Source organism: Pan troglodytes, chromosome 9 (genome assembly GCF_028858775.2).
Source record: "Pan troglodytes isolate AG18354 chromosome 9, NHGRI_mPanTro3-v2.0_pri, whole genome shotgun sequence".
NCBI lineage: Eukaryota > Metazoa > Chordata > Mammalia > Primates > Hominidae > Pan > Pan troglodytes.
The window spans coordinates 59,163,585-59,235,673 of NC_072407.2; the positions used below are offsets into that span (position 1 = coordinate 59,163,585).

General features: G+C 39.0%; 1 protein-coding gene across 1 annotated transcript; it reads left to right on the forward strand.

Annotated features, from left to right (window-relative positions):
* Positions 1-2,876: 2,876 nt before the first annotated feature.
* FADS2B (fatty acid desaturase 2B) lies at positions 2,877-40,389 on the forward strand. Its single transcript, XM_016922374.4, is given in 12 exon segments — positions 2,877-3,297; positions 12,349-12,459; positions 15,181-15,386; positions 16,725-16,818; positions 23,376-23,501; positions 28,526-28,586; positions 34,591-34,667; positions 34,848-34,960; positions 35,972-36,068; positions 36,809-36,888; positions 38,841-38,966; positions 40,338-40,389. Coding segments are annotated over 12 exon segments (1,470 nt in total). The 5' UTR covers positions 2,877-2,970.
* Positions 40,390-72,089: the final 31,700 nt, after the last annotated feature.

Sequence of the window (72,089 nt, forward strand, 5' to 3'; positions counted from 1 at the left end):
GGGAGTGGTTATTGAGAAGGGGTCAGTTCTCTGTGATGCTAGGACATTTGTTTCTGACTTTGGGAAAAAATTGAACATAGCTAATATATCCCCATATTCCGACTGCATCCAATCTGAAAAGGAACATTTTAAAGTTGCCAAGCATACAGAGAGCTTTTGCTAGGAAAGCTCTCATTATGAATACCTTCTGAGTCTTCCAAACACTTTGCACGCAAATACCTGAGACTGCGTAACTTACAATGAACAGAAATCTATTGGCTCGCAGTTCTGGAGGCTGAAAAATCCAATATCACAGTGCCAGCATCTGGTGAGAGACTTCTTCCCATGTCATTACAGGGCAGAAGGCAATAGGATGACAGAGAGGGCTTGAGGGGACTGAACTTTCCCCTTTATAAAGGCACCAATCCCACTCGTGAGATGGAGCCCTCATAGCCTAATCACCTCTTAAAGGTCCCACCTCTAAATACTGTTACTATGGCAATTACATTTCAACATGAATCTTGGAGGGGGCAAACATTCAAACCGTATCATCATGATATGGCAAAATGACATTCTCTTAAATTTACTTAAAGTGCCAGGCAACTCCTCTGGACAAGCCCCTGACCTGCCCTCACCAAACTTCCAACCAGATTCTTGCCCTAAAACCTCACTTATACCGGAACTCTGGAGCTGTCATGAATTTACGCCTAGGACCTGCAAATACTCGGTGTGCATATGTTGGACTTATAAAATTCCCATTCAGAAATCATAGACAGTACAGGGGATTTCTGTTAATACCACAGCACCTAAGTTAATTTAATGTAATGCTGAAATTTGTGCTCATTCTTTCCTTTTGCAGATGGGAAACTAAAGCCTAAATGAGTAATTTGTCTGATCTTCCACAGCTAATAATTGGGAAGCCAAAATATGATCTGAGCTTCAAAATCAGTTTCTTTCTTTGATTCCCTGTTTTTATTAAAGAAACTGCCTTTTACATTATAAAAGTAAAATACTAATTTGTAGAAAACTTAGAAAGTATCACAAAAAATAAAGAAAATAATATTGAATAATGTTTTAATGCAAAGAGAAATAATGCCAATATTTTGGCATATTTCCTTCCAATCATATACCATCTAGTAAATACAATTTATTGACTAATTTTTTTCTTTTTTATATGGCAAGCAGGAGTCCGTGCCATTAAAAACTTCCTGTTTAGTATCTATATAATATTCGGTAATACATACTTTGTACTTTATTTTAATATCTATGTAATATTGAGTATATACAGACTTTATTATATAGTAACACAGTCTTTATTGCTAAATATTTAGATCATTATTCTGATCTTAACAATTATAAATAATATTGAAATAAATCTCCTTCTACATAAATCTTGAACTGAAAGACTGATAATTAAGTTAGTACAAATTCCCAAATGTGAGAATATATTTTTTCTATTATATGTAGCCTCTTTCCTTAAAACTAAGACCCTTCCCCCTACCACCACCCTGAAATTATTACTCCTGCTTTGTTTATAAACCACAGAGCTGTTATTACAAATGTCTAGATCAAGGTATGGGAAACAGAGTGAAAGAGCTGGAGATTTGGAATCAGAAAATCTAGATCAATGCACCAGTTCACTTCTCACTCACAAGGTGATCCTGGAATGTTACCTGTGAGGCTTTCTGTCCATGTTTTCTCACCTGGAAAATGGGGCACTAATAGCACCTCCCTCAAAAGATTGAACTGAGGCTTAAATCAGATCAAACATGAGACAACAGCTTTGTAAACCATCATGTGGTCTCGCAAACATCAGTTGTGATTACCTTTACGTGTGCTGACAGATTTAAACAGCTTTCAAAGGGAAATCACAAGAGAGAAAACCAGTTTATGTTGATGTGCTTTTTTGGTAAAATAAAACCCAAACCGTTCTTTATTTTATTTTTTTATTTGTAATGTTTTTGGGTACATAGTAGGTGTCTATATTTATGGGGTACATGAGATGTTTTCATACAGGCATGCAATATGAAATAAGCACATCACGGAGAATAGGGTATCCACCCTTGCAAGCATTTATCCTTTGAGTTACAATCTAATTATCCTCTTTAAGTTATTTTAAAACGTACAATTAAGTCATTATTGACTACAGTCACCCTGTTGTGCTATCAAATAGTAGGTCTTAATCATTGTTTCTATTTTTTGTACCTATTAACCATCCCACCTCACTCCCCCAAACCCCCACTACCCTTCCCACCCTCTGGTAACCAGCCTTCTACAATCTATGTCCATGAGTTCAATTGTTTTGGTTTTCAGATCCCACAAATAAGTGAGAACATGTGATGTTTCCCTTTCTGTTCCTGGCTTATTTAACTTATTGTAATCCAAACCTTTCTTTTAAAAAAGTTTAAAAGAATTAAAAGGCCCTCGGGATAAATAATAGCTGTCCAAAGAACATTTCCCAAGTCCAAGTTGTGTCATCCTGGAGATTTTGAAAGCTTTTGCTCATATGTTGGATTAGCACATCTAAAAGTCTCTGATCACAGGCAAGTCAGAGAGGTAATGAACCCAACACGCCTTGAGGCTGTGCAAGAGAATCACCAGGACCACAGCTTAGTCCCTCCTCTCTCAGGGAGGGCCACAACATGAGGCCAGAGTGTGATTGGCCTAGGCTCTTTACTAAGGAGCATTTAATGACGAAGGAGGATGCTTCCACGAGACTAGAGAACAGAGAGAGGAGAGGTGAAGAGCGAAAGAAGGAAGGAAGGTGGCCTAGCCTTCATCAAGGCAGAAAAGATTCAGGACAGGCAAAGAAGTGAGAAGCTGGGAAGGTGCTCACTATCAGGTCTGTGAAGAGACAACTAGGCTCAGAAGTTTTCAGTGTAGGTATCATACTGCAATGGAATGAAAAGGGAGAAAGGCAGTCATTTTATGGTTCAATCAGAGGCGAGGATTAGAAATTTCAAGCATTAATCCAGAAATCCTAGGGATTCAATGACAATGAAATTTGAAGAAAAGTGTGGGGACAATGGGAGCATTGTAGGAAGGAATCAGTCATACCCGGGTGAGAAGCATCAGCCAAAAGGAAAACCCATAGCAAATGGGGAAGCTGAAGTCTATGCAAAGCAGGAGGCAAATGGGAAATGCAGCACGCCCAGGAAAAGCCTCAACGTGTACACCTGGCAGGAGATCCAGAGGCATAATCAGGAGGCCGACCAGTGGCTGGTCATCAATTGCAAGGTTTACAATGTCTCCAGCTGGGCCGACAGGCATCCAGATGGGCACCAGGTCCTCAACCACTGTGCTGGGGAAGATGCCACGGTAAGAAACTCCAAGCTTTCCCCTCAACCCTCTCCGTCTTTCCCCCGGCTGCTGGGTGGCTGAGATCTTGGCTCTCCTCCCAAAAGCATTCCACAATCACTCATCTCCTCCCAAACCAATTTTTCAGGATTCCTCTCTAGCAAAATTTTAGTAGTAAATTAAGCCTCAAGGTCTAGCTATGAGCTGCACCTGGTTTGGGATGAGTTCAGATGCTGCCAGTGAATACTATGTTTGCATATTCTGAGTTTTGTTTTGTTCTTGGTGGTTTGTTTTGCTTCATTTTGAAGCTGAGTCACTGTCGTATAAGAAGAAAATGATAAATGTGTGAGTAAAATCTAGGAAAAAAAAAGAATATCTGAACCTAAATAGAAATTTATAAGACTCTTACAAAGTTGACATTCAAAGATGTAAATAACATGCCTCACAGCCAGCAAGTAATGGTGCCAAATTTTGAAATCAGGTCGGTTTGATCCTAAAGCCTTAAATATCTGGATAGTAAAAAATAAAATAAAATTTCTACTTAATATTTGATAAAAATGTGTCTCAAAATCTTAAATGCCTTAAGGAATCTCTTTTAAAATATTCCATAAAGAAGTCAGTTTTCTCTCAATTGGGACTTTTATTTCCCACATTGTACAGACGAAGAAACAGAATTAGAGGAACTAAACAACTAACTCAAGATCAGAAATTAATGTATGACAGAATAGAAATTTAAATGCAGGCTTTTAAAAAGTATGTGGCTCCTGTTGGTTTTATAGTTTAGCATACAACTTCTTTAACTGGTTTTAAAGATCGGATTGAAAACATTATTTTGCTAAATACCAGTCTATACATGGTACTGTACTAATAATAACAAAATTCACAAACACCTGCAAGATTTCATCTTTTGATGCCATCTGCATCTCTTTTCCTCAATTCTTACTTTTCCCCCAATTTCTCATCCCTCTTGTCTGTCTAGGTTCCTGTTCTTCCTATCTTGTTTCTACAGTCAGATGAATACCTTTCTGAGTATGCCCTGCTACAGCCCCACCACTTCTCTCAGATATACTTCTTAAACAAAGTACAAACTTTCCTTGGAAAATAAGCATGAGCTTGTACACAGTGCCCAGAAATCAGAGAGCAGAGGGTAGAAGAAGCAAGAAGAAGAGCATTTGTGTAAGAACAACAGGAGAAAAAAAAAAAACAAGAAGAAAATGTAAAACATACTACAGATGCCTATCTATCCCATCCCCTCATTTCTAAAACTCAGAGAAAATACAGATGAGGCTTTGCTAACACAAGTCACAGAATTAGCTCAGAGGATGTGTTCGCAAAGATGTGAGCCTTCAACCACCTTAAAAATAACTGATAGCCTCACTCAGTTTGAGGCAGCCCAGATAGATGATAAAGTTTTAATTTGCTAATGATTTTTATCTCCTAGAAGTCAGGAAAAGACCCTGAGTTTGTGTCCAATTATAGCCAACAAGGAGGAATTGATTAATATAATAGAAACCATCAGAATCTTGTGGGAAAATACCCATGCTACCTTAGGATTTACATATGTCTAGGAAGAAAATCATAAATTGGTCAGTAACGTATCTTAGACTTTAGGAAAATAGATAAAAAATGTCCAGAGGAAAGATTCTCCTAGAGAAAATGGCTTAAGAAGAAACAGGGAGTGCTAGAACAATCCACAGTACTCCATGACTCAGAGTACAGGGAGCCTGAGCTTTGGAATAGGTTATGTGAACCTAGGAATGTTATTGGGATGTTCTGAGCCTCAGCTTCCCCAACTGCAAAATGAGGCTGACATTACCCATCTGAGTGATTTATGGCAAATAGAACCAACACATGTAAAGTGCTTGGCATTAGTGCCAGATACTTAGTAAAAGTTCATTCAATCTTATCTATTATCAGTCTTATCACCAGCATCTTTATCCTCAGAAATATAATTATTATTTCTTGTTTGTTCACCACTAGCTTAGAAATCCTGTGTGATTGGGAACAGAGGGCTATATAATGAAGCCATCATGCTTTCCAGTGAAGGAGGGAAGATCATAAAGTCAGGAGGCATGAGATCAAATGCTCACCCTATAGCTTAAGAGACGTTTGCAGGTCGAGCCTCTGAGGGGCAAGTGTGAGCCAAAGTATTCTCACTGTGTGCCAGCCCCAGGCCCATGGCTGCACCTGCCCAGAGAAAGCACCCTTTTCTTATATACATCATAATCTTCTGTAGGCCTCCATCATCCTCATAAAAGGTGAATGATGGTATCTACGTAATCTATCCCAAAGGGTCATTAATTCATACATTCATGCAGTCAGTTATTCCAAAACTCTTGTTAGGGTTCCAGCCTCATGGGAATGAAACAGGTCTGCTTTGCCTCTGGGCTCCACATTTACTAGGAATGTCCTGAGGTTCTTGAAGCCTCAGCTCCCTTATCTAGAAAATGAGGATAATAATACCTTCACCTTAGCGTTGCTGTAAAAGTCAGCAGAGATCAAATGAAGTGCTCACTGTGGTGCTTGGTACAAATTAGATACTCAAAACATAGCAGCTCTTGTATTTTATTATTACTTCAGTCTTCTGAGATGGGTTTCCATTTTCTCCAAGGAACTTTACTAAGAAAAATAAATCTATAAAACAAAATTGGTATATAAGTTCCTGTTATTGCACATATGATTTATCTGGTATTTTCAAACGATATGGTTTAAAACTAATGTCACTATGCTAATAAGTAGAGTTATGGCCACATTCTTTTTATCTGTAAGAGCTCACCTAGGAAAATCCAGAAACAACCTGTAAGTACAACAAGGAGGATTGATTCTATAGATTATAATTACAATACAATAAGCTATTTTGCAATCATTAAAATTAGGATTATAAAACATATTTTTCTTCTTAGAGAAGGGTCTCACTCTGCTGCCTAGGATAGAGTGCAGTGGCATGATCATAGCCCACTACAGCCTCCAACTCTTGGGCTCAAGCGATCCTTCAGCCTCAGCCTTCCAAATAGCTAAGACCACAGGTGTATGCCATCACAGCCAGATTTTTAAAATTTTTTGTAGAGATAGGGTATCACTATGTTGCCCAGGCTGGTTTCCTAATACCTGGCCTCAAACCATCCTCCTGCCTCGGCCTCCCAAAGTGCTGAGATTACAGGTATGAACCACTGCACCTGACCTACAAAACACTTTGATGACAGTAAATATATATGAATAAATAGCTGGCCACAAATTTTGTATAAAACAACAGTATGTTCTGAGCTCCATGAAAAACATAATTGCAATCTTATGATGCATTCAGAGAGGCAGCATAATCAGAACAAAGAAAGCAGTTTTATTATCTTGTGTGCTGTTTAGCACACTCCTTATTTCTGGACACAACACTCTAATAGAGAGACTAAGAAACTGAAGTTCTTTCTCATGAGAGTCAGAGTCCAACATGATGGGAAAGAATGACAAAAGCTTATAGGAAATATGGCAGGATCCATTTCAACTCTTTGGAGGACTGGTATGTGGAAGAAGGAAGAGTTGTGTGCAGCACCAAAAGAGGGCATTCTGAATGGTTTCAGATGAGCAGAGCCAGCAGAGGCAAGGCTGGGGCAGGGGAAAGGGAGGGTGTATACGGAAATGGAGTATAAATATGATTCATGGCGTAAGCACCCCACCAGAATGGGCATCTCAGCCTGGACACTTCCTTTACTTAGCACAATATTGGCCGAAACTACATGCTAACTAGTGGTAGTGGTTATGACAGAGGAATTCACTGGCTAAGAGAAAAGGAGAAGACAGATAGAAGATGAAGAGAGAGAAGAGATAGAGGAAGAGAAAAGAGAAAGCAGAGGGAGAGAAAGGATCTTGTGTGCTGAGCTAAGGAGTTTGCATTTTATCCTTACTGCATTGCTGCCTCTCTTCCTACTATACATGAGAATGTGTCCCTAGCACAGCATCCCTCCCACCTTCATCCTCACAACACAATCACCTGGCATTTCTAAGCCGCTGGTAAAAGAAAAGTAATAATCAGTGATAATTACATCTTTCCTGCATCATCAAAACTTTTAAAATTATCTGATTCTCATGGAAATGATAGTTCTAGTTGTAAAATAGATGGAGGAGAGGAGAGAGAAAGAAGTTCAAGTGCTAAGAGATGAAAATGGGCCATGAGGAGACAGTGCCTTTCTGGAAGTTGAGTCTGGCAGTTAAGTGAAGGATGAAATCCAGAAGAGCCTCCCAAAATGAAGGAGGACCAGGGTGGAGTCCAGGGAACATGTTGAAGGCCCAAGCAAGGTGTTGGCTACAGGAATGGAGAAGAGGAGCTGGGTGGGAAGGATTTTTAGAAAACAGAATTTATAATATTTGAAGAGTGACTTGATAAACTAGCAGGATTGAGGAGTCTAAGCTGACTTATAGATATCGGGCTTGGGCAACTGAGTGGTGATATCTATTACAAGGAAGCCCAGGAGAATGCACAGGTTTGAAAGGAAGTGGAAGGGGAGGGGAGAGTTGATTTCATTTGGGCTGGAGCTCAGCTGAAAGCATTATAGAAAAAAATCTCAATATAAGGAAGAGTTTTCAAGAAACAAAAGTGTTCAAACAATAGAATGAGTTGCAGTGGGAATATAACCCTCTGCTTATCCCTATGGGTGAAGAGGAATCTGGTGACTTTCTGTGATCATTCCCACTCCAAAGCAGCTGTCTCCCAGGACAAGGGCAAAGATGCTTTCTCCACACAAATTGGCCTGTTCAGAACTCACTGTCCATCTGAAATTTGTAGAGACTTGCTCTAGCCATTGCCTTAGGGCAGGTGAAATCTGAGAAGGAAACAGAAGAGGAATTACCCAAAGGTGTGGGAGCAGGAGTCTTCATCTGTGGCTAGATATAGAACAGTCTCGTGAGCTTTTTTTTTTTTTTTTTTTTTTGTTTTTGCAGTGAGTACACCAAGGTCTATATTCTAGTTATCTTGTTTTATGGATAACTTGTTTTATGGATAACAACACTCTCTATGGATGGTTTCTAAATTTACATTTGTTCCTTAGTAAACTTCTTTTGGGAAATTTCAACCCACCTCAAATGAACTAAGTGATAATCATATATAATCATGGCCACTTATTGATGTCTGACTCCAAAATCTAAGCTCTTAACTTCTAGGCTGGGTCCTCCATAGGTTTTAGAATGACTGAATAAATGAATGAAGGAATTAATGAGCTCATAGAGAGGATTAGGTAGTGTTATCTACATTTAGGAGAAATTAAGTAATTTCTGTGTGTGAAACAGCCTACTCCTCTGCTACCCTATACTATGCCTTAGTGTGAATTAGGAAAGGCACACTCTCTGGGTGATTGCAGCCCTATAGGCACAAGGTTCGGCAAATGGAGTGCCCGCTGGAAGTCAGGCCACACTTGCATCTTGGCCGAGTGCCTTTGTACAGGTCACAGCCTGTATACAACATTTAAGTTGTAAAAACAGAATTTTATCTCACACCCTCTGACTTTATATACTTTTCTCTTCCACTAGGGATCATACTGCTTTTACAGGAAAGCACATGACTCCATCTCCCACCAAATAACAGCAAAAAAATTAGCAGTTTATCCAAGGTATTTGTGAAAGCAAGGCAGTAATCACATCTTCTCCATGCTGTTACTATTTTGGAAATAATCAGTTATGAGATGAGCTACGGTATAAATTTATGAATAATTTAAATAGTAAAGATGATGATTGAGAAGGAAGCCAAAAGACTAACAGATGAAAATGTGAGATGCTGAAGTCACAAAAAGGTCAGAAAATAGAGATGCCGTGGATAGGAAGAGACAGCAGCGCTTAACACCTGTATACTTAGAGTGCCACACTTTGATTATCCTAATACCTTGTTATAGAAATGCTATATCTGTTCATTCATTCACCCTTTCCCTTATTTGTCAGGTGTCTATTGATCACATGCTATACTTTAGGCACAGTGATTGACATTAGGTATACATTAACCAATAATAGTACATGGTCCCAGTCTTTAAAAAACTCACAAACCACTAAAAAAAAGGGTGAGTACACAGATTCATTATAGTATAAGTATAGTATAGTATAGTATAGTATAGTATAGTATAGTATAGTATAGTATAGTATAGTATAAATTTGAAAAGCTCTAGGAACAAAGTGTCGTGTGAACCCAGGAGCAATCATGAATCATTTTCCTGAGTGATTGGGGGAAGCAGTGTTTAATCTGGGCCTTGAAGGGTGAGAGGAGCTTGTAAAGAGAGAAAATGAAGGAGGTAGTCAAGGCCAAGAGAGCAGTAAGTGTAAAGCCTCAGAACTACAGAAGGCCACGGAATGCATACTGAATGGGGAGGCTCCAGTAGAGAAGATGATGCATGAAGGGTATAGAGAAGGTGAGTCTAAGGAGGCAGGTTGGAGACAGAAGCAAATGTTTTACATGACTCAACCCTATGGTGGGGACACGCCATTACCATCTGCCAAGCAGATACATACTGATTTAGCATCATCCCCAATCTGTTATCACTCCTTTCTTGGGAGGACTTTAAGAACACAAACTATATGTGTTAAGGCTGGAATGGACCTTTAGGGCTTTAAGTCTTTAGAATTGCATAACCTTGAATTCAAACCCTGGCTCTGTTATTGAGTGTGGCATTTGGGGCAAGATACATCTCCCCTCTGAAACTTAGTGTCTTGATCTGTACAATGAAAGTGACAGAACCTCACAGAACTAAAATGGTGACTATGAGTTGGCCTATAGAATGCCTTGTACACAGGACACACTTCATAAACACTGACACTACCCCTTCTGCTCTTCATTTTATCCCCTCTCCGTCTTTCAGCAGGAACACATTTGGCCCAAGAATGTTGGTAACAGGACTTGCATTATTGCAGTCTTTTCACGAAGAGAATTTCACAACTTAGTATCTAGATTCTGTTTGAAAATTCTTTCAAATAGAATATTCTACCTAAACTCCTTCCTTGTGCTGCCCCAATGATGCAGGAAAGAGTTCCACAGAGCAGGCCTGTATCTACTGTTCTGAAAATCTCTGCGGCATTCCCGTATGTGTTGTCACAGTTTTAACCTACGAACCTTCCTGGGGATTTGAAGAAACAATGAACCCAGAAGAATATCATTGTCAGTACACTGTTCCAGGACTCTAGATAGCTGCTCAGAGTACAGCGAAATTGCAATTGATTACATTCTATACTTTGATCTTGATCCATCAGGATGTCTTCCAACCTAATCTGCTCTGAAACAACAAGCAGCACATGATTTTTCAGTACGGGTCACAATGAGATATTTTAATCACCCTCTTCATCACTGAATCACTCTTCCTGGTTAGGGGACCTAAGCTTTAGTATCATAAATGTGAAAAATTTAAACACCTTTGAAATTATTTAGTCCAGCATTTCCCAAGGGACTCAGGGGGCATGTACAGAAGCAGAATGGACACTGGTGGCATTTTCTGTACAAAAGAAGCAATGGCACTTCACTGCCTGGACTGATTCTAACAGATAAAGGCCCATTTTACGTCATTGCCTCTGGAGACCCATAGGTGAAATGAGTCTAAAGAGTTGATATTGTATCCTTCTAATTAACCTTGTTCATTATAAAAATACTTCTTACTTCTATAAGTAAGCATTATTATAATACTACAATAATAAGTAGGCTCATATGTAATTCTTGGATATATCTAAAGTTGATTTACTATTTGAAGATGTAGCACTCATTATATTCATTAATATAATTCAGAGCTCACTCCACATTAGGCATTGAGGTAAAGGGAGGAAATCTCTGAATATTGAAGAGAAGGTAGGTAGTGGGTTCTTATCAGTGGAGGTATACACATACGAAATATATCTGATGTGTTTAAAACATAGTAAATGCCATTTGGCATTATTATTAATTTACTTAACCCTCATAATAACTTCATGAATTGAGCGGGTATTATCATCACCCCCATTTAGGAAAAATAATATAGAAGCGTCACAGGCAATTCAAGAGACTTGCCTACAATTACTTAGCTAGTAGGTAGCAATGCTAGAATTTGCATGTAGGAAAGCTGGCTCCAGCGTCCACTTTCGTAATCAGTATAACGCAACACCACCACTGCAGAGTAATTTGTATGGCTTCCATATATACAGTTTACAACTTTGGTAATATTTCTTCATTTTTAATTACTCCCTTCCCCAAACCATAATAGCAACAAGTCTAGCATCTCCCTCTTGGAAAATCTTTCTTCTTTCCGGAAACAATTTAAATCCCTGGAAGAGAAGACTCTCTTTCTTCCAAACATAAGCAGGATATAGGAACCATCACTGCTTCTCATAGCCACATGGAATTGCTACTTAACATGAACCTGAGGTGGAAAAATATAGTTTGTCACCTCTATTCTGTTTCTGGCTGTCACCAAGTCTCTGCACAGGCCACCATAGCATTTTTTTAATAAAGAGTGAGGAGCCTCCTTCAGTGACAAGCTTAGCCAAAGGTGTACTATTTTAGACCACCCAGGGCTCTAGGGCTGTGCTCTTATAATCTCTCATGCCTTTGCCTTAAGGAATCATCAACTTTAACCTGTCCTTCTCTAGAATTAACTAATTCAAGGGGCCTTATTCCCCTGGGCTTTGGCCAAGAACCCAGAGAGAGCCCTCAATGGAAGATATAATTTGCATAGCCAAACTTGGTTGCCGCACTGTCTCAGATAGTGTGAGCAACTTTCACATTAAGACTGATGCTGGACTTTTATAAAGATTTATCCCAACCCATAAACTCAATTATTTCTTCTGGTGATAAATAAAATAGTGATCTCATCAATGCTCCAGGATCCCCTGACTGTGTTGGTCATACCTAGAGAAGCAGTACACGTAGTAGGTGGGTCTCCAGCAGGAAACTTTCACAGAGATGGTTTTCAGGGATAATTTTGATCAATCAACTGGAAACATCAACTTGGAGTTACAAGAAAATCCTCTGCAATGAGGTCTGTGCTGATTCCCAGACTGAGCACAGGACAAGATAAGAAAAGGAACTGATCTGTGGATAAGCATGTCTCTTCAAAGCCTCTGACAGGTATCTCTGATTTACAGGATGTCTTCAGGGCCATGCATCCAGAGCTTGACATTGTGCAGTTGTACCTGAAGCCACTGCTCATTGGAGAACTTGCCCCAGGAGAGCCCAGCCAGGAAAGACACAAAAATGTGAGTGAGATGTCAGGATCCAGGGGTGTAGAAGGATGGAGACGAGGCATATTTTAAAGCCAATTAATTGTTTTCTGTGAAGGGTGGGACCACAGTAGAGTCAATGGATGGAGTCCACGTATTTCAAAACAATGCCTTTTTCTTTAGATCATGGGAACTCTTAAATCTTAGTGAATAAAAAGAATAAAATTCTTATCCCTTCATCAAACAGTAATTTCATGTCTCTAAGCACCTACCTCATGCCAGGGAACTTACCGGTATAATTTCCTTTTCATCGACTGCTTTTAATTATGTTTTATATCTATGTCTATGTTCCCAGCCCAAATATGTTGCATGAGAGGCGAGACTATGTCCACTTTTCTTATCCCTGTGTCCTGAAGACCTCCTTTCACAGGATCAACATGTAGTAGGAACTCCAAAAACAGCTACTGATTGAAAGATGTCACCGTATCCTAACTGCAGCCTTTTTACATTTGGGGAAATTATCATTCAGGGAAAACAAATTACTTTCTAAAAGTCTGACAGCTGGTGTATCAAAGAGCTGGGACTCCAAATCACTTCTCTCTGGCTCCAATCCCTTAGGTATTCCCAAGGAAAAATGCCATTCTTTCTTTAATATTTTGGCTACATGAATACTGTCTTCCAAAGGACAGAGTCTCCATAGGACTAAAAATTCACTGGGATGGTTTTACATAACGCCGAGAGGAATTTTACTTAATATTGAGTAATTCCATTTTTCGAAATTTATTTTTTGTAACAGCTTACATTTGCCTGACTCTTGAAATAATTTTTATAACGTGTGGATCGATAGACTCCTGTGAAGCAGAGAGAGCAAGGATTTTATTCTCTCTTTAAAAAATGAAGAAACAGACTCACAAAGGGAGCAGGACTAATCTGAGGACATAGAACTGGTTGCGGGCAAATCTGAGACTAATACGTAAACTCAATCTTTAGGCCCATGTTCAACCCACAGCACAGCTCTGTTCTGAAGAGTGGGTTGGTAGGATGGACAGCCTGCACTCACGCCCCAACCTTGCCATTCTCGAATTGTGTGAGTCTAGGCCAGTTCCCAAACCTCCTTTGGCTCAGTTTCTCCCCCATAAGATACCGAAAACAATGGTACCAACCTTATGAGAGTTATTGGGAAAACAATTGAAAGAAGTAAAGTCATCATTTAAAGTGCTTAGAACAAGGCCTGGAACACAGTAAATGCTCAATACATTTTACTTATTATCATAATCACGAACTGATGATGATGCTAGTAATTTTTAAACTTTCAGATATGTCCCCATCATTTGGGTCAGGTAGCTCTAGGTTAAAAAGTGAAGGTGATACAAAACTTTATTGTTTTCCCTAAATTTTTCCTGTAAGAAAAATAAAATTGCACTAACGACTGAGACCTATCAGATAATCATTATCTAAAAGAGTGTTGGTCTCTGGAGATAAAGGTCTACCATAAATTTTCTTTAATACATTTATGTGGATATTCAAGTTGCTGTATATAGAAAATTAGTATTTGAGCATAAAATTGGGTGTCAGGTGTGGGTTTGAGTTCACCACCTGTCACTGACTTGTTGACGACTTCAAGCCAGTCACTCTTCTGGGTTTTTCTGACCTCCCTCAACTCTGCAATAAATGTTTTGCAAAAGATGACCAGGCTGGAGGCACCCTAGAGATAGCAAATTAATATTAGATAAGTATTAAAATAATCTGTGGCCACAAGAATTCTAAGATTGATGGGGTTTGGGAGATGAGCCTATCCAGAACTTTTGCCAGGCAATGGGTCCTTTAAAAGTTGTATCTGTGAATTTTGAAATTTTTGGCTTCTAGAATTATTTTCATAGCTCTTTCTTTTTTTGTTTCTGACATTTCTCCTTTCTTACATCTGTACAACCCTGTTATAATTCTCATAACCTGGTCACTTTCCCAGTTGTCCTAGTTTCGAACCCATAATAGTCAATAAGCCAAGAGATATTTCTTTCCAACCTTGTGAGCTCCCCAGTATGATGCGGCAAGCTTGTAAACCAATGCTAAAGTTGTACATGAACACTCACACATGCACATACACACAGGGCCCTTAAACGAGACCTTTCCAACTGAGTACACACACGCTAATAAGCCCTGCCTTGTTTTGGGGGATCCACTAAGCAGCTCTCAGAAAATTCATCCTGAGAGCTAATCTAAGTGAACTATATTGTTCTACAATCTACATCTTCCGTGAAATAACCCTTTCTACACATTAAGCAACTGATGGCCTGGAAAGCACTTTGTAAACTATACCAGTAACTGGTAACACAGATCCATATAGATGACCAAGTTCCCCCAAACAAAACCAGAGCTCACTCAACACCTGAAATAATTCTGGTGGTTTACAAGGCAACAGTTAGGCGCATGTATCTCTCCCCTGCACTCTCCTCTCCTTCCCCCTCCCCTGAAAAAATTCTAATTCTGAATTCCATAACAGCTTTAGGACAGTTTACAAGTCATTATTCATCTTTCACTTCTGCAGAAAACAACAAAAAAATTTCATAAACTTTTTAAAGGTTTTATTTGCTGGTTCATTGTTTTGGGGTTTTAATTCTGGACAATTAAATGTATTAATAAAATTCTATTAATAAAAGAGATGTATACAAAATTAATAAAATAAATTATTAATTATGTTCATCTGTATTCCCTTTCCCCTGAAAGAGCTAATTTACTCTTTGAATATTTATTTCATAGTCCCAGTTGGTGAAAGATTTCCAAGAATTGTGGAGCATCGCAGGGGCTATGAACATGTTCCATGCCAACCTGGGGTTCTTCTTTCTTCACTTTGTCCAGATCTTAATTTTGGAAGTGCTGGCGTGGCTAATACTGTATCATTTTGGCAGTGGCTGGCCTGTTACTATGTTCATTTCCTTTCTTCTCACAATTTCTCAGGCAAGCAGGTATACTAAGCCCAGGCAGCGTCCTCATAGAAAGGCTCAGAATTTCTTCTTCTCTCTTTAGATTGGTGTCAGCTGCTGCCTGACACTTCTTGGCAAGGTACTCATCAATGTCAGGCACTTACCAGCAAGTGACCAAGCTTCATTGGGCTTTGGTTCTCTCCTCTCTAAAGTGAGGATAATAATGAATGTGGAATTATTCTGAGAAGGACTAATCAGGCAAATGTGTAAAATATAAAGCACAGTGTCTGGCCTATGGTAAATGTTTAATTAGTGACAATTGCTGCTGTTTGCCCTGTTTTATGCCCACCATCTCAGTGATTGAAGTTCTGTCCTTAGCCATGCCACACACATATTTATCTTTCATTCTTTAATCAATCAACATTTATCAATGCATCAGACCATGAATTCTTCAAGGGCAGATGTGATATCCTATGTGAGAATCAGAACGTGTGAGTTCCTCCATAAATGACAAATAGCAACTGACACTTAGCAGGGCATTTGATAAATCTTTGTTGAATGAAGTATGAATCTCTGAACATAGCCTTCTATGAGCGTGATACCATGTTGTCGATACAAAGGAAAAGTCAACATGCTCCCTGCTCCTGAGAAAGAAGTCGTCTAGTGGAGGAAATAGTCCTTCACAAACAGCTTAACACACTGCCTGGCACAAATCAATGATATTAATCCCAAGAAGAGGAACAAGCATTACTGTCGGAGCAGAAAGGAACATTTAATTCTCATTAGAATCATTGGAAAAGGTTTTGTAGAGAATGAACTGCAATGTGTTTCGAGGTTCCAGAATTCTGGATGCTGATTCTTTTCCTTAAATCCTCTTGTTTAATTTCTTGAAAAGTGACTTTTGGAAGCAAGAAAGGAAACAAATATTTGTTTAGTGCTTAGCATACGCTGGGCACTTTACATATAGGTATATAGCACAATAACCCCGTGAGTTAGGTATTAGTGTCCCCTTCTATCAGATGAAGAACTGAAGGTGAGAGCTATCGAGTAACTTGCCCAGAGTCGTGAAGCTCGTTAGTGGTGAAGAACAGTTTAGAATTCAAATCTGTCTGACACCAAAGACCATGGTCTTTGCACTCCATACTGGAAACCTTTGAAAGTGACAAGGAGAGCATTCCAGGCTGATACAACAAAGGCATAAATGTTGGAAAGAACAGGCAGGATATGTATGGGAAATAGAAACTAATTTTGGCTGGAGGTCGAACAAGATCACCCACTTTTCCCAAATAAGGTTGTGAATCTACTATGGGACTTGTTGATTGATTTCTTGTTAGGGTCCCAATTTCTCTAACAGTAACTTCCTCTCTCCTAGGCTCAGAGCTCATTTTTGCAGCATGACGCGGGGCACCTTTCCATATTTAGGAAGTCCAAGTGGAACCACGTGGTGCATAAATTTGTGATGTGCCATCTCAAGGTATGGGACGTCAGGGAGCATGAGGGGGATTCCTGAACATGAGTCCCTAAGGAGTGGTTCCCATGTTTGTACATTGATATCAGTAAAAAATATTTATGATACCCCACAAATAAATGTAAGTGTACTAACAAGGTAGATAATATGTACTAATATATAATACAACACTATAAAATATGTGCTGAAATGAGAATTTTAAATTAACTTTTTTGTGAGGATTTATTTAGTTCTATTTAAGAAGCTCTTACATTTTGTATTACCCTGGTAGACTCTTTGGCTAAATCCCTGGCACCCCCCTGCCCTAAGGAACCACCTCACAGAAGAAAGTGTGTGCCTTGAAAAATGAAGATGTGCATCGTGAAATCATAAGTGGGAATATTCTTAGAAGGGATTTTGGGCAAGGAGGAGGCAGCTATGAAGAAATAAAGGAAAAGATGCAAAACAGATACTAGTGAACAGAAAGACTAGTCAGGAAAAGCCAGATGGCTCTGTTCAAGAGTGGAGGATTGCAAAATCCAGACTGCTGGAAAAAGCAGGTAGTGATATGACAGCTGGTCTTATCCCCTCTTACTTGGGCTCCAGGAAGCAGGTACACTGTCCTATGCACCACTGCAGTGCAGCACCTAGGAGAGTGCTTGGTGCATGGTGGCGGGGGGGAGCCTTCAATAAGCTTTTGTTGAAGGAAGGAATGAAAGAAAGAAAGAAAGAATGAGTGAATGAATGAACCAGTTAACAGTGCAGGACTTCCAAGCGTGGCTTCCAGGCCTGGCTCTGACAGTGCTCATTGTGAGGTCTTTAGTAAATCACATTCTATCTCTGGTCCTCAGTGTTCCCATCAGTAGTACTAGGAGTTAAACTAGATCTCTGCTTTTCTAGAACTTTCTAGGGTTTGGTGACTATGTACTGTGGCCTAGAAGGGAAGCAAATGTCTCTGAGCCTTCCACCAAACCAAATCCTTGCATTCAAACCGGGATCCCTTAGGAAAAACCTATGGGCACTGACTCAGAGCCTATTAGTTCTTCCCTAACACAGTGATTTTATACGTATATCTCCTTCTGGTTATCTGCTTCCCCAGCCCGTAGTGGCTTGGAAGTAGCCAACTAATAAAAGCATGAAGACAATGCTGGAGTCAGTCCCACAGAGAGCAGTGAGCAGTAACTACCTACAGCAAACAATAAGGAAACACAGATGGGGACTCACATTGTGTGAGCCTGACAAGTGCCAGGTTCGGAATTTGCCCCATTAGGCTATTTTCTCAAGTAATTCTAATGACGTGAGGACATAGCACTCCTAGTTTTCAGTTGAAATTCATGTTCAGAGGGGTTAAGCATTTAAGCCAATGGACATAAACTGGTCAGTGGAGAATTCATAGCATAGCACTAAATAATGCAGGCACTAGAGCAGAGCTGCTCAATGCTGGCTATCATTTGAAGCCACCTAAAGAAGTTATTTTTTAAAGTCCTAATGCTTAAGTACCATCTCTAGATATTCTAAATTCATCCCCAGTAGAGTCTAGACATCAGTATTTTTGGAAAGTTCCCCAGGTGATTCTAACCTACAAAAATGAACCTGCCTTCTGTGAGAATTCAGGCACTCATGAGCTGAGTCACTTTGAACAAATTACTTAATGATTTTGAACCTCAGTTTCTTCAACTGTAAAATGATGATAGATGATGGCTTCAACCTGATAAGGATGTTGTTAGGATTATACGCAATACTCATGTGTCATGCTCAACAAAGTGTCTGGCATACAGGAAATGCTTAATAATTGTTAATTGTTACTAATACTAGGAACAGTCTTTCCATAATCAAAATGAAGACTCAGAATCAATAAGAAAAATATTTAATCATTGAAGTATTAAGAAGATGGAAATAAATCACATCATCACTGAGTTGCAAGGTACCTGGAATCATCTACTTTTATCTACCCTCTCTCCCACTGAGCAGTTTGAGCCTTAAGTCAATCAGATAACACAGAGTTGGATTTCGATTCATATTGGAGATGTGTCCCCCAAAATAGTTAGAATGAATAATAAGTTGTTATTTCATGTGATAGGTCACATTTGACCAGAAAATTCCTATGGGCATTCTATTCCACCCTCTCTTCACCAGTGTAAGATAGATTAGTCTGTTTCTGGATTCACTCAGAGATACTTAGCACAGAATAAAAGCAGAGGCAGTTTCTTCTGCTATTGTGAGTTTCAGGTAATAGACCATCCCATTTTTCCTCCTCTGTTCTGAGGAGTCAGAGGAAAGGTAAGACTCATCTGCCCTGGAGGTAGCTGGCAGTTGATTCAGTGCCAGTATGTGAAATATTTCAGATCAGCCCCACCCATGCTGGCACTTTAAAAAAAAAAAATCACTGCTTTCCCATTGATCCTGATTTGTACACAGCTATTTCTATGTAAGTTGTGTCTCCAGAAACAATTTTGCACTAGTCGAAATGAATATAACCTTGATGACTTGTGAACTGAGTAAGAACATGGGAAATGGCTCTAAAAGCAAATCAAGTGTACTCTGCCTTTTTTTGCAGACAAAAACAGTGACTCATGAGCAAAATGAACATTGGCTTCAACTATGTGCAGGAGAGAAAACTACCTGTGGAAAGGCAAGGTGGGCAGGGAGGATGTGACAAAGAAAATTATAATATAAACAGCAACATCCCCGCCTTAGACATGCATCACAATTTTAAAGTTTAAAATTTAACTTCATGTCAATTACCTCCCCCCACCACCTCCTGGAAAAGACACCAATATGGAGATTCTTTAGAATTTTCATTCACCAACTGTGCAAAAATGTATATGTTCTGGTCTTTCCAGTGTTTGTACAATAAAAGAGCACTTCCCAAAATAAACCATGAAATGTTTGCATACATTTTGGACTACTGTGCAATACTAAAAACAAAGTGGACTCCTTGTAGCATATTTTTCATATTCATCAGTATGTGCATATAAAAAAACTAAGAGTCAAGTCTCATTATAGGGATAGTGGGACAGAACATTTGAAATTAAGATCTTCCTAGAAAATCTGGCCTATACTGATTCCATGATGACATCCTAAAACATTTTATTTTGGTAAGGAAAAGGAAAGTGTCAAGCATGTTATTTTCTGCAATCCTCTAAGAAGCCTCATCCATTTTACAGATGAGGAAATTGCTCAAGGTCACATACCTAAATAGATGGCCAAGCAGGGATTAAATTTAGGTAGGTTTCATTCCAAAGCCTGGGTTCATTCTTTTTTTTTTTAATACCCTAAGTTCTAGGGTACATGTGCACAATGTGCATGTTTGAAACATAGATATACATGTGCCATGAGGGTTTGCTGCAACCATCAACTCATCATTTACATTAGGTATTTCTCCTAATGCTATTCCTCCCCCAGCCCCGCACCCCGCAACAGGCCCCAATGTGTGATATTCCCCGCCCTTTCTCTACCGCACTGAGAATAGACCTAATGTGGAAATGAGGAATGACAGGGTTGTTCCTGCCTAGAATTTGGCGAAGGGGCAGCCTATTTGGCATGCCGCTGATAATCCTCTCTTGCCTGTGGAGTACTTTCTTTCCCTTGTCTCTGGAAATAGTGGCTTCCAGAAAGATGGGCCAAGGGAAGACATTTATTTGGATCACACCCATAATTACTCTGACCATTATTCTAAGCTTTACCTGTTAAGATCTGCTTCCCGTCATATCATGGATCCAAACCGGACTCCCACATTACTACTCACCACAGATTGTCATTGGCTAAAAGAGTACAGTCAGCTGGCGGAAGAATCCAAACATTGGTTCTCAGGGGACTTAATTGAAAAGGAGAATCTCTCCTTATCATATTGTCCTTGTTCAGTTGTCTACTGCTCCCATTAGATTATATGTTTCCTAAGTGTGGAAACCCCATTTTATCATGTTTATATTTATGTTCCAAATGCCTAGCTCAGTAAGTATCTGACACCTAGGACATAATTCAAAATAAATAATGAATGTGTGAATAAATACACAATTGCAAGATTAAGTAGGTCATATGCAATTTAAAAAATCTTTTATCATTTTATTTTATTTTTATTTATAATCGACACATAGTAATTGTATGTATTTATGAGCTACACTATGATGTTTCAATACATATGTACGTTGTGTAATGATCAAGTCAAGGTTATTAGGATATTCATCACTTTAAACATTTATCGTTTCTTTGTTGTAACATTCAATATCCTCTCTTCTAGCTATCTTGAAATATATAATACCTGATTGTTAGCTACAGTCACCCTACTGCAGTGGTCCTCAATCTTTCTGGCACCAGGGACTGGTTTCATGGAAGACAATTTTCCCATGGACCAGTGGGTGGGGTGTGGTTTCAGGAGATTCAAGCACATTACATTTATTGTGCACTTTATTTCTATTATTATTACACTGTAATAATGAAATAATTATACAATTTACCATAATGTAGAATCAGTGGGAGCTCTGAGCTTGTTTTCCTGCAACTACTGGGTCCCATCTGGGGTGATGGGAGACAGTGACAGATCATCAGGCATTAGATTCTCATAAGGAGCATGTAACCTAGATCCCTCACATGTGCAGTTTACAATAGGATTTGTGCTCCTATGAGAATCTAATGCTGCAGCTGATCTCACAGGAGGCAGAGCTCAGGCTGTAATGAGAATGATGGGGAGTAGCTGTAAACATAGATGAAGCTTCCCTTGCTCGCCTGCCACTCACCTTCTGCTATGCAGCCCAGTTCCTAACAGGCCACAGACTGGCACTGGTTCGTGGCCCGGGGGCTGGGGACCCTTGCCCTATGTGTAATAGAACACCAAACTCATTTTTCCTGTCTAGCTGTAACTTTGTACCCATCATATGCAATTTGATGGAAGAAACACAGAGCACTGATGGGGCCCTGGAAGGGGGGACAGAAATTGTTAAGTATAGTTTGTGACATGTTGAGGCTTGAGTATCATGAAATATCCAAATATATATATATACACACACACACACACATATACACACACACACATACATACACACACATACACATATATATATCACATATATATCATATATATATGATATTTCATGATAGTCAAGCTCAATGTGTCACAAACTACACTTAACAATTTCTGTCCCCACCTTCTGGGTGGGGGGTAGAGAGAGAGCGACAGAGATCTAAATATATATATATTTGGAAAGTCCCCATTCAGGCATAAGATTCAGGATAGAGAGTCAGGCTGGAGGATTGCAAGTTTAGGGAGTGTTAACTGGGGATGCGATGGGGGTTGCTAAGAAACAACTGCAAAGAAGACTATGGAAAGACAATGCTAATGCTTACAGGTTTTCAAATAAAGAGCCATCCCCTTCTACTATGACCAGCATTCTCCAACAGAAATATAATGCACCATATTAAAATGACATATGCATTTTAAATTTTTCAATAGTCATATTTAAAAGGTAAGTTTATTACTCCATATATATTCAAAACAGTATTATTTCAACATGTAATCAATGTAAAAATTATTGATGAAATATTTTACATTCCTTTTTTCATACTGAATCTTCAAAATCCAGTAGGTATTTTATACTTACAGCTTGTCTTTATTCGGTCGCTTTTCAAGTGTTCAATAACCACATGTGCTAATGGCTATTGCATTGGACAGAGCGGACTAGAACATGTATAGACTGCTTGCTAAGCTATGTCAAATATGCAATAAAAACTACTACTGCTGCTCATTCTTCTGTAAATGATTAACATAAAGGAGGAAAAACTTAATATGCCAACATTTTACATACGTCACCTCATAACTCCCCAGACCACCCACGGAGGTAAATGTCCTTATGTTATTTACCGGAGATAGAACTGAGCCTCAAAGAGGTTGGGTGATTTGCCGAAACGATGCAGCAGTATTTATACATCCAGCATAGGTAACTAGGTTGATATGCCTCCAAATTCTTTGCTCTATTAAGATTTCAGACTTTCTATGATTAAAAAAGAAAAAAAACACAAAAACCTAATCAGAGGTGACTCAAGATTGGCATGTGCTAAAATCTTTTTATTCTCATTTATTTTTGTATGACAGCATTGAAGCCGGGACATGCAAGGATCTGAGCCAAGACCCCCAGGGAGATCACTTCAGATCCATGATTCTTTGAAACACTCATTGAAGTAAGATACCTGGGGCCGCATCTTTTTCCCCAGAACTAATTAAAGTCTCGGAGCTAAGTCTTCTTTATATGTAAAATAGAAAAAATACTCTCTGCCCCAGCTACCTTCAGATTTATTTTAATGAAGATCAAATAAGAGAAGGATGGGAAAACATTTGTTTTCAACCAGCTTTTATGATTTTCCTTACCAAGACTTTTAGCCTAAAGTTGTGTTTCTGGATCAGAGAATTATTTCTTTGTAAGCTATGAGCGCCTCTGTCCGATGAGTCATGCTGTGGCTCAGCAGTGGAGGCAAGCTAGAGAAACTCAAATATCTTATTTTGACTTTGGGGATGCATGCAGAAAACTCTGACAGTGAAGGGTATTTCAGGAAAGAATTATTTCAAGTAACAAGCCCTCTCTTCTCCTCAGGGCCTGTCAGCAGACCGGTGGAATTACTGGCACTTTGAACAACACGTAAAGCCGAACATCTACCCCAAAGACCCAGATATTGACACGGGCCCACTTTTTCTCCTTGGAGATTCACAACCTGTCAAGGTACACTTAGAAATCTTGAGCACCGAGGAAATATTCCTGGAAGTGGTTCCTGGAAAGGCTTACAGCCTTGCCTTGGAAAGATCAAGCTGGAAATTCTGGCTTCACACACAATCTGAGAACATCTCTCCTTCTTTTAGGTTCAAAATACAGATTTGAAATAACTGAATCTGGGGCTGTAAGAATACAAGGCGATTTAGAGCCGTAACCATTAAGTCTATGACCTTACAGATCATCCAGTCCAACCTCCCACGGCAGGAAATATGGAAATCCACGTTACTCTGAGCAATCCCAGTGACAGATGGGTCCCTGCCCAGTGCCTGTCATTTCCTCTGAGGCAATACAAGCCAATGTTAGATCGTGGAACCAGATGACTGGAGTTGCAATGACTGTCTGAGGTTTAAACAGGGCATGGAGAAACATTCACTGAGAGAATATAGGTCAATATATTCAATAAGCACTAGGTCACATACGTTCATATAGCTAGTTATCTCAACTAATTCTAGCCCAGTTAGAAAAGACTATGCTGTTATATTTAGTTCATGTTCATTTTGGTGCATTTACACATGAACTACAGCCCAAATGCCATGGAAGAGATCTAGAGGTCTCACCTCTAATTTGAGCTTCTTAAACAACAGAAAAAAGGAGGGGGAAAACCATCTTCAGAATTTCTCAGTTAATTATTACTTTTTAAAACTCCAACTTATTTCTGAGGGCTCTGTTCTGTTCCATTGATCTATATCTCTGTTTTGGTACCAGTACCATGCTGTTTTGGTTACTGTAGCCTTGTAGTATAGTTTGAAGTCAGGTAGTGTGATGCCTCCAGCTTTGTTCTTTTGGCTTAGAATTGACTTGGCGATGCGGGCTCTTTTTTGGTTCCATATGAACTTTAAAGTAGTTTTTTCCAATTCTGTGAAGAAAATCATTGGTAGCTTGATGGGGATGGCATTGAATCTGTAAATTACCTTGGGCAGTATGGCCATTTTCACGATATTGATTCTTCCTACCCATGAGCATGGAATGTTCTTCCATTTGTTTGTATCCTCTTTTATTTCTTTGAGCAGTGGTTTGTAGTTCTCCTTGAAGAGGTCCTTCACATCCCTTGTAAGCTGGATTCCTAGGTATTTTATTATCTTTGAAGCAATTGTGAATGGGAGTTCACTCATGATTTGGCTCTCTGTTTGTCTGTTGTTGGTGTATAAGAATGCTTGTGATTTTTGCACATTGATTTTGTATCCTGAGACTTTGCTGAAGTTGCTTATCAGCTTAAGGAGATTTTGGGCTGAGACAATGGGGTTTTCTAGATATACAATCATGTCGTCTGCAAACAGGGACAATTTGACTTCCTCTTTTCCTAATTGAATACCCTTTATTTCCTACTCCTGCCTAATTGCCCTGGCCAGAACTTCCAACACTATGTTGAATAGGAGTGGTGAGAGAGGGCATCCCTGTCTTGTGCCAGTTTTCAAAGGGAATGCTTCCAGTTTTTGCCCATTCAGTATGATATTGGCTATGGGTTTGTCATAGATAGCTCTTATCATTTTGAAATACGTCCCATCAATACCTAATTTATTGAGAGTTTTTAGCATGAAGCGTTGTCGAATTTTGTCAAAGGCTTTTTCTGCATCTATTGAGATAATCATGAGCCCTCAGAAATAACGCCGCATACCTACAACTATCTGATCTTTGACAAACCTGAGAAAAACAAGCAATGGGGAAAGGATTCCCTATTTAATAAATGGTGCTGGGAAAACTGGCTAGCCATATGTAGAAAGCTGAAACTGGATCCCTTCCTTACACCTTATACAAAAATCAATTCAAGAGGGATTAAAGATTTAAACGTTAGACCTAAAACCATAAAAACCCTAGAAGAAAACCTAGGCATTACCATTCAGGACATAGGCATGGGCAAGGACTTCATGTCCAAAACACCAAAAGCAATGGCAACAAAAGACAAAATTGACAAATGGGATCTAATTAAAATAAACAGCTTCTGCACAGCAAAAGAAACACCATCAGAGTGAACAGGCAACCTACAAAATGGGAGAAAATTTTCGCAATCTACTCATCTGACAAAGGGCTAATATCCAGAATCTACAATGAACTCAAACAAATTTACAAGAAAAAAACAAACAACCCTATCAAAAAGTGGGCAAAGGACATGAACAGACACTTCTCAAAAGAAGACATTTATGCATCCAAAAAACACATGAAAAAATGCTCATCATCACTGGCCATCAGAGAAATGCAAATCAAAACCACTATGAGATACCATCTCACACCAGTTAGAATGGCGATCATTAAAAAGTCAGGAAACAACAGGTGCTGGAGAGGATGTGGAGAAACAGGAACACTTTTACACTGTTGGTGGGACTGTAAACTAGTTCAACCATTGTGGAAGTCAGTGTGGCGATTCCTCAGGGATCTAGAACTAGAAATACCATTTGACCCAGCCATCCCATTACTGGGTATATACCCAAATAACTATAAATCATGCTGCTATAAAGACACATGCACACGTATGTTTATTGCGGCATTATTCACAATAGCAAAGACTTGGAACCAACCCAAATGTCCAACAATGATACACTGGATTAAGAATATGTGGCACATATACACCATGGAATACTATGCAGCCATAAAAAATGATGAGTTCATGTCCTTTGTAGGGACATGGATGAAAGTGGAAATCATCATTCTCAGTAAACTATCGCAAGAACAAAAAACCAAACACCGCATATTCTCACTCACAGGTGGGAATTGAACAATGAGATCACATGGACACAGGAAGGAGAATATCACACTCTGGGGACTGTGGTGGGGTGGGGGGAGGGATAGCACTGGGAGATATACCTAATGCTAGATGACGAGTTAGTGGGTGCAGCGCACCAGCCCGGCACATGTATACATATGTAACTAACCTGCACAATGTGCACATGTACCCTAAAACTTAAAGTATAATAAAAAAAAAAACTCCAACTTAAAACCATCATGTAAAGGACAATGTCAATTACCGAGATTTTTAGGAGGGAATATTTCTTAAGCATAGGAGATATAAGGATAACCAAAGAAAAGTGCCTCCCCTCAAATGAAGTACCTGAGAGTCAGGTACTTGGGAAGAGTTTGCTATCTCCTAGAAAAACTAGGAGTTTTATAAAAATAAAATGGTATAGCCTTCTCAGTTGTTGCCTATCTGGTACATTAACCAAAAATTGTGCAACTTTTTGAAAGTAGTTTTTTTCATCTTTGGGAGACTCACCCTTTTCCCTAGCTGAAATAGAAAACAAGGTCTCTTGCTTTGAAAAAATTCTTGGTGCTGTGATCACAAATCAGTTGCTTTTGACAATGATTCCACAAACACATTGGACTTCCCTGATGTTTGTGGGTTTCTATGATCATCATTAGAATTCTGAAGTATTGATTTCTCCAATTGTCCCCTCATATCTCCCCTTCCCCCTAGAGAGCAAGGGAGTTTGTCTCAGGGAAGTTCATGAAGCAGCTTGAGTTCAGACATGCCTTCTATAGAGCTATTTTCAGCACACATGCTACCTCTTCACAAACAATAGAGGCTACCTCTCCAAGTTCTGAAGCTGCTCCTGGGACATCCCTAAAACCTTAGAGTTCTATATAACATAATTTCAAAGCCACTGCAGAAGACATTACTTACAATTATTTATTTAAACTCTAAAATTCAGTAGTTTCACATCAAAAACATTTCTAATCAGCCCCGGGCTTTTCCCTTCTTCCTTCTTTACTGTCTGCCTTTCTAATACTTTATTCAAATGTTAAGTTTCTTCAGCAAGCATTTATATTCTTCTATGTCCTGTGCTTATATGCTGGAAGACCGAATCCTCCTTTAAGGTGATACTCAAAATCTGTCCATTACTGTTTGTCCACTCCCACGCACTTCCAACTAGTCCCTTTACCGTGTTTCCTGTTCCTAAAATATTTAAAGGTTTAGGAATAACTGCAAATAGCTATTATTACTTTATCACTATGATATTTTTTGTAATTTTTGACAATAAGAGAAGGAAGGACCAACTATACAATCCAAATACGAGAAGAAATCTATTCATAGGAGGAAAGATATCAAAGGAAAGGAGAAAGCAAGAGTCAAACACTGCCCAGAGTTGTAACTGAAGGGCAAAAATATAGAGTGAGTATGAATTATCATTCGTTCGTTAATTCCTTCAATAAACATTTATTGAGTGTCTGCCAGATACTAGAGATATAATCATTACTTCTATCCTCCTTTCAAAGCATTTGCTTTGTGCCCTGAATATATGCCAGATTAACTAAGGAGACTCCTAGAAAATGAATCAAATTTTCAGTAGTGAATGTAATATTATAATTATATTATTATACTGTAATTATATAATGTATAATAGATATTATATGTGCTGTCATCATGTGCTAAAATAATAAATGATAGTGTGATTTCCATGATGAGAACACAAAGAAGAAAGATGAGACAGACAGGAGAGGCCACAACTATATCTTCTATCATATTACCATTTAGTATCTTTCGGATGAATGAATTTAAAAGAAAATTCTTGACTGTGATGAATGAATCATACATCTGTTGGATGAATGAATGAATATGGAGCAGAATCCTAAATGCCATAGTTGAAGAAGCACAAGAAAAACTCTGAAATGTCCCATTTCAGTGACCATTCCACCTCACATAAAAAGAAAAAAATTCAAAATGATTCCCATAAGAACAAAAAAAGATCACAATTCCTACAGTCAAATGGAATATTCCATTTGTGCCAGAATTACCCACATATAATTGAAGCAAAAAGATGCCACAATATTTCCTCCCATCCTGGTTCTGGTTCTTCTAGTTCCTCAGATTTGAAAGCCGATGAACACTGATCAGATGGCTCTTCCCATAAAGATTTTAGACATACACACATGCATGTGCACACACACACATACACACACACACATACACATGCACATGCATCCTCGAGTGTGATGACCAGAAGTATGGTATCTTATTTTAGTTTTATTATCTCTCTATTCAGTACGGCAAGAAGAAAATCAAATACATCAACTATGAAAAGCAGCACCTGTACTTCTACAAAGGTGAGTCTCCCAGAGCCACATTCCTTGTATCCCATTTACTTGAAGCAAGTACTTGTCAAGGGAGAAGGCCGATTGGAATGCTCTCACAGAGACCAGCCCATGTCCTATTGCTACTGAGCAAAGCAGAATGTCTTATTTATACTCACTGGGGTGGAAATCGGCAAAGGGAAATGGAAAAGTAAACAGCCTTTTTAAAGGGCACCTCATCATTCTGAGAGTTGGATGGGGAAGGAAGGAGATACCCAACGAGGGAGGGAAGGCAGGCTGCCAGTCAAGGGGCCTGCATCTAGGACTGTCATTCTGGAAAGACCAAACATCTATCAAGAGAAAAGAATAATGGTGTTTGTGTAGGAAGGAAGTAGACATGGGGAAATAAATCTGAAGCATTTGCAGTGTGACACCGGAAATGGAGAGGCAGGGGAATAAAGGGCATGTGCAGTGCTCTTGTGTGGAAGAAAGCTGTCTGCTCCCATGACCTGCATACAGCTGTGGGAAGGCATGAGACATATATATCTGAGTGTGGGCATGTGGGTCAAGTTTGAAGGAAAATAAAGGTAGCTGAGTAAATCTGATACCAGTAAAAGAACATCATAAGCAAAGAGCCTTTGCTCTTAACCAGTATCAAACTCATAGCAGCTCACAAAAAAAAGAAACCCCCAAATCCGCCCAACTAAAACATACATCTGGGGGTTAAACCAAAATCAGGGAAGGAACCAAACATTTCCTGTAGTCCAGTTGTTCTCAACCCGAGCAATTTTGCCTCCCAGAGGCAGTCTAAAGACATTTTTTTGGTTATCGCAACAGAGGAAGGGGGAACGTATTGGCAGTCAGTGGATAGAAGCCAGGGATGCTGCTAAACATTCCGCGATGCAAAGGACAGTCCCCCATAAAAATAATCATCTCACCCAAATTGCCAGCAGTGCTGGGGTTGAGAAACACAGTTGCAGATGATCTGATTTGCCCACGTGTAGGCCACACACCTATCATGCCAGAGGAGGACAGCAGGGGGCAAATTTTTTGAAGTGTGAGATTGACCATCACTGCTGGCTCCTCCACAGTTGGAATTCAGCCTCCCCCATCCTGCACTCTCACCTGCCCCGCTTCTCTTGCATAACCTGAAAGAGGAATGAGGACATTGGTGCCCCATTTTTATTTATTTTTATTTATTTTTTTTTAATTATTATTATTATACTTTAAGTTTTAGGGTACATGTGCACAACGTGCAGGTTTGTTACATATGTATACATGTGCCATGTGCTGCACCCATTAACTCATCATTTAGCATTAGGTATCTCTCCTAATGTTATCCCTCCCCCCTACCCCCACCCCACAACAGTCCCCGGTGTGTGATGTTCCTCTTCCTGCGTCCATGTGTTCTCATTGGCGCCCCTTTTTTAAAAGGTAGCCGATTCCCAGCCTAACTAGATGTGTGTTTGCATAAGAAAATGCTGTTGGACTTTCTTCTGTGAACTTTCCTGAGAAACATGTGTTTACCTCCCCTGTCTGTAGTGGGGCAATATGCCCTTCCCTTATGAGAAATGAGGGAATGGTGTGAATTCACTGCAAAATGCCCACCTCACAAACCACACTGTCACCACCAAGAGCTGTTTTATTGTGGCCTTTCCCGGCAAATGCTAGCTTAACATCTCGGGTGCAAATGAGTCATACTCAAACTGTCAAAAAGAAACAAAACCAGACATTTGTTAAAGGCAGCAAGACAAATTATATTCAGGCAATTGCACTAGGGGAGAGAGACTTCACCATAAACTGAGCTTAATTCTCCTGACGCAAAAGTGAGAGAGAGGCTTTTAAATGCTGGAACATATAAAGGAAAAGTACTGAAAGACACTGGGAGATGGGGTAGGGGGTGGAGGAGTTGGTTGATAAGATTTGTCCAGGCTGTCTGTGTCTGCTAACTGGTACTTATCAAAGTTTGGCTCCTATCCTCCCAAATAGACTGACAGATAACAGCCCCAGCCTTCTTGATGGCTAGATTTCAAAGGGATTGTTACCAGGCCCCTGAGAAATACATTTCTGGAGTATAGAAGCTACATCTCAAAGGAAGACACAAAGGATTTACAATTGTCAGTGTCCTAAAGTAAATGCTCCAAGAAAAAGGGGTGTCAGGTGCCTATAGTCAGATACTGGCCAGAATAAACAGTAAATTATTTTGGCAGCATTGAGCTTTCTCAGGTAAAAACATCAAGGATGCTGGGATTACCCCAGAGAGATGGCCTTGAGCTTTGAGAAACTATGCTAGTGTTTGTTCAAGTTTCTTAGTTTGGAGAGTGGATGAAATCATTTGTGCTGAGAGTCTGCAATTCTCGTAGGCCAAGGTTGAGGCCTAGTCAAGAAGAGGGCTCAGAGGATCCTAACTAAAGTTCGACCAGGGAGACAGCCTTTGTCAAAAGCCAGAGGATGTCCTTAAGGATCCTCTGTGCCTGGGAAGCCTCAATGATGCTGGGAGAGAGGCAGGTAAATAACTCTGACCAGGAAATGAGTATACCTTCTTTATCACTGACACCTCAACACACTGTAATGGGGCTAAATCCCAAAGATCCAGGGAGACTGAAGGACTCCAAGTACCTTGAAAAAACTTGAAAGCTGATAGCAGAAGCTCTTCAGGGATGCTTTCATCAAAAATGACTCAAATCTCCCAAGCTTTCCTCGCTTCTTTGAGGCAGCTTGAACCTGGAGCTACTGACCAAATTCCTAGCCCAGCCTTTTAGACTTGAAATGCCCAGTGCAGTCCAGGATGAAGCTGTGGATCTCCACCTTGCATCTTTCCTTGGGGCCAGCATTCCAGGAATGCTGCATTAAGGAGATAGACTCCTGCTGACTTGCATTGGGGTCACATTTTTTAATTAAATATATTTACTGGATTTATTAAATAAATGTATTAAGTACATTATAAAAATACAACATAGTAATTACAAAACAGATGCTGGATCATCCTAATACCAAAAACTGGCAGAGACACAACAAAAAAAGAAAATTTTAGGACAATATCCCTGATGAACATCAGTGCGAAAATCCTTAGTAAAATACTGGCAAACCAAATCCAGCAGCACATCCAAAAGCTTATCCACCAAGATCAAGTCGGGATTCAAGGCTGGTTCAACATATGCAAATAAATAAATGTAATCCATCACATAAACAGAACCAATGACAAAAACCACGATTGTCTCAATAGTTGCAGAAAAGGCCTTTGATAAAATTCAACACCGCTTTATGCTAAAAACTCTCAATAATCTAGGTATTGATGGAAAGTATCTCAAAATAATAAGAGCTATTTATGACAAACCCACAGCCAATATCAATTTGAATGGGCAAAAGCTGGAAGTATTCCCGTTGAAAATTGGCACAAGACAACCTCTCTCACCACTCCTATTCAACATAGTATTGAAAGTTTCTGGCCAGGGCAATCAAGAGAAAGAAGGAATTCAAATTGGAAGAGAGGAAGTCAAAGTGTCTCTGTTTGAACATGACATGATTGTATATTTAGAAAACCCCATCATTTCAGCCCAAAATCTCCTTAAGCTGATCAGCAACTTCAGCAGTCTCAGGATACAAAATCAACGTACAAAAACCACAAGCATTCCTATACACCAATAACAGACAAACAGAAAGCCAAATCATGAGTGAACTTCCATTCACAATTGCTACAAAGATAATAAAATACCTAGGAATACAACTTACAAGGAACGTGAAGGATCATTTCAAGGAGAACTACAAAGCACTGCTCAAGGAAATAAAAGAGGACACAAACAAGTGTAAAAATATACCATGCTCATGAATAGGAAGAATCAATATCATGAAAATGGCCATACTGCCCAAAGTAATTTACAGATTCAACGGTATCATCATCAAGCTACCATTGACTTTCTTCACAAAATTAGAAAAAACTACTTTAAATTTTAAAAAAGCCCATATAGCCAAGACAATCCTCAGCAAAAAGAACAAAACTGAAGGCATCACACTACCTGACTTCAAACTATACTACAAGTATACCAAACTATACTATGGTAACCAAAACAGCATGGTACTGGTATGAAAACAGAGATGTAGACCAATGGGACAGAACCGAGGCCTCAAAAATAATGCCACACATCTACAACTTTCTGATATTTGACAAACCTGACAAAAACAAGCAATGGGGAAATGATTCCCTATTTAATAAACGGTGTTGGGAAAACTGTCTAGCCATATGAAGAAAACTGAAACTGGACCCCTTCCTTACACCTTATACAAACATTAACTCAAGATGGATTAAAGACTCAAATGTAAGACCTAAAACCATAAAAACCCTAGAAGAAAACCTAGGCAATACCATTCAGGACATACCTAGGCAATACCATTTAGGACATAGGCATGGGCAAGGACTTCATGTCGAAAACACCAAAAGCAATGGCAACAAAAGCCAAAATTGACAAATGGGATCTAATTAAACTAAAGGGCTTCTGTACAGCAAAAGAAACTATCATCAGAGTGAAGAGGCAACCTACAGAATGGGAGAAAATTTTGTAATCTATCCATCTGACAAGGGTCTAATATCCAGAATCTACAAGGAACTTAAACAAATTTACAAGAAAAAAACAAACAACCCCACCAAAAATTGGGCAAATGATATGAACAGACACTTCTCAAAAGAAGACATTTATGTGGCCAACAAACATATGAAAAAAAAAGCTCATCATCACTGGTCATTAGAGAAATGCAAATCAAAACCACAATATGATACCATCTCATGCCGGTTAGAATGACAATCATTAAAAAAGCAGGAAACAACAGATGCTGGAGAGGATGTGGAGAAATAGAAATGCTTTTATACTGTCGTTGGGAGTGTAAATTAGTTCAATCATTGTGGAAGACGGTGTGGTGATTCCTTAAGAATCTAGAACCAGAAATACCATTTGACCCAGCAATCCCATTACTGGGTATATACCCAAAGGATTATATATCATTCTACTGTAAAGACACATGCACACATATGTTTATTGCAACACTATTCACAATAGCAAAGACTTGGAACCAACCCAAAAGCCCATTAATATTAGACTGGATAAAGAAAATGTGTCACATATTTACTGTGGAATACTATGCAGCCATAAAAAAGGATGAGTTCATGTCCTTTGCAGGGACATGGGTGAAGCTGAAAACCATCATTCTCAGCAAACTAACAGAGGAACAGAAAACCAAATACTGCATGTTCTCACTCATAAGTGGGAGATGAACAATGAGAACACATGGACACAGGAAGACGAACATCACATACCAGGGGCTGTTGGTGGGTTGGGGGTTAGGGGAGGGATAACATTAGGAGAACAACCTAATGTAGATGATGGGTTGATGGGTGCAGCAAACAACCATGGCACGTGTATACCTATGTAACAAGCCTTCACGTTCTGTACATGTATCCCAGAACTTAAAGTATAATTTTAAAAAAAAGATGCTGGAAAATATTTAGAGAAATGGGAAGATGGTCATTATATGTTTTCTTTTTAAAGATAGTGTAAAAAACAGTACTACAGGTAGCATAATACCAATTTTTAGAACATATGTTAATATACCTATATTCAAAATATTTATGGTAATATCTGGGTAGTAAGATTACTGGTGATTTTCCTTTTTTTTTTTTTTACTTTTATTTTAGTTTCAAGGGTACATGTGCAGGTTTGTTATACAGATAAATTGTGTGTCTCGGGAGGCATCACTACTCACAATAGCTAAGACATGGAATCAGCCTAAATGCATATCAGTGGTAGACTGCTTAGATAAAATGTGGTACGTATACACCATGGAATACTACACATCCATTCAAAAGAATAAGATAACGTCCTTTGAAGCAACATGGATGGAGATGGAGGCCATTATCCTAGGTGAACTAACGCAGGAACAGAAAACCAAACACTGCATGTTCTCACTTCTAAGTGGGAGCTAAACATTAAATACACATGAACACATTCTGCTTATTTATTCAGCATCATTTTTTGTTCTATTTCAGTTTGGCTCCCACTCTTCATGCCAGTATATCTCAAACTGCCATCCATGCAAGCGATGTACCTCCGAAGATATTGGGTGGTGAGTAATGTGGCTCATTCTCCGAAACTAGACCAAGTAGAAGAGGGAAAATGAAAATGCTGTGTCCTCTCCAGATACAGCTTCCTTGAATAACAGGGCATAAGATTTAGCCAGAACATGAAGGGATCCCAGGCCAATGAAGAGGAAATGAAATCATGTTCAGGGTGTATAACTTTCAAGTGCTTTTCTCTGCAGGACATCGCCTGGGTTAGCAGCTTTTACATCTGATATTTCATCACGTTTGGCCTTTACTATGGAATCTTCGGGACCATGTTGCTCATATATTTGGTCAAGTAAGAATACTATTTTATTCCAGTAATCCAGAAGATCCTCATCCTTTCCCTATCAGAGCTATTTGTCATTAGCTTTAAGAGAGATTAGATTATGACATCATGCCCCATTTCTTGCAGCTGAGGTGTTTTTAAGCAAATGTGAAAAAAAAAGTTGAAATAGTTGAATAAGACGAGCTCTTTGCAAAAAAAATTTGCCCAATCTCCATTTTTTACCCACTTCCTGGATTCCTAATTGAAGCATTTCAGTTGAACCCTAAGTCCTTAAAACTGTAATCTAGGTAGACATAGTAATCCCTACCAAAGAATGACAGGGAAGGATTTTTTTTTAAGTTCTTTTATGACTAGAGGTTTTCCCAAAGCAAAACGACTTCCAACGCATTTTTGCTCGAATAGTCCTCTCCAATTTTCCAATGTAATCCTCCCTCATTCTGTTGCCACATTATTCTAAGTCCTAAATAATTGAATAATTGTAGCTACTATGCATCAGACACTTTGTTAAAGGCTTTACATGCATTATCTTATTTGATTTAATCCTCACGCAACTCTGCAGTGTAGATAGTATCATGGTCATTTTTCTGCTAAAGGAACTGAAGTTTAAGGAGATTAAATCATATGCCCAAGGGCATGTAAGAGCAAGTAAGAGCCAAGGCCAATGCCAAAACAGAACTTGAATCCACCTCTTATCTGAGGACAAAGCCGAGGCTGTCAACCAGTTTGCATATGCCCTTAAATTTCCCTAGTGGTTTTGATCTTTGCACTAGAGCTACAGAAAACTTTAGAGGCTCTGCTCCTATACATTTGGCAGTCATGTGGCTGAATGCTTAGAGTGTCATCTCTTGATATAAAGATCTTTCAAATAAGAAAAAGAAAGACCACCATTTTACTGGAAACTTTGAGTCTCTTTCATTTCCTCCAATGATCAACCAGCTCTACCAGGGGTTATGCAAGCCCAGTATTTGCTACTGAAACACCCCAAACAGTCATCACTCCCTCCTTTTATTCCTCCAAAAGGTTTCTTGAAAGTCCTTGGATTGTATATGTTACCCAGATGAGCCACGTAACAATGAGAATGAGCACAGAGGAGAACCGGGACTGGCTCACCACTCAGGTAATGATGGAGTTCCTGGGGGAGAATCTTTCAAACCACACTGACTTAGAACCAGGTCCCTCCCTTGACATGGGGATTATGGGGATTATAATTCAAGAAGAGATTTGAGTAGGAACACAGGCAAACTGTATCAATGGACAATTTGATGGGAAGAGGGCTAGGAAATGGGTGCTAGTTGACTTGTTGGGGAAGAAATTATAGGGGTGTGGAAAATGTTCCCAGTCCACCTTTGGGTGGGGCCACAGGACCCATCGAGTCATGAGTCATGCATGGGTCCAAGTGGGGACAGTCTGAAAAACATCTCAAAAAATTAATCTTAGGTTCTATAATAGTGATATTATCTACAAGCACAATTGGGAAAGTCACAAATCCTGTCACCTCTGGCCACATGACTCCTGAGCAGTAAAGAATTATAGAAACTATGCCTCCATCCTAGCAGAATTCAGGCCCCTCTCACAATCCTAACATTATGGCCTTTTATTAGTTACACAAAAGCAGTTTAGTTTTGGGAACGGCTACTGTCATCCTTTCTTTAAGGTTAAACTACAAAATAAGTTCCTCCCAAAGGTAGCTTAGCCTACACCCAGGAATTACAAAGGACAGCTTGGAGATCAGAAGCAAGATATAGTCAACTATGTCAGATTTTTCTTACTGTCATAATTTTGCAAAGGTGGTTTCAAATATTTTCTTTGTTTGACACTTGGGCTCATTTATAACTAATATAAGCTTTTTCTTTGCAGGTCTTGGCCACCTGTAATACTGAATAGTCCTTTTTCAATGACTGATTCACTCGGCACCTGAACTTCCAAATCGAGCACCAGTGAGTAACAAGAATAGTCCTTAGTAGAGCAAGTGCAGTCACTTATAACACCCCCAAATATAATCCAGATCAGGCCCTAGGCTCAAGGTCTCAGAGGGGAAAAAATGAAAGAGCATTTTCTACAGGCTGCTATCTTTCTATTAGCAATGATGGGGAAGGAAGGAAGGAAGGAAGGAAGGAAGGAAGGAAGGAAGGAGAGAGAGAGAGAAAGAGAAAGTAAAAAAGAAAAAGAAAGAAAGAAAGAGAGAGAGAGAGAAAGAAAAAGAAAGAAAGAAAGAAAGAAAGAAAAAAGAAAGAAAGAAAGAGAAAGAAAGATTGATTGTGAGTAACTAGAGTGAAATCTTGGAAAAGTGCCACTGATTCCATTTTCAGATACCTGCAGGCTTGAGAAGTGGGTAACCAAGTTGTGTTGAAATTTAATTTAAATGTCTATATCTCTTTAGATCTGAAGTTACAAAATAATCAATGATAAAACCCATTCCCTGATGCAATATTCAAATGGTATTGGCAATACTTTACCAATGAGTCAGTTAGGTGGCCATAAAATAAAGAGAAAATGATAACACTTGGAGAGTCAATCTCCAGAATATTTAAGGGAGAGACTGTCCACATCCTCTTTACCTAAGCCATGTTTAGGATAGTCAGAGAAGGAAAGAGCTCTTATACCTGCTCATATAATTTTCTCATCCTTTCCTTCAAGTTATTCCTTAAAAACCTCAGCCAAACAAAAAAAGACTATTATTCACATTTTATCAAAGACGAAGTTAAAACCCAAGAAAGTCACCTGGGTGATTAGTGGAAAACCTTAGATAAAAACCCGTATCTCCTCACTCCTTATTCCTATCCCAGGACTTTTTCCTATATGCCATGACTAGAACTTATTGAATATTCATCTCTTCGTAGGATAGGAGTTAGATGGTGTTTGGGAACCTCCGCCTAGTCTCTTTGCTAAAACATAACAAGAGTCACCTTTATTCCAGTTCCCAACAAGTTCCTGATCTTCATCTGAGACCACCTCAGCCTGGACCTTATTGTCCATATCGTTATCAGCATTTTGGGCAAAGCCATTCAACAAGTCTCTAGGAAGTTCCAAACTTTCCCACATTTTCCTGCCTTATTCTGAGCCATCCAAACTGTTCCAACCTCTGCCTGTTACCCAGTTCCAAAGTCGTTTCCACATTTTGAGGTATCTTTTCAGCAACATCCCACTTCTGGTTCCAATTTACTGTATTAGTCTGTTTTCACACTGCTGATAAAGTCATACCCGAGACTGGGAAGACAATGGGGCTTAATTGGACTTACAGTTCCAAATGGCTGGGGAGGCCTCAGAATCATGGCGAGAGGCAAAAGGCACTTCTTACATGGCAGTGGCAAGAGAAAATGAGGAAGAAGCAAAAGCAGAAACCCTTGATAAACCCATCATATCTCGTGAGACTTATTCACTATCATGAGAATAGCATGGGAAAGACTGGCCCCCATGACTCAATTAACTTCCTTTGGGTCCCTCCCACAACACGTGGGAATCTGGGAGATATAATTCAAGTTGAGATTTGGGTGGGGGCACAGCTAAACCATATCAGATGGATAGAGAGAAAGAGAGAGACAAAGACAGAGACAGAGAAGGAGGACAGGGGTATCTTCAGCTCCCCTAGGTAATTCAAAGTGATAGACAATCCATACCTTCATCTGAACTGGCCAAATATAAACATATTCGATGAAGATAACATTTATTCTGTTAGCATTTCCCAAACATTCACCACCCACCTGGCTTGCAGAGGTGTTAAGAGATAAGCGTATTTTGGAAGGAGTTTTTGAACTTCCCAGAACAGCAGTATTGTGCAAAGTCAAGGTTGGGCCTGCATTGCTGATATAGTTTTATTTGGTAACAGAAGGAAGAAAACTCAGAGTTTTTCTTTAGGTCTAAATTTTATATCTCTTGTGTGTTTCTCCAGTCTGTTCCCCACAATGCCACGCCATAATTATCACAAAGTGGCGCCTCTGGTGAGGTCACTGTGTGCCAAGCACGGATTGCACTATGTGAATAAACCCATGTTGAGGGCATTTGGAGATATTGTCAGGTAATAACATAATTTCTCTCGGCTCACAGCTCTCATTTGTATTTACTGCCACTCCCCAGACTATTCAGTGGCTTGTGAATCATTCATATAACAACCATTTATTAAGGGTCACCTGTGTGCTCAGCATGGATACATGGCACCATAGGGAACCGTATCAACAACAACAAAATAATAATAATACTGACCTTTTACCTATAGGTACAGCTTAGCGAAAATGCTTTACTGTCCTACTAAATTTCAAATTTCTTAAAGTCAAGGCTGTATATTATTTGCCTTTTTATCCCCCACAGAGCTTCCTACAAATGTTAGAATTTAAGTAGTGGGAGACACTGTCAGATCATCTGGTCCAGTGTTGCAAATTTAGAGGCCTGCAGGGTTCAGTGGGGTATAAATGTGCAGCTCAGGCTAGGGTGATTAATTAAGAGTAGTGAGGCATGCAGAAACTGAAAATCCATACTCATCCTTAGGCATTCATATACAATTTCCTAAAGAATGTTGTGCTGGTTAAATTAACAACCAGTAACCTGGGTTTAATAAATTTCTCTTTAGTTTAGGGTTGAAAAAAAACAATCTTACATGAGACCAACAAGGCCAGGCCTGATCTGATCTGATCCCTGACCAGTGCTCCAGCTCCAGACTCTCTACCACGCTCCTCCTCTTTCTCTGTCCTCCAGATAATTTCCTCCAGAAATTAATGCAATTAGCCTACCTTAAGTTGCTGTGAAACTCCCTTCCCTAGTTATCTTATCCTTTTGCCACTTTTTCTTCTGCCTGGAATGTTCCTCCAAACCTCCACCTCCCCTGACATCATCTTGTCATTTGCCATTCTTTCTCCAAGGCTCAACTCAAATGCCTTTTCCTCATGTCTATCTCCTCTGACCCCCAAAACTAAATTAGTCGCATGCTCTTGCAGCACCTGCTTCTCTTCATTTGTGAAGTTTATCACAATTGTATTCAAATAACATATTGGGTAATAAATTATTTAATATGTGTCTCTCAAGCTAGACCTGGAATTTCATGTGGACAGGACTCACATCCACCCTACTCATTGCTGTCCCACCAGAGCCTAGAAAAATGTCCTCTATATTATAAAATAGGGTTGACAGGTAAATATAGGATGGGTGGATTTACAGATATATAGGCTCAGAAAAGAATAAAATGAAAGAAAATCTCAATGTTCTCCATAAAGAAAAGGTGAATTCACCTGCTAAAAACAATTTAGTCAAGAGAATTGATCCACAGAGGATGACATTTATCAGATATAGCTGGAAATGACATTGTTCTGAACCAGGAAGAGGAGCAAATTCCATGTAGGAGCTTTCTTAACATTACAGTCTCACCTCCTGATGATCTTGTTTATTCCTTTCACAGAGCCTTGAAGAAATCTGCGGCCCTCTGGGCGGATGCTTACTATGAAACATGATGCCGAATGTCAGCCTTGACACACATGTAATTGCATCTCTGATGAGGGTTGGTGCATGTGCAGGAGCTCTTCCCTGCTTAACTGGGAATTAGTTATCACCACTGGTATACCTGACTGTGCTGTTCTAGGAATATGAATCCCAAGCACATGTGATAACCCCTTCTCTGAAAGTCTTCTCTGCAAATAAGAACCTAGGAAACACAAGATGACATTGACCAGGGTGACAAAAGGGAAATGGAGCCCAACATTTTTGTTTTTTCATTAGTACCTTAAACTCAGTCCTCCCAATAGACTTTAGTCAGATCATCTCAGTCAAGGGCCAGAAGTACAAGAACCAGGCAAAAGTTTTATGGATGAAGTGGACATAGGGAGAAGTCAGCCAAAAGAGAGCCATCTAACAGGGTACTTTGGAAATTAGTGCAATTGCTCTTAGAAAAGAATCATATGATTAAGAATTTCCTGTTGAAGCACAAACGCTTTTTACTTATTTCTTTTCAGATGTGTGAACTTCTTTTTCTTTAAAAGACTGAGTATAATTAACAATAAAATTTCTTCAAATATTTCAAAATTGACTTCAGATCTTCATTATTGTAACTGCACATGTGTCATCAATGCATATACACATTTTCTTTCCAAGTGGAAAAAATAAAAAGTCTATGAAATATCTTAAAAGAACTTCCTACATCTAGTCCTAATAGCAACAGATCAAACAGGTTAATGTTCTGTATTTAAAGATGTGTTGTGTTTCACTAAAGAATAGACTGTGTTTTAAGTATAAGATTTTGTTGCCTACTCCCTACCCACCATGCAGAACTACTGTACCTTGTAATTGAGTTACCCTGATGAAAGAAAGAGTTTTGTTTTCTCTGATGGAAACCCCAGGCATTGACAAGGCAGTTTTCAAGTTTGACACCAAGGTAAGCATGTCTTAGAACCAGAGGGCTTTCTCTCTCACAAGAGAGTTTTAGTGCTAGAAGGATAAGTGGATACTCTTAGTAACATACTGATCTCTAGTGTCTATACTTTTATTCAAGTTTACCTTAGCTGCAGAAAGCACAATAGTGCAAGCTTGCTTCCCCAGCTCCAAGCAAATCGGCGCTACTGGATTATCTGTTGCCTGAAATTCTACCAGTATACATTCATTCCCTTACTTCAAGCTCTGCGAAATACTCTTTTAGCTTTGTTTGTTTCTCAATTAAACCCCTACTGGAAAATAACACATTAAATCACTCATAGCTCCTGGGGACTTAGCCACACATGTCAAAGTTAAGAAAACAAAAACTGGTTGTCTGGGAGGAAGTGGCATTATTAAAATGATAATGGCTAATATCAAATAGGAAAGTTGGGGAGGAGATGAAAAGAATAAAAAGCTATTTTGACTTCAAGACTCTTCATAATAGTCAGGCAAGTGCCCATTTTCCTCCTGCTGGTGGATTCTAGATGATTTATCCTGCCTCAATTCAGGGTTACAAGTGGGAGTGGGCTCAATGGTTCGCTTTTTCTGTCTCCCCTGGTCCAAACCAGAGACTCTCAAGCACTGCTTGTTCTCCTGATTACTTAGAAATAGCAACCCGACTCTCCTTAGGCAAATTTACTATCTCAAACATGTTCCCCACTCAGTGTTATAAATAGCCCACTTTGTAAATATCCAAACAGACTTGGTTACTGTGTAATCTGAAGAAAGTTGGGAGATTTAGACAGATTATATAAGGAAACATGAAATCAATTCAAAAAAGGTGCTTGGGCCAGGCTCACATCTGTAATCTCAACACTTGGGAGGCCAAGGCAGGAGGATCTCTTGAGCCCAGGAGTTCAATACCAGCCTGGGCAACATAGAGATTTTTTGAGCAACTAGAGTTTTGTTTTTTTTAGAGATTCTGTCTCTAAAATAAATAAATAAATACATAAAATTCATAATTCAAAAAAGGTGCTAGACCATCCGATTCTGGGCTCTTCTTTGCTGGGAGGTTTTTGATTACTGCTTCACTCTCCTTAATCATTATTGACCTGTTCAGATTTTCTTTCTTCATGATTCAGTCTTGGTAGGTTGTATGTTTCTAGAAATTTATCCATATATTCTAGGTTACTCAATTCGTTTGTGCATAGTTGTTCACAGTAGGCTCTTATGATCCTTTGTATTTCTATGGTTTACAAAAATGTGCAAACTAAACAATGTGTTGTTTAAGGATTCATAAATATGTAGTAACATGATAAAGAGAAGCAAGAGAATAGTAAACACAAAAATGAGGATCATAGTGGGGGAAAGGTGCTAGGTAAGAATGAAAATGTATAAGTGAGGTAAATTTTAATTTGCTTAGTAGGTTGTTAGTTAATGAAAATCATCATTTTTCTGAACTCACTATCTCAAGTGATGTCTCTCTCTCACCCTGTGGTGACTGGCATTTGCATTTGGTGAGGCATTAGGCATATTTTTATTGCTTGTTCAATATACTTTCCAGAGGAGGAGAACCAAAGCCTACTGCTTTCACGGCTTTGAATACCACTGAGCACTGAGTTAAATTCAGATGACTGATCCTGCAGGTCATTTTATTTCTAACCTTCAGGCTATAGGGCTCTGCTTTATGGGCATAGAAATCAAAATGGCTTCATCAACCAAGCTCATGTCTCTTTAAACTAAATAACTCCTGGCAGTTATGTTATAGCCCTATCTGAAACTCTTCAATGGATTCCCATGACTCTTGGAATAAAGTCCAAACCCCAAGACTGCCCCATGGCCACTACCCCACCTTGTACCACTCTGGCTCTTGCTATCTCTGTTTCAGCCCACTGGATCTCTTCAAGTCTTCACACTCTTTTCTGCCGCAGGCTCTTTGCTCCTGATCCCAATGGCTGAGCCATTTTGTCAACTCCCTGCCCTCACTCCATCTCACCTGGTCAATCCACCACTCACTTTCAGATCTCAGCACTATTATCACATCTCGGCATAGCTTTATCCACAATCCCAGAGTGCTTCCTCGCTAAGTCAAGCCTTCCTGTGATACACTCTGTAGCAATTACCATGGGTATAATTTTACATTAATTTATGAGGTGTGTTAATTTCTTTGTCTCCCTCTCTAGCCTGCAATATTCATGAAGCAAGGATTTCTTGACATGTTAGAGACACTCAGTAAAGATGTGCAAAATGGAGGAAGAAATGAATGGATGGATGGATGCTAATTCTAAGGGACTACAGCAAAAAAAGTCCTCCTTGGCCTCTCTCATGGAAATCCATCCTTTTGTTTAACAACTCACCAAAAGAAACTTCTCCTGCTCCTTCATTTTTTATGTCTGTACCTTAAGCTTATACTATATACCTAGAAAAACATTTAAAGTTCTCTTATTGCAAGAATTTTCTGATTCCAAAAATATGTTTATGTAATTTCTTCCAACTAGATAGATAAATTTTATTAAATATATGAGAATAATTCCATATTCTAATTTTGAATTGTTTTAATTTTATCATGGTAAAAACACTTATTGTGAGCCGGGCATGGTGGCTCACGCCTGCAATCCCAGTACTTTGGGAGGCTGAGGGGGGCGGATCACGAGATCAGGAGATCGAGACCATCCTGGCTAACATGGTGAAACCCGTCTCTACTAAAAATACAAAAAAAAAAAAAAAAATTAGCCAGGTGTGGTGGTGGACGCCTGTAGTCCCAGCTACTCGGAAGGCTGAGGCAGGAGAATGGCCTGAACCCAGGAGGCGGAGCTTGCAGTGAGCCGAGGTCGCACCACTGCACTCCGGCCTGGGAGACAGAGCCAGACTCCGTCTCAAAAAAAAAAACAAAAACAAAACAAAACAAAAACTTATTATGACATCTATCCTATTAACATTTTTAAGTGTACAATACAGTATTGTTTTCTATAAGCACAATATTGTGAAGTCTATCTCTACAACTTATTTATCTTGCATAACTGAAATTTTATACCTGTTGATTGGTACTTCCCATTTTCCCCTTCCTCCAGTCCCTGGCAACCATCATTCTATTTTTTGTTTCTATGAGTTTAACTATTTTAGATACCTCATGTAAATAGAGTCCTAGAGTATTTGTTCTTCTGTGACTGGCTTATTTCACTTAGCATCATGTCTTTAAGTTTAATTTATGTTGTTGCTATTACAGGATTTCCTCTTTCTTAAGACTGAATAATATTCCATTGTATGTATACACCACATCTTTAATTCATTTACCCATTGATGGCCATTTAGATTCTTTCCTCATTGTGGCTATTGTGAATGATGTTGCAATGAACATCAGAATGCTAATATATCTTTGAGATTCTGATTTCAATTTTTTTGATAAATATCCAGAAGTAGGATTGCTAGATAAAATTCTTTAATTATAAGGATCTACCATCAATAAGTACTGATATATGCCCTTTATGGGCATTATTGCATTTAATCCTCAAAACAGGCCCATTGGGCATAGGTGCTATAATTAACCTCATTTTTTAGATATAAAACCTGAGGCTTAGGGAGGCCAAGCAATTTGCCTGATGTTGCAGGTAGAAATTGGTGGAGTGGAGTTTCAGACCCAGGAATCTCTAACTCCACAGTCAATGCTCTTTAATTCCCATGCCAGGAAATCCAAAGTAAAAGGAAGTGGCATAATTTCCAGCCAGGGAAAATTCATCTTCTTTACAGCTATCTTCATATGGCTTTCCCTGATCCGATTTTCTCTAAAGCTTTACTCTTCTTGGAAGAATTAGGTAGGAAGAATTTGTCTGCATTTTTAGTTGGACATCAAGTAAGAGTGCCTGGATTAGAAGTCAGAAATCTAGACTCTAATTTCATTTTATTAACTTAGTATCCTACAGTGAACTTGGCCGTGTCACTTCCACGCTTCATACCTCAATCCCCACATTTGTATAGGTGCGATGCATAATATTTCCTGGCCTATGTGCATCATAGGATGATTGTGACAATTACATGAAGTAAGACAAATGCAATGGTTTTATAAACTGGCAACACCAATTCACATTCTAGTTACTGATATTCTTGTAATGAGGGTTCTTCCCATCCTAGATCCACAAAAAGCATGAAAGGCCACAGAGTCACCGAGACCTACAGGATGGAAAGACACTGAATCATTTTAACAATGACAGGGTACCTTTCCCCAGAGGCTTATGAGAGGCGTATGACTCACAAGTGAAAAAATGATTTCTCCTGTTGCAACAAGTAACATCCATGAGTCATCTTCCACCTCTGACTGTAATTAATCCCCTGGTACCAGCCTGCAGATATCAGAGGCTGTGGGGCAGGTAGCAGGAAGCCAAGATTCTAGTTATCCAAACTTCTGATTAACCATGTGAGTGCAAAATTCTTATTGTTGGAAATCTTACCAATGGCATATAATATAATATTTGTTGCCTAGTCAGTGTAAATAAAGGAAGGTTTTATCTGCTTTCTTGCTAGTCAGAGACACTTCTGGCACAATCCTAAAAGTGCAGAATGCATAGGAAATTAAACTTGAGCTCTATTGAAGGCAGGGATATACTCAGTTATATTTTCTTTCCCAGAACTGTTTATGAAAGTTTGAAAATACAGCAATGTTGAAATAATTTTATAGTGAATATCTATATGGCCATCACTTGATTTCAACATTACTATTTCAGTAAATTTCCTCCATCCCGTGTCTATTCATCTACCCATCTCTCAATATATCCATTAATCCACTTTATTTTTATGCACTTCAAGTAAATTTCCTGAGGGTACTTTTAAAACTAAACATCAAATAATTCAGACAACAAAGTATCTTTTTCCTCTTCAATAAAGAATTGATACAAATTCAGAACACTAACAGGAAAATTCTAGACTTAAACTTGACACTTGACCAACTGGACCTCATAACCATCTACGGAATATTCCACCGAGCAACCACAGAATCACGCAATGTATCTTTATAACAAACTGTACATGTACCCCAGAATCTAAAATAGAAGTTGAAAAACAAATTGGCAAAAATTGTGTAGCAGCCGCATCTCTAAGAAAACATAATGTAGTTATCATTTCTGAAAAATCAATTATTAACTCCCCACAGAATAGACCTTCTCATATATAGAGAGCTATCATATATAGATATATGTAGATATCTATATATATTCTCATATATACTTATCTCTCATATCAGAGACATATCTAGAGAGAAATATCTATGTATCTATCTAGAGATATATAAATAGAAAAATAGATGTCTATATATAAAAATATAGAGAGATATATAGATATAACAGAGAGATATATGAGATATATATATAACTTCATGATCCTTCATATATATCTTTATTATTCTCTTTCATTTGCAACATTAATTGAGCACTTACCATTTATCAGGCATTGACCTAGGTGATGTGAATGAAGAGTCAGAAGCCCTACCTCTAGGAGTTTATATTCTAGTGCAGAAGGCAGTCAGTAAACAAGTAAATGGAAGAAAAAACAAGATGATTACATTTAAAGAAAATAAATAGGATGAGGCGAGAGAGAATGATAAGCAGGGGACTAGATTAGTTCAGGGGGTCAGGCAGAAGGGAATCTGAGAATATTGAAGGAGCCTGCCATGACATCCTGAGAAGCAGAATCATCAAAGGCAAGTGCAAAGGCCCTGAGGCAGGAGCAAATTTCTGTTCGGACAGCAGAGTAGGAGGCCTATGTGACTGTAGAACTGTTTGCAATGTGGTTTCCTCACTATCACTTAAATTTCATTCCTCCATAAGTATGGTTGGCCTTGGCTTTTTGACAGCATTCGAAATAATTTCCTATTACTTATATAAGCATAGTTTTCTCTGGACACTCATCCCAGATTTAAATTACCAGGTTAATATTCCCTTTATAACTTTTGTGCCCCGTGCACCTCACTGATACAAATGATCTCTGCCTGTGCCACTCACGAGACTGAAAACTCCACGAGAGCAGTGATTCTGTATGCTGTTATTCACCATTTCATCCCTAGCAATGTATCCCTAGCAATCAAATCCTTAGCATTTTATCCTAACAATGGACTGGGGTCCACTGTTCGGCATAGAGACATAGAGTGGATGTTCAATAAATATTTTAGTAATGATTAATTTGTTAGTTAATTAGAGCAATGATGGATAAGCCTAGAAAGTTAAACTGAGCTTGTATTGGGAAAAAAAATCTAAAATTCTAGCTGAAAAGTTTGTGCTTGGTTTAGTAGACCAGATGGGTCCATAGAGAAGAATGCAAAGAAACCTGACATGAGATCCTGATGGGCAAGATCATGAGAGGCAAGTGCAAAGGCCTGTGAGCCAAGGAGTAGTTTAATTGGAATTGAGCTCTGGAAAAACCTAACTTAAAACCACACAAAGGAAAGACTGGAAGAGTGAATAGCGTGGAGGTGGAGAGATCAATGAAGTTCCTATTGTGAAACCTGGGTGAGAGATAATGAGTTTGGCTGATAATAAAAATATGCAATGTAAGGGAATACACAGAGACACATTGTGGATACTGGATCCATAGAATATGGTAAGTAATTAAACATTCAGGGGAACCCAAAGACACCCCAAAGTTTGGATTGTAGGTGGCAGCAAAGTAGAGGAGGAAGAAAAGTAGAATGTGAAGCAAAAGCGAAGGGCTGCTTTTAAGCACCTTGAGTTTATGGTATGAAAAGAAAACCTAAATGAAGATGTCTAGCAGATAATTGGAAAAAATGTCCTTCTGGATTTTTTTTTTATACTTTAGGTTTTAGGGTACATGTGCACAATGTGCAGGTTAGTTACATATGTATACATGTGCCATGCTGGTGTGCTGCACCCATTAACTCGTCATTTAGCATTAGATATATCTCCTAATGCTATCCCTCCCCCCTCCCCCCACCCCACAACAGTCCCCAGAGTGTGATGTTCCCCTTCCTGTGTCCATGTGTTCTCATTGTTCAATTCCCACCTATGAGTGAGAACATGCAGTGTTTGGTTTTTTGTCCTTGCGATAGTTTACTGAGAACGATGATTTCCAATTTCATCCATGTCCCTACAAAGGACATGAACTCATCATTTTTTATGGCTGCATAGTATTCCATGGTGTATATGTGCCACATTTTCTTAATCCAGTCTATCATTGTTGGACATTTGGGTTGGTTCCAAGTCTTTGCTATTGTGAATAGTGCCGCATTAAACATACGTGTGCATGTGTCTTTATAGCAGCATGATTTATAGTCGTTTGGGTATATACCCAGTAATGGGATGGCTGGGTCAAATGGTATTTCTAGTTCTAGATCCCTGAGGATCTTAAAAGGAAAATAAGGACAAAAGATACCAACTTGAGCATACTCCCCGAAGAGTTCACTGAGGAAAATAGTAGAGAAAGAGACTTGATTTGACAGAGAATCTTAAAGCTGTTTTCACAGCAGAAGAGAGATAAGAAAGCAGGACCAGTAGTGATAAAGAAGGATTAACCGAGACCTAGCAGGAAACATAAGACAGTGTATGATGCAGAAGGTGGGAGAGGAGAAAGTTTAGAGGTATGGCTAATAAACAAAGACACATCCTGAGAGAAGGCATTGTAGATGCAAGCCCATTTAATTTCATGTTTGACCAACTTTGTTCAGTTTGAAAAAACTGAGTTGGGTTTATACCAAGAAGGAACTAAACATCCAGGCTGACGAATGTATAGTGGATATGTTGCTACTATATCCTAAAAGGATTATTTTGCTAATGTTTGAAAGCTTCTCATCATTTTAAAAAACACAGAGAGAGATCTTAATTTGCACACTGCAAAAACAAGTTTTATGAAATAGCACAAACATAAAATTGTAAAGTTTATGTGAAACATTAAGGGTAAATGGAATAGGATCCCCTTCTCCCTAATGACCACCTGGAAACAATGGCTGGCCCAGGCCCCTCTTGACTCAACTGAGAGAGGAGGGGATCAATATTTCAGTAAATTAGGATCTCCCAGGATGCGGGTTGCAAAGTTCTGGTCTATACCACTGAAAGGGCACATGTCCAGATTTTCCTGCTAATCCTACAGGCACAGATAATATTCGGCCAGTTAACCTGCATCAGTTGTTAAAATACTGAGATACTACCATGTCAGTCAGTAAATAGCCACTACCCTAAATCCTACAATTCCTGCCAACCTAATCCTTTTGCCAAGAGGCCCTGACCCTCACCCCAGCCTGCGACCAAATGGGGGTGGGTGGTAGTTGAAAAGCTTACTTACAAATAAAGAAATAGCTTATTTACAAAGTAAGAAGAAAGCTTATTCACAGAAGACAAATATGCTGTCCAAAACAAAATTCAAACTCTAGGCTTCAAATTAGTTGAGTCTGACTACCTCAACATGGCCTATTTTAAACCTCCCAATTAAGAAAAACAATCAAAGCCACAATATGTCACAACATAGTGACAAAAACAATACATATGAGGCCCTTTAAATTTGTCCAAATTATTGCAAAAATCTGAATGTCCAAATTATTGCAAAAATATGAATGTAAGATAAATAAATGCATTGCCTTAAAAAGCCTCTTATGACTCAGGCTATTTTTTCTACCCTATATTCCCATATTTGTTACATTTTATGGCACTTAAAAAAACACTTATTTCTATCATTAGCTACCCTCTTTATACCGCATCTGACTCCTTGCCTAGGAAAAAGGGAACTCTTGCAATTATTTTCTATTTCTATCTTCGATAAAGATAATTTAGAAATAGGTGGACCTAAAAGCCTAGCCAGTGATCATTTATTTGCAAAAGGCATACCATTCATTTTGTTCAGGTGAATAACTTTAAACTACAGAAACTCAATGGGAATTCAAAGGGAGGTCATGAAACCTTTGAGTCAAGAAGAGAAATTGTTTGCAGAAAAGCTTTAGTACACAGGTTGTACATCGCATCTTAATGGTGTAAATGGAATAAAGAAAACAATTTGTGGTCATTTTTATAACCTACCACACCACGGTAGATTTCTACTCAGAGTAAATTGTTTTTCAACTGACACCCAGATCAGGATATAATTCATTCTACCATAGCTGTGTAAATGAAAAACACTCAAATGAAATCTCTGTTAAGAGAAGGATGACTTTTCCACTCATTATTGTATTCCCAGTATCTGTTAATTGTCAGGAATTTATTAGGTGGTAATTAAAATAGCTGTTTAATTAGTGAACAAGGTCTGCACATGGAAAATTCGAATGTTATCTACTAATGACAAAACTTACTAGCTACATTTCATTACAGCAAACTGTTTAGCAGTCCATGTTTTATAAAGACTTCCTAGGTCCAGTAATTGTATCCAAAACATTACAACAGAAGCTCAAATCTCCAACCAAAACTTGAAGTCAACGATTAGCAAAGATGGCTAACTTTATTTATTTTATTTTATTTTATTTATTGTATTTTATTTTTTGAGATGGAGCCTTGCCCTGTCACCCAGGCAGGAGTGCAATGGCCCGATCTCGGCTCACTGCAACCTCTGCCTCACAGGTTCAAGCGATTCTTCAGCCTCAGCCTCCCAAGTAGCTGGAATTACAGGCACGCACCACCCCATCTGGCTAATTTTTGTATTTTCAGTAGAGACAGCGTTTCAACATGTTGGCCAGGCTGGTCTTGAACTCCTGACCTCAGGAGATCCGCCCACCTTGTCCTCCCAAAATACTGGGATTACAGGCAGGAGCCACCATGCCCAGCCTCGGCTAACTTTATTTTTTTTCTATTATACTTTAAGTTCTAGGGTACATGTGCACAATGTGCAGGTTTGTTACATAAGTACTCATGTGCCATGTTGGTGTCCTGCACCCATTAACTCGTCATTTACATTAGGTATATCTCCTAATGCTTTCCCTCCCTACTTCTCCCACTCCATGACAGGCCCCGGTGTGTGATATTCCCCTTCCTGTGTCCAAGTGTTCTCATTGTTCAGTTCCCACCTATGAGTAAGAACATGCAGTGTTTGGTTTTTTGTTCTTGTGATAGTTTGCTGAGAATGATGGTTTCCAGCTTCATCCATTTCCCTACAAAGGACATGAACTCATCACTTTTTATGGCTGCATAGTATTCCATGGTGTATATGTGCCACATTTTCTTAATCCAGTCTATCATTGTTGGACATTTGGGTTGGTTCCAAGTCTTTGCTACTGTGAATAGTGCTGCAATAAACATACGTGTGCATGTGTCTTTATAGCAGCATGATTTATAATCCTCTGAGTATATACCCAGTAATGGGATGGCTGGGTCAAATGGTATTTCTAGTTCTAGATCCCTGAGGAATTGCCACACTGTCTTCCACAATGGTTGAACTAGTTTACAGTCCCACCAACAGTGTAAAAGTGTTCCTATTTCTCCACATCCTCTCCAGCACCTGTTGTTTCCTGATTTTTTAATGATCGCCATTCTAACTGGTTTGAGATGGTATCTCATTGTGGTTTTGATTTGTATTTCTCTGACGGCCAGTGACGATGGGCATTTTTTCATGTGTCTGTTGGCTGCATAAATGTCTCCTTTTGAAAAGTGTCTGTTCATATCCTTTGCCTACTTTTTGATGGGGTTGTTTGTTTTTTTCTTGTAAATTTGTTTGAGTTCATTGTAGATTCTGGATATTAGCCCTTTGTCAGATGAGTAGGTTGCTAAAATTTTCTCCCATTTTGTAGGTTGCCTGTTCACTCTGATTGTAGTTTCTTTTGCTGTGCAGAAGCTCTTTAGTTTAATTAGATCCCATTCATCAATTTTGGCTTTTGTTGCCATTGCTTTTTGTGTTTTAGACATGAAGTCCTTGCCCATGCCTATGTCCTGAATAGTGTTGCCTAGGTTTTCTTCTAGGGTTTTTGTGGTTTTAGGTCTAACATTTAAGTCTTTAATCCATCTTGAATTAATTTTTGTATAAGGTGTAAGGGAGGGATCCAGTTTCAGCTTTCTACATATGGCTAGCCAGTTTTCCCAGCACCATTTATTAAATAGGGAATCCTTTCCCCGTTGCTTGTTTTTCTCAGGTTTGTCAAAGATCAGATAGTTGTAGATATGCAGCGTTATTTCTGAGGGCTCTGTTCTGTTCCATTGATATATATCTCTGTTTTGGTACCAGTACCATGCTGTTTTGGTTACTGTAGCCTTGTAGTATAGTTTCAAGTCAGGTAGTGTGATGCCTCCAGCTTTGTTCTTTTGGCTCAGGATTGATTGGTGATGCGGGCTCTTTTTTGGTTCCATATGAACTTTAAAGTCGTTTTTTCCAATTCTTTGAAGAAAGTCATTGGTAGCTTGATGGGGATGGCATTGAACCTATAAATTACCTTGGGCAGTATGGCCATTTTCACGATATTGATTCTTCCTACCCATGAGCATGGAATGTTCTTCCATTTGTTTGTATCCTCTTTTATTTCATTGAGCAGTGGTTTGTAGGTCTCCTTGAAGAGGTCCTTCACATCCCTTGTAAGTTGGATTCCTAGGTATTTTATTCTCTTTGAAGCAATTATGACTGGGAGTTCACTCATGATTTGGCTCTCTGTTTGTCTGTTGCTGGTGTATAAGAATGCTTGTGATTTTTGCACATTGATTTTGTATCCTGAGACTTTGCTGAAGTTGCTTATCAGCTTAAGGAGATTTTGGGCTGAGACAATGGGGTTTTCTAGATATACAGTCATGTCATCTGCAAACAGGGACAATTTGACTTCCTCTTTTCCTAATTGAATACCCTTTATTTCCCTCTCCTGCCTAATTGCCCTGGCCAGAACTTCCAACACTATGTTGAATAGGAGTGGTGAGAGAGGGCATCCCTGTCTTGTGCCAGTTTTCAAAGGGAATGCTTCCAGTTTTTGCCCATTCAGTATGATATTGGCTGTGGGTTTGTCATAGATAGCTCTTATTATTTTGAGATACGTCCCATCAATACCTGATTTATTGAGAGTTTTTAGCATGAAGAGTTGTTGAATTTTGTCAAAGGCCTTTTCTGCATCTTTTGAGATAATCATGTGGCTTTTGTCTTGGTTCTGTTTATATGCTGGATTACATTTATTGATTTGCATATATTGAACCAGCCTTGCATCCCAGGGATGAAGCCCACTTGGTCATGGTGGATAAGCTTTTTGATGTGCTGCTGGATTCGGTTTTCCAGGATTTTATTGAGGATTTTTGCATCAATGTTCATCAAGGATATTGGTCTAAAATTCTCATTTTTGGTTGTGTCTCTGCCCGGCTTTGGTATCAGGATGATGCTGGCCTCATAAAATGAATTAGGGAGGATTCCCTCTTTTTCTATTGATTGGAATCATTTCACAAGTAATGGTACCAGTTCCTCCTTGTACCTCTGGTAGAATTCGGCTGTGAATCCGTCTGGTCCTGGACTCTTTTTGGTTGGTAAGCTATTGATTATTGCCACAATTTCAGATCCTGTTTTTGGTCTATTCAGAGATTCAACTTCTTCCTGGTTTAGTCTTTGGAGACTGTATGTGTCGAGGAATTTGTCCATTTCTTCTAGATTTTCTAGTTTATTTACATAGAGGTGTTTGTAGTATTCTCCGATGGTAGATTGTATTTCTGTGGGATCGGTGGTGATATCCCCTTTATCATTTTTTATTGTGTCTATTTGATTCTTCTCTCTTTTTTTCTTTATTAGTCTTGCTAGCAGTCTATCTATTTTGTTGATCCTTTCAAAAAACCAGCTCCTGGATTCGTTAATTTTTTGAAGGATTTTTTGTGTCTCTATTTCCTTCAGTTCTGCTCTGATCTTAGTTATTTCTTGCCTTCTGCTAGCTTTTGAATGTGTTTGCTCTTGCTTTTCTAGTTCTTTTAATTGTGATGTTAGGGTGTCAATTTTGGATCTTTTCTGCTTTCTCTTGTGGGCATTTAGTGCTATAAATTTCCCTCTACACACTGCTTTGAATGTGTCCCAGAGATTCTGCTATGTTGCGTCTTTGTTCTCGTTGGTTTCAAAGAACATCTTTATTTCTGCCTTCATTTTGTTATGTACCCAGTAGTCATTCAGGAGCAGGTTGTTCAGTTTCCATGTAGTTGAGCGGTTTTGAGTGAGATTCTTAATCCTGAGTTCTAGTTTGATTGCACTGTGGTCTGAGAGATCGTTTGTTATAATTTCTGTTCTTTTACATTTGCTGAGGAGAGCTTTACCTCCAAGTATGTGGTCAATTTTGGAATAGGTGTGGTGTGGTGCTGAAAAAAATATATATTCTGTTGATTTGGGGTGGAGAGTTCTGTAGATGTCTATTAGGTCCGCTTGGTGCAGAGCTGAGTTCAATTCCTGGGTATCCTTGTTGACTTTCTGTCTCGTTGATCTGTCTAATGTTGACAATGGGGTGTTAAAATCTCCCATTATTAATGTGTGGGAGTCTAAGTCTCTTTGTAAGTCACTCAGGACTTACTTTATGAATCTTGGTGCTCCTGTATTGGGTGCATATATATTTAGGATAGTTAGCTCTTCTTGTTGAATTGATCCCTTTACCATTAAATAATGGCCTTCTTTGTCTCTTTTGATCTTTGTTGGTTTAAAGTCTGTTTTATCAGAGACTAGGATTGCAACCCCTGCCTTTTTTTGTTTTCCATTTGCTTGGTAGATCTTCCTCCATCCTTTTATTTTGAACCTATGTGTGTCTCTGCACGTGAGATGGGTTTCCTGAATACAGCACACTGATGGGTCTTGACTCTTTATCCAATTTGCCAGTCTGTGTCTTTTAATTGGAGCATTTAGTCCATTTACATTTAAAGATAATATTGTTATGTGTGTATTTGATCCTATCATTATGATGCTATTTTGCTCATTAGTTGATGCAGTTTCTTCCTAGTCTCGATGGTCTTTACATTTTGGCATGATTTTCAGCAGTTGGTACCAGTTGTTCCTTTCCATGTTTAGTGCTTCCTTCAGGAGCTCTTTTAGGGCAGGCCTGGTGGTGACAAAATCTCTCAGCATTTGCTTGTCTGTAAAGTATTTTATTTCTCCTTCACTTATGAAGCTTAGTTTGGCTGGATATGAAATTCTGGGTTAAAAATTCTTTTCTTTAAGAATGTTGAATATTGGCCCCCACTCTCTTCTGGCTTGTAGAGTTTCTGCCGAGAGATCTGCTGTTAGTCTGATGGGCTTCCCTTTGTGGGTAACCCGACCTTTCTCTCTGGCTGCCCTTAACATTTTTTCCTGCATTTCAACTTTGGTGAATCTGACAATTATGTGTCTTGGTGTTGCTCTTCTCGAGGAGTATCTTTGTGGCATTCTCTGTATTTCCTGAATCTGAATGTTGGCCTGCCTTGCTAGATTGGGGAAGTTCTCCTGGATAATATCCTGCAGAGTGTTTTCCAACTTGGTTCCATTCTCCCCGTCACTTTCAGGTACACCAATCAGACATAGATTTGGTCTTTTCACATAGTCCCATATTTCTTGGAGGCTTTGCTCATTTCTTTTTATTCTTTTTTCTCTAAACTCCCCTTCTCGCTTCATTTCATTCATTTCATCTTCCATCACTGATACCCTTTCTTCCAGTTGATCGCATCAGCTCCTGAGGCTTCTGCGTTCTTCACGTAATTCTTGAGCCTTGGTTTTCAGCTCCATCAGCTCCTTTAAGCACTTCTCTGTATTGGTTATTCTAGTTATACATTCTTCTAAATTTTTTTCAAAGTTTTCAACTTCTTTGCCTTTGGTTTGAATGTCCTCCCATAGCTCGGAGTAATTTGATCATCTGAAGCCTTCTTCTCTCAGCTCGTCAAAGTCATTTTCCATCCAGCTTTGTTCCGTTGCTGGTGAGGAACTGCGTTCCTTTGGAGGAGGAGAAGCGCTCTGCTTTTTAGAGTTTCCAGTTTTTCTGCTGTGTTTTTTCCCCATCTTTGTGGTTTTATCTACTTTTGGTCTTTGATGATGGTGATGTACAGATGGGTTTTTGGTGTGGATGTCCTTTCTGTTTGTTAGTTTTTCTTCTAAAAGACAGGACCCTCAGCTGCAGGTCTGTTGGAGTACCCGGCCGTGTGAGGCGTCAGTCTGCCCCTGCTGGGGGGTGCCTCCCAGTTAGGCTGCTCAGGGGTCAGGGGTCAGGGACCCACTTGAGGAGGCAGTCTGCCCGTTCTCAGATCTCCAGCTGCGTCCTGGGAGAACCACTGCTCTGTTCAAAGCTGTCAGACAGGGACATTTAAGTCTGCAGAGGTTACTGCTGTCTTTTTGTTTGTCTGTGCCCTGCCCCCAGAGGTAGAGCCTGCAGAGGCAAGCAGGCCTCCTTGAGCTGTGGTGGGCTCCACCCAGTTCGAGCTTCCCGGCTGCTTTGTTTACCTAAGCAAGCCTGGGCAATGGCGGGCGCCCCTCCCCCAGCCTCACTGCCGCCTTGCAGTTTGATCTCAGACTGCTGTGCTAGCAATCAGTGAGACTCCGTGGGCGTAGGACCCTCTGAGCCAGGTGTGGGATATAATCTCCTGGTGCGCCATTTTTTTAAGCCAGTCAGAAAAGCGCAGTATTCGTGTGGGAGTGACCCGATTTTCCAGGTGCCATCTGTCACCATTTTCTTTGACTAGGAAAGGGAACTCCCTAACCCCTTGCACTTCCTGAGTGAGGCAATGCCTCGCCCTGCTTTGGCTCGCACACGGTGCGCTGCACCCACTGACCTGCGCCCACTGTCTTGCACTCCCTAGTGAGATGAACCCGGTACGTCAGATGGAAATGCAGAATCACCCATCTTCTGCATCGCTCACACTGGGAGCTGTAGACCAGAGCTGTTTTACTTCCAACTATGTGGTCAATTTTGGAATAGGCGTGGTGTGGTGCTGAGAAAAATGTACATTCTGTTGACTTGGAGAGGAGAGTTCTGTAGATGTCTATTAGGTCCGCTTGGTGCAGAGCTGAATTCAATTCCTGGATATCCTTGTTAAATTTCTGTCTTGTTGATATGTCTAACATTGACAATGGGGTGTTAAAGTCTCCCATTATTGTTGTGTGGGCATCTAAGTCTCTTTGTAGGTCTCTAAGGACTTGCTATATGAGTCTGGGTGCTCCTGTATTGCGTGCATATATTTTTAGGGTAGTTAACTCTTCTTGTTGAATGGATCCCTTTACCATTATGTAATGGCCTTCTTTGTCTCTTTTGATCTTTGTTGGTTTAAAGTCTGTTTTATCAGAGGCTAGGATTGCAACCTCTGCCTCTTTTTGTTTTCCATTTGCTTGGTAGATCTTCCTCCATCCCTTTGTTTTGAGCCTATGTGTGTCTCTGCACATGAGATGGGTTTCCTGAATACAGCACACTGATGGGTCTTGACTCTTTATCCAATTTGCCAGTCTGTGTCTTCTAATTGGAGCATTTAGCCCATTTACATTTAAGGTTAATATTGTTATGTGTGAATTTGATCCTGTCATTATGATGTTAGCTGGTTATTTTGCTCATTAGTTGATGCAGTTTCTTCCTAGCATCGATGGTCTTTACAATTTGGCATGTTTTTGTAGTGGCTGGTACTGGTTATTCCTTTCCATGTTTAGTGCTTCCTTCAGGAGCTCTTTTAGGGCAGGCCTGGTGGTGACAAAATCTCTCAGCATTTGCTTGTCTGTAAAGTATTTTATTTCTCCTTCACTTATGAAGCTTAGTTTGGCTGGATATGAAATTCTGGGCTAAAAATTCTCTTCTTTAAGAATGTTGAATATTGGCCCCCACTTTCTTCTGGCTTGTAGAGTTTCTGCTGAGAGGTCAGCTGTTAGTCTGATGGGCTTCCCTTTTTGGGTAATCTGACCTTTCTCTCTGGCTGCCCTTAACATTCTTTCCTTCTTTTCAACTTTGGTGAATCTGATAATTATGTGTCTTGGAGTTGCTCTTCTTGACTATCTTTGTGGCATTCTCTGTATTTCCTGAATTTGAATGTTGGCTTGCCTTGCTAGATTGGGGAAGTTCTCCTGGATAATATCCTGCAGAGTGTTTTCCAACTTGCTTCCATTCTCCCTATCACTTTCAGGTACACCAATCAGAAGTAGATTTGGTCTTTTCACATAGTCTCATATTTCTTGGAGGCTTTGCTCATTTCTTTTTATTCTTTTTTCTCTAAACTTCTCTTCTTGCTTCATTTCATTCATCTTCCATCACTGATACCCTTTCTTCCAGTTGATCGCATTGGCTACTGAGGCTTGTGCATTCGTCATGTGGTTCTCATGCCATGGTTTTCAGCTCCATCAGATCCTTGAAGGACTTCTCTGCATTGGTTATTCTAGTTAGCCATTCGTCTAATCTTTTTTCAAGGTTTTTAACTTCTTTGTGACGTGTTCAAACTTCCTCCTTTAGCTCGGAGAAGTTTGATCGTCTGAAGCCTTCTTCTCTCAACTCGTCAAAGTCATTCTCCATCCAGCTTTGTTCCATTGCTGGTGAGGAGCTGCAGTCCTTTGGAGGGGGAGAAGAGCTCTGATTTTTAGAATTTTCAGTTTTTCTGTTCTGTTTTTTCCCCATCTTTGTGGTTTTATCTACCTTTGGTCTTTGATGATGGTGACATACAGATGGGGTTTTGGTGCGGATGTCCTTTCTGTTTGTTAGTTTTCCTTCTAACAATCAGGACCCTCAGCTGCAGGTCTGTTGGAGTTTGCTGGAGGTCCACTCCAGACCCTCTTTGCCTGGGTATCATCAGCAGAGGCTGCAGAACAGCGAATATTGCTGAACAGCAAATGTTGCTGTCTGATCGTTCCTCTGGAGATTTTGTCTCAGAGGGGTACCTAGCCGTGTGAGGTGTCAGTCTGCCCCTACTGGGCGATGCCTCCCAGATAGGCTACTCGGGGTTCAGGGACCCACTGGAGGAGGCAGTCTGTCCATTCTCAGATCTCAAACTCCATGCTGGGGTAACCACTACTCTCTTCAAAGCTGTCAGACAGGGACATTTAAGTCTGCAGAGGTTTCTGCTGTCTTTTGTTTGGCTATGCCTTGCCCCCCAGAGGTGGAGTCTACAGTGGCAGGCAGGCCTCCTAGACCTGCGGTGGGCTCCACCCAGTTTGAGCTTCCTTGACTCCCTGCTTCAGCTCACGCTCTGTGCACTGCACCCACTGTCCTACACCCACTGTCCAACAAGCCCTGGTGAGATGAACCCGGTACCTCAGTTGGAAATGCAGACATCACCCATGTTCTGCGTCACTCACACTGGGAGCTGTAGACTGGAGCTTCTCCTATCAGCCATCTTGGAACAGCCCACCTAGTTAGCTCTTCTTGTTGAATTGATCCCTTTACCATTATGTAATGGCCTTCTTTGTCTCTTTTCATCTTTGTTGGTTTAAAGTCTCTTTTGGCTAACTTTATTTTTTAAAAATATTAGTCTAGACTCTGATGGAAGAAATATGGCATCATACAGAGAGCATTTTTGGGCAGAAATAACATGGGGAAGAGAATACCTACACAAGCTGAAAGACAAAGAATTTATTTATTAATCCATATGTGTATTCCATTGTTGTAATAAAATAGAGTTGGTTGTCTACCCACTATTCATTCTCCTTTATTTCTTCCTGAAAGGACTATTATTTTGTGTGGAAGGTAATGCAGCCATATAAATAAAGTCCTTATGTCCAAGCTTCCATTGTAGCTATGGTGGCACTTGTCTTAGTTTGCATTCCTGAGATATGGCTGTGAGTAAAGGTCATGTATTGGGGGAGAAAATGTAGTGAAGAATGAAGCTTACCTAAAGACAAATCTGACCTTTGCCCTCAGCTACTGGGAGACAATCTCTGAATCACTGGAGTGTACTGCCTAATAAGAATGTCTTTATTTCTTTGGAGGCTTTAGCCACTGGACAATCTAACAATGTCATTTGTGATGGGGTCTTTAGGATATTCTATGTCGATTTATACCTCCAGAGGCACTGGAGACTGAGGTATTATTCTGAACTTCCAGGAGTACCTTGAATCTTAGAGAGCAGTCAGTCATGTGGTTAGTAAATAATCAAGTCCCAATAAAAACTCCGGACACCAAAATTCATGTGAGCTTCCTGGGTTAACAGTACTCCATGCACATTGCGACTGTTAATGGCAAGAAAGTAACACATCTTTGAGGACTATTGTATTACACGTACCACATGAGGTTACTTAAGGGTATATATTTGCCTGGTTCCTGAACCCTGAAGGCTGGGTTGTGAGCTAAGGCCACGGTGCCCAGCGAAGGAGCAGGTGTCCCTGAAAATCTAAACATCCCAGAGACTATCTGAGAACCTAAAAAGAAAATCAGTCTCACTGCATGCACACAGTACACAAAAGGCCAAAAAATTACCTTAAAAGCAGTTTAGAGATGGGAAGAAGCATGGATCTCTAGAGCTCTACTGCTGCTGTCCAAGAGTGTCCTGTAAGTCCTAATAAACACATCTGTGAGAAAACATTTTACATGGTCCATTTTCAAGATATGATAAATCTAAGTACTGGCAGCCAGCCTGCAGATGTAAGAAACCACACAGCTCATGCACCTAGAAAGTCACAATAAGCAAACAGAATGTAGAGGATGGGTCAGCCCATAAAAGGGAAGTTTCATTATTGGGAAATCAAAACTTATGTGGGGAAGGAGACCAGGGCATAACCTTATAAGGGGGATAATGAAACTTAGGCAACATACAGTAAGATTATAACCCCATAGTACTCAACCAGTGAGGAACTGGGGAAGGGACTCGTGTGCTAGGAGATAAATTACCTGCTGTAACTGCCCCAGGTGTGCCTGCCTGCCAGACACCCAATCTTGCAAGGCCACCATTAAAAGACTTGCTTCTGCTGTTCTTTGTGTCTCCGAGTCCATTCTCTGGGTTTCGACGGATGAATGTGTTTCTCACAAACTTGGGGGCTCATCTGGGATCTATGAGCCTGCGTGGTGTGGGACTCCAGTTGAGAAGGGAGATGCCTCCCACCTGATTTAGGCGGCCCTCTCTGTCCAGATATCCTGGCTCCCCACAGAGGCCATAGACAAACCTGAGACTGTTATTCAGAAGGCAGCAGAGACGACACAGGGAGAAAAGCAGGCACAGCAGCAACCAGGCAACCTCGTTCATGAGCCAAGGTAGGAAAATTGGACTCTATGTACTGTCTTAGTGGTGGAGGTCAAGTGTGTGTAACTGAGATGTATCCTAGACACAAAGTGAGTGCAGAGTTTTGTTCTCCTACAAGGGAAATGGCCAGAGGTGGATGAAGCAATTCTCAGAGTGTGCAAAAAATCTCCAGTAGTGGGGGTTGAGTACACAAGGAAAAGTTCAGACACAGAGACTGACCAAAAATGGGAAACAGAAATTCTAGGCCTAGGGGACAAAGGAAAGAGGGAGTCAAAGAGAATTCCTCTGACATTTTCCTGAATACTCCTTTGGGGATAATGCTGCAGGTTTGGAGGGACAACCCTCAAACCAGGGACAAGGAAAAGCAAAAGATGATAAAGTATTCCTGTCTTATCTGGCTCAAAGTCCTCATTCATAAGCCTTCAGTGTTTTGGCCTAAATTTGGCTCAGATGAGGATTGGGTGTGCCAAGCTTTAATCCTCTATGTGAATGATAAAACCCCATCCTCACAAGAGGAGATAGGTTATGCTCTTAGCTGGATCAAGGAATTAGTCCCCACATTCCCTCTCAAAGAAGAAGAAAAAAAAACTAGTAAAAAGCCCTTGCCCCGTGAAAAGCCCTGGGACCCCCTATCACACTTGCCCCCTCCATATGTCTCACAATATAGGGGACAGGAAGATCAAGGGGCAGCAGGTGGGTTAGAGGAGGAAAGACCTGGAGACCATGGGGGAGCCAAACCAACTCCTCCTTTCAATCCTTGTCCAAATTTAAGAAAATAATTAGAACAGTGTAAGAGGAATATTGAGAAATTCCCTATTCCTTTCATACAACAGGCATCTAGCATATTTCCTCTTAGGGAAGTTCTCATGGGACAGGGAGAGAATGGCTTTGTAAATGTTCCTCTTACAAGTACTGCAGTTAAGAATTTCAAGAAGGAAATGAAAACACTCCTAGAAGATCCCCTCAGTTTAGCAGACCAGCTGGACCAATTCCTAGGACCTGGCTTTTACACCGAGCGTGACCAGTTAATAGAGGCAATATCCTCTCAGGCAAGAAGTTTTGCCAGATGAACAAAAATTTTCAAATGTCGATCCCAAATGGTATAATAATGATCCCAGGGAATGGGCCCAAATGCAGGACCTCAGGGAACTATAATTAAAGGGATCAAAGAGTCCACTTCTAGCACACCAAATATCTCAAAAGCATTCAAGATTCAACAAGAAAAAGAGGTCACTCCCTCTGCATTTCTACAGAGGCTCAGAGATCAAATGAGAAAATACTCCAGATTAGATCCAGAGGACCTAGTAGGGCAAAGCCTTCTGAAGGTTAACTTTGTAACTAAGAGCTGGCCTGACATTACAAAAAAATTACCAAAAAAACTGATGAATGGAATGAGAAACCGATTGAGGAATCACTGAGTGAAGCTGAGAAGGTCTTTGTAAGAAGAGAATAGAAGCAGAAACAAAAAGCCAAAATCATAGTTTCCATTGTGGAAGAGGTAGTCAGAAAAAAGTTAGATCAAGATCTCCCTCAAAGTAGATAAGGTTTTGGCACAGAGAAAGAAGGGAAACTCAGGGAAAACTCCTAAGACTAACTGAATGTTACAATTGTGAAAAGCCAGGGCATCTTAAGAGAGAATGCCCTGAATGGAAGAAAGAAGAAAAGGTTATCCCTCTCATGACCATTGATGAAGACTAGAAGGGTCAGGGATTCCTTCTGAGTAGGTCTCACCAGGAACCCTTAATAAATTTGAAGATGGGACCATGCTCAACACGACTACTTATCAGGGAAATGCAAGTCAAACTACAATGAGATATTTCTTCATGCTTGTTAGTATGGCTATTATAAAAAACACAAAAGATAAGTGTTACAGGGATGTGGAGTAAAGGAAACACTTGCATACTGTTGGTGAGAATGTAATTTGGTACAGCCAGTATGGGAAACAGTATAGAGGTTCCTCAAAAAGTTAGAATTAGAATTACCATATCATCAAGCAATTCTGGTTATTATCCAAAGGAATCTAAATCAGGATCTCCAGGAGCTATATTCATGCCCATATTTTTGCAATATTATTTACAATAGCTGCAATATTAAAACAACCTAAATGTCCATCAATGAATGAATAAAGAAAAAGTAGTATACACACACACACACACACACACACTCACACACACAGAGAAATAATATTCAGTCTTTAAAGAACAAAAATGAAGGTATTACACTATCTGACTTCAAACTATATTATAAGGCTACAATAATCAAAACAGCATGGTACTGTTTTGACACAATCACAGACACATAGATCAATGGAACAGAACAGAAAACTCAGAAATAAAGCTACCACTTACAACCATCAGTTCTTTGGCAAGGCCAACAAAAATAAGCAATGTGGAAAGAACTTCCTATTCAATAAGTGATACTGGGATAACTGGCTAGCCAAATACAGAAGATTGATTTCACCATATACAAAAATTACTCAAAATGGATATGAAACTATGAAACTCCTAAAAAACTATGAAAATCCTACAAAAAAACCCTAGAAAATACCCTTTCTCTACATCAGACTTGGCCAAAAAATTTTGGCAAAGTCTTCAAAAGCAACCGAAATAAAAACAAAAATCGATGAGTGAGACCTAATTAAAAATCTTCCTCACAGCAAAAGTAACTATCAATAGAGTAAACAGACAACTTACAGGATGGGAGAAAATATTCACAAACAATACATCCAACAAAGGTCTAATATCAACAATCTATAAAGAATTTAAACAAATTTATAAGCAAAAAATAAACAACCCCATTAAAAAGTGGGCAAAGAACATGAACAGACACTTCTCAAAAGAAAAAAATATGCAACCCACAAATATGTGAATAAAAATGTTCAGTATCACTAATCATCAGAGAAATGTAAATCAAAACCACAGTGAGATACCATCTCACACCAGTTAGAATGGCTACAATTAAAAAGCCAAAAGACAATAGATCCTGGCCAGGCTGTGGAGAAAAGGGAATGCTTATAGAATGTTGGGAATGTAAATTAGTTCAGCCACTGTGAAAAGCACTCTGAAGATTTCAAACAACATAAAACAGAGCTACCATTTGACCATTACCCATTACTGGTATATACCAAAAAGACACATGCACTCATATGTTCATCACCATGCTATTCACAATAGCAAAGACATTAAATCCACCTTGCTGCCCATCAGTGGTGAATTGGATAAAGAAAATGTGGTACATATACACCATGGAATACTATGCAGCCATTAAAAATAATGAAATTATGTCTTTTTTAGCACCATGGATGGAGCTGGAGGCCATAATCCTAAGTGAATTAATGCTAGAATGGAAAACCAAATACTGCATGTTCTCACTTATAAGCAGGAGATAAACACTGAGCACATATGGATATAAATGTGGAAACAATAGACTCTGGAGACTACTAGGGGACAGAAAGGGAAGAGGGTATGGGTTGAAAGACTACCTATTGGGTTCTATGCTCATTACTTGAGTGCAATATAGTCATTTAAAAAAACCTGCACATGTGCCCCCTGTATTTAAAATAAAAGTTGAAATTTTAAAAAAATTATATGTGTTTGTGTGTATGCATGTGTATATGAGTGTATGTATGAATTAGTCCATTTTCACACTGCTATCAAGAAAGTACCCAAGACTGGGTAAACTTATAAAGTAAAGAGGTTTAATTGACTCACAGTTTCTCATGACTGTGAGGCCTCAGGAAACTTACTATTATGGCAGAAAACAAAGGGGAAGTGAGGCATGTCTTACATGGCAGGAGGCAAAACAGAAGAGTGCAGGGGAAAACTGCCAAACACTTTTTTAAACCATCAGATTGCAAGAGAACTCACTCACTGTATTAGTCCATTTTCATGCTGCTAATAAAGACATACCCTAGACTTGGCAATTTATAAAAGAAAGAGATTTAATGGAGCTGAAGTTCCACATGGCTGGGGAGGCCTCACAATCATGGCAGAAGGCAAGGAGGAGCAAGTCATATCTTACGTGGATGGCAGTAGGCAAAGACAAAGAGCTTGTCCAGGGAAACTCCCATTTTTAAAACCATCAGCTCTCATAAGACGTGTTTAGTATCACGAGAACAGCATGGGAAAGACCTGCCCCCATGATTCAATTACCTCCCATGAGGTCCCTCACCCAACACATGGGAATTCAAGATAATATTTAGGTGGGGACACAGCCAAACCATATCACCCACTATCACAAGAACAGCATGGGGGAAGCACACCCATAATCCCATCACCTCCCACAGGGTCCTTCCCTTGGCACAAGGGGATTACAATTTGAGATGAAATTTGAGTGGGTACACAGAGCCAAACCACATCAGTGTAAATACACACATTTAGTATGTATGTGTGTGTGTGTTTGTGTGTGTGTGTCTACATAAAAATCAAACTTTTCTGCACAGCAAAAGTAAGCAAAGTAAAAAAATTAATATTGAGATATAAATAAACTAAATATCAACTCATATAAAGGAGGGTACTTAACTCAAAATATCAATTTTAAAACAAAATACTTTTTCAGATGGCAACATATATAACAGATAATTCACATAAAATAAAAAATTAATTATGCTGAGAAATATAAAAAGATATCCAACCTGGTTCATATGAGTAAAGGGCAAACAAAATATATTATTTTTCACTTATAAAAATAAATTTTAATAAAAGTTTGCTGTCTATTAGAATTTAGAGAAATAGTCACTAGATTTGGTAGAAGTAGTATAAATTGGTACAGCCTCTGGAGGGTACCTGAGCAATAAGTATCAAAAGTTATCATTATTATATCCTTTACACAGTTTCCTCTCCAAAATACCTTTTAATCCTACAGATATATTCACAATAATTTACAGTAACATTGTTTATATTAGTAAAATATTGAAAACAATCTAAATGTCACCAATGGGTGGGGGAAAGAGTCTGATTAAACAGAGTATGAATGCAACTGTTCAATAAAATATAATACAAACAATAAAAAGAGTGAGGCTTCTGTCTTCATACTGATGGAGACAAATCACCCCCAAACATGTGAATAATATGTATGAATAAGACATACATTGTCTTTTGTTGCCGGGGGAATAAAGTATATGAACATATTATGTTTTCGAATGCAAGGCAAGTCTTGTAAATCTGGAAGAATAACATGAACTTGTAACAGTGGTGATCCCCAGGGAAGGAAACTGAAGATCAGAAATCAAGGGAGGGGTGGGGACATGGTTTATACTCCATACACTTTCATATTTCTGAATTTTTACCATAAAATGGTTTGTTATTTATCCCTCAAACTCAAAATAAGAGAAGGTGAGGGTAAGAAATAAAAGCAGGAAGAAAGAAAAAAGAGGGAAGAAAGAGAGGAAGAACAAAAGGGAGGAAGAAGGTTAAAAATAAATTGTCAGTAGCAGGGCAATTCTCAAAAATGAAAGCAAAAAGTCCCTGCTGGCATTAAAACAAGAATTTTCTTCCCCCTGGAGAGCTTAACTTTGCTTCAGCAGAAAATAACTAGCAAACATTGTTTTTCCCAGTTACATCTGAGCCCCTGGAACTTCAGGTTCTCCAGGGAGCGGGTATTGATCTCTTATGCCCCAGCTATATACTCACTGATGAGGAGGAACTGAAAAGAGAGACCTTGATCAGCAATCAGTGCCAGTTGCCTAAAGAGAATGTGTAGGCAACCTCAGCGTAAGTAAAACAAAGCAAATAGCATTTTGTTCAAAGTCTGCCATGTATCATGCCAGTGCATGGTGGAAATTTTGGAGCAAAAGGTTACTCAAATCCCCAGCATGTTTCACCTCAAAACCAGGAGGAATTACTTCATCCCTGGTAGTTTGATTCAGGCTGAGTATTACCTGGGAAAGAATATGAACGAACAAATGATTGAATGAATCAGTCAATCGACTGATCAATTAAGCAATCAACACAATATGCCTTTAATGTATTATTTGGTATTAAAGTCATTGCTAGGCATATCTTCCATTCCCAGCCCCGTGTTGGGAATTTACATAAATTTGCTCACTTAAACCTCACATCACTGCACAAAAGACCTTACTTTTTTGCCTTCATTTTTTAACTTTTTATTAGGAAATATAGATTCACAGGAAGTTTCAATAGGGAGAAGTTTCATATATCCTTCACTCACTTTTCCCTCAATGGTTCAATCTTACATAATTATAATATGACATCAAAACAGGATTTTGATGCTGGGACAATTGTATGTATAGCTCTATGTCATTTCAAATGTGCGTAGATTTGTGTAGCTACGACTGCAGTTTAGATACAGACTTGTTTGATCATAGATCTCAGATTCTACATGTCTCCTTTGTGCTACCCCTTCTGGTCATACCACACCCCTTCACTAACCACCCCAACCTCTAGCAATCACCAATCTGTTCTGTATTTCTATAATGTTGTAATTTTGGTAATATTTGTAACTGGAATTATATAGTTTATGACCTTTTGGTGTTGAATTTTTACACTCACAATAATGCCCTAGAGATTCATCCAAGTTTCTGCATATATCAACAGTTTATTTCTCTTTTATTTTGAGTAATATTCCATAGTATGGATATACCACAATATGTTAAACCATTCACTTATCATAGGGCATTTGATCATTTACAGTTTTTGGCTACTACCAATATGAATATTATAAAAAATTTTGTACAGCATTTTGTGTGAATATAAGTTTTATGCAAATATAATTGCCCGCAAGTCCAAGGACTAGGTTGTATAGTAAGTGTATGTCTAGCTATCTACACAACTGCCAGACTATTTTCCAGAATGACCACCATTTTCACCAGCAGTGTATGAGAGATCTAGTTACTGTGTCTTTGCCAGCATTTGCTATTGTCATTGCTTTTTCATTTTAGCCATTCTGCAGTGACATCTCACTTGTAGTGTAGTGATAACTCATTTTGTTTTTACTTTGCATTTCCCTAATGACTAATGATGTTGGACATCTTTTCATCTGCTTATTTACCATCCATATAGCACTTTTTGGTAAAATGTCTGTTCATGTCATTCCTTCGTTTTCTAATTTGATTTTTTATTTTTAGTTTGAGAGTTCTTTATATTCTCTAAATGTATGTCCTTTATCAGATATGGCATTTTAAAATATTTTATTTTAGTCTGTAATGTGCTTTTTCGTCCTCTTTAACAGAGCGAAAGCTTAATTTTAATGAGATTCAATTACTGAGGTTTTTTTGGGGGGGAGGGGGATTGTTCTTTTGGTGTCATGTCTAAGAACCCTTCACAAGACCTATCCTAAAAATTTTGCCCTGAAGATTTTGTCTTAGATTGCTCTCTAAGAGTTTTAAGGTTTTATATTTCACATTTAAAGCTGTGATTCATTTTGAGTTAATTTTTATATAAGGTATGAGGTTTAGGTTGGGGTTCATTTTTTTGCCTGTGAATATCCAATTGTCTCAGCACTACTTATTGAAAAAAGGCTTCCTCCATTGAATTGTTTCTGAACCTGCTCAAAAATCAAATGGCTGCACTCACGTGGATCTATTTGTCAATTCACTATTTTGTTCCATCTTTGTATCATTCCACCAATACCACAGTGTTAATTACTGTTGATATATAAAAACTCTCAATGTTAGATAAAGTGATTCATCTCATTTTTTCTTCTTTTTTAGAATTGTATCAGCTATTCTAATTTCTTTGCTCTTCCCTATAAATTTAGAATATTCTTTTCACATACTGAAAATACTGTGCTCAGATATTCATTGCACTGGTGTTAAACCTGTACATCAATTTGGGGAGAACAGACACCACTGTATTGAGTCTTATAATTCCCAAAAGCAACATATCTTTATTTAGATCTTCTTTGATTTCTTCCATCAGCATACTGTAATTTTCATCATCAAGTACTATACTGGTTTGTTAGATTTATATTGAGTATTTCATTTTTGAACTATTATCAGTGGTACTGTGTTTATTCCAGTTCCCACATGTTTACTGCTAATATGGAAATACTATTGCTTTTTTATAACTATCTTGTATTCTGTAACTTTTCTGAACTCACTTATTGCTTCTTGAAGTTTTTGGTATATTCTTGGAACCTTCTACATATACCATCATGTCATCTACAAATGACAGTTTTATTCCGCCTTTCTGATCTGTATGACTTTTAAGCCTATTCTTCCTTCACTGACTAGAATTTCCCCAACTATGTTGCATAGCACTGGGGAGAGTGAGAATTCTCTCCCATCTGTTCCCAATTTTAGGGGCAAGCATTCAGTTGGTAACTATTAAGTAGGATGTTAGCTATAGGTTTTTCTGTAGATATTCTTCATCAAGTTGAGGAAGTTGCCCTATTTTCCTAGTGTTCTGAGATTTTTAAAATTATGAGTAGATGTTGAATTTCATCAAATTCCTTATGTTCATCTATTTATATGATCCTGTGATTTTTCTCCTTTAGACCTGTAATATACCCCACTTGGTCACTGTGTATAATTTTTTACATATCACTGAATTCTATTTGCTAATATTTTGTTAAAGATTTTTGCATCTATATTCATTAAAAATATTGGGCTATGGTCTTCTTTTTTTGTGTGTGCCATTTTGCCTGCTTTTGCTAATAGGGTAATACTGGGTTCATAGAATAAGTTAAGAAGTGTTCTTTCCACATCTGTTTTCTGAAAGAAATTGTATAGAATTGAAGTTAATTCTTTTTTAAACATTTAGTGAATTATGCTGTGATATTGTTAAAAGGAAGTTTTTACGTCATAAATTCAATTTTCATGGCTGTAGGGCTATTCAAATTATTAATTTCATATGGGTTAGCTTATACTTTTCAATTAATTTATTTATGTCATTTCAGTTGTCAAATTAATATGTATATAGATGTTTGTAGTATTCTCTTATTCTCTTTTTGTGTCTGCAGAGTCTGTAGTGATATCCCTGTTTTTCTGGGCTTAGTAATTTGCATCTTTTCTCTCTTATCTTGGACAAACCTTCTGGAGGTTTGTCAGTTTTATTGTCTTAAAAACGAGCCTCTCTCTCACAGTTTTCTTTCCATTGTTTTTCTGTATCCAATTCATTGAATTCTGATCTTAGCCTTATTATTCTCCTTCTTCTGCTTGCTTTGGATTTGTTTTCTTCTTGTTTTGTACTTTACTTTTCTTCTTTTTCAACATTTTTGAAGTAAAGGCTTAGATTATTGATTTTAGCCTTTTTCTTTTTTTAACGTAAGCATCTAGTACTCTATGATGCCCACTAAACATTGATTTAACTGTACCCCATAAATTTTAAGTACTGTATTTTTATTAAGTTCAATATTTGTATTTCCCTTGTGACTGCCTCTTTGACCCAAGGATTGTTTATAAATATGTTATTTTGTTTCCAAGTGCCTGGAGAGTTTCCTGTTACATTCTGTGATTTTTGTCTCCTTCAATTTCTCTGTGGTCAGGAACACACGGTGTGAATTGCATTCTTCTAAAATTATATAGATTATGTACAATCCGTCTTGATATATATTCTGCAAGTGCTGGAAAAAACATGTATTCTACTCATGTGAGGTGGACTGTTCTATAACTATTAATGGCATCCTGTTGGTTGATGGTGGGTGTTGGGTTCCTCTATATCCTTGCTGATTTTCTGTCTAGTTGTTCTATAAATTGCTGAGAAATAAATATTAAATTCTTCAACTATAATTGTATATTTGTCTTTACCTCAATTCAGTTTATTATTTTTTCCTTTATATATGTTGTAGCCCACTCGTTTGGTGCCTACACATTTAGGATTGCTATTTCTTTTTTTTTTTTTTTATACTTTAAGTTTTAGGGTACATGTGCACATTGTGCAGGTTAGTTACATATGTATACATGTGCCATGCTGGTGCGCTGCACCCACTAACTCGTCATCTAGCATTAGGTATATCTCCCAATTTCTTTTTTTTTTTTTTTTTTTTTTTTTTTAGAGACGGAGTCTCTCTCTGTCACCCAGGCTGGAGTGCAGTGGCGCGATCTCGGCTCACTGCAAGCTCCGCCTCCTGGGTTCACGCCATTCTCCCGCCTCAGCCTCCCGAGTAGCTGGGACTAGAGGCGCCCAACACCATGCCCGGCTAATTTTTGCATTTTTTTAGTAGAGACGGGATTTCACTGTGTTAGCCAGGATGATCTCGATCTCATGACCTCGTGATCCGCCCGCCTCGGCCTCCCAAAGTGCTGGGATTACAGGCGTGAGCCACCGCGCCCAGCCTAGGATTGCTATTTCTTTGTGATGGATTAACATTTTTATTAAGTAATGTCCGTCTTTGTCCTTGGCAATTTTTTTGCTGTGAAATATACTTTGTCTAATATTTATATAGCCATACTTTCATTCTTTTAATTCTTGTTTGCATGATATATCCTTTCCTTCTTTTTAATTCTAAGCTACTATATCTGAGGTGAGTTTTTCTGTACACAGAATACAATTGTGTCATTTTTGTTTCCACTCTGCCATATTCTTTCTTTTATTTGTTATTAAATGAAAGAGACATGAAACATCAGAAGGTAAGAAAAGTTTAAAGAGTAAATACAGCAAACTTTTCTTTTGAGTTTTAAAAATTATGTTTGAGAATTGAAGCAAAAATTATAACACTACCTAATGTGGTACTCAGTGTATGTGAAAGAATTGTTTAAGACAATTATAAGTGAGAGAAGGTAAAGAAGTTTAAAAGGAAGTAAGTTTTCCCCACTTCACTCAAACTGATAAAATGGACAGTTATGATTTTACAGGCATACCTCAGAGATATTATGGGTTCAGTTCCAGACCACCTCA